The sequence below is a fragment of the Lynx canadensis genome, chromosome D2, assembly GCF_007474595.2.
Source record: "Lynx canadensis isolate LIC74 chromosome D2, mLynCan4.pri.v2, whole genome shotgun sequence".
NCBI classification, from domain to species: Eukaryota; Metazoa; Chordata; class Mammalia; order Carnivora; family Felidae; genus Lynx; species Lynx canadensis.
Window position 1 is genome coordinate 63,034,215 of NC_044313.2, and position 71,756 is coordinate 63,105,970.

Below are 71,756 nucleotides of genomic sequence, written 5' to 3' on the forward strand. Positions count from 1 at the left end.
GAGAGACAGAGCATGAACGGGCGAGGGGCAGAGAGAGAGGGAGACACAGAATCGGAAACAGGCTCCAGGCTCTGAGCCATCAGCCCAGAGCCTGACGTGGGGCTCGAACTCACGGAACGCGAGATCGTGACCTGGCTGAAGTCGGACGCTTAACCGACTGCGCCACCCAGGCGCCCCTAAATAATCTTATTTTTAAAGAGCAAACTTTCGGGGCGCCTGGGTGGCTCAGTTGGTTAAGCGTCCGACTTCAGCTCAGGTCATGATCTATCTCACGGTCCGTGAGTTCGAGCCCGCGTCGGGCTCTGGGCTGATGGCTCAGAACCTGGAGGCTGCTTCCGATTCTGTGTCTCCCTCTCTCTCTGCCCCTCCCCCGTTCATGCTCTGTCTCTCTCTGTCTCAAAAATAAAATAAACGTTAAAAAAAAAATTTAAAGAGCAAACTTTCTAATTCTAGAAGGCTGGGAGTTGCCAGGTCTCTGGGGACGTTTTCTGATTGTGTTCTTACAAGGCCATCGACTGAAATTGTTCTGTTACCCTGTGGTGGTGATCACATTGGAACCACCATATTCTCTCAGGCACAGCAGCCCTTGAGAAGAAATGTACATTCTATTAATTATTAGGATCCAAGCAGTCGTGTACCCATGTGTCTAGGCCCATTTTTTTTTTTAGCATCAGGAGAAGCAGATCTGCCAAACACTCATCTCAAAGGCCCTGAGCCCCTGGGAGACATATTCCCCAATCCCATCCTCCAGTGAAAAGGAGGACACAGATCTGGACCACCTTGCAGTGTGAAGGAGTGGGAGAATAGACCACTTTGAAGAGTCACTATTGGTCAGCAAGTGAACAAGTAGTAGTTCAATTCAATTGTTGATGCCTTGTACCTGACCTGGAATTATAAATGTCACCTCCTATCCTACCCCAATCTATATTCACCTCTATCACTCAAGGCCCAGCAACTTGCACAATTGCTCTGGAATACAGTGAATGGATTTGCAGTACGTGTCCTGCTTTTCAGAACGTGTTCTTAATCCTCTCCCTTTGACTCACCACAGTATTCCAGCCCAGGGCAGCCAAAGCAGGGATGCTCAGGCCCATTGTAAAGATGAGGAAACTGAGGCTCAGAAAGGTTGAGTAGCTTGTCTAGTTACACAGGCTAGGGTAGGAACTGAGAGCACCTGCTGACAAGGGATGGAGTCAGACTGCTTGGGTTTACATCTTGGTACTTCTGCTCAATTAACTGTGGCTTGGGTTTTGGTGACTCAGTTTCTTCATCTGTAAAGTGAAAAGAGTAATGATACCTGCTTCATGGTGTGGCTGCTAAGCTAAGAGACAATGCAACATAGTCAGCAGAGTGCTTGGTATCCTTGAATGTCCAGTAAATATTAGTCTTTTTTTTTTTTTTTTTAGTTTTTTTTGGTCTATCTTCCATTTATTTAGGTTTTCTTTTTTTTTTTTTTTTTTTGAATATAATTTATTGTCAAGTTAGCTAACATACAGTGTATATAGTATACTCTTGGCTTCGGGAGTATATTCCCGTGATTTATCACTTACATACAACACTCAGTGCTCATGCCAACAAGTGCCCTCCTCAATGCCCATCATCCATTTTCCCCATCCCTCCACCCCTATCAACCCTCAGTTTGTTCTCTGTATTTAAGAGTCTCTTATAGTCATCATTATTATTAAGAATATTATTATGATGAAGAGACACCATGGAGCCTGATTTCTAATCTAGTGCATTTCCATACAGTGATGCACTCAGCATCGGGGTCTGGCATTCTCCTTCCCTTGAATCCTTTCCCTTTGCCCTCACCACCCTCCTCACTCAAGACAGTGAAAACTCAAACTCTCTTTCCAAACACTGTGGCCTTTCTGGTTGCCATTTAAAATTCTGGGCAAGCATGAGGGGATGTGATGTCTCTACATCTTTGTGACATATGGATGAGAAGTATCATTAGATACAGGGAAAGAATAGCCTATCTCCCAGGGCTTGAGTGATGTCACTAGAGGAGGCACTGTTGCTTCCTCCTAGCATCAACCGCCAACCCAAGATAATGCCATCAGTCCGCCGCAATGGTGTTCCACCCTCCACGAGGAGGGTCTTGGGGCTCCTTGCCCTGAGTCCTCTCCATTCCCCAGCTTCATGTATTATCCTCCATGGGAGGGCAGGGTCAGGAAGGAGGGAGGCTGGCCTGAAAAGGGCTTCTGGGTAGATGTCTCCACAGTGATCCTTGCTCCTGGCTGCCACCACATCAGCGGCACTCACTATGCTGAGGACAGATGGTGGCAGCTTGGAACTTCATGATTTAAACTTTCCCAAAAGGGCATAGCTGAAAAGAAGCCCTTCAGAGGATGTTTTCTGGGGTCCTTGCCCTTGCTCCGATGTCCAACATCTCCTGGAGAAATCATTAGACATACCACACCACGAGCTGGGTAGAATTAGTTAATTAGGAGCTCTCTGACAAGATCGCATATGAAAATCTCAGACGGGCCAGGTCTCATTCCTCTCACTGCTGGGAGGACTTATCAGGCAGGCTCTTTTCCAGAAACTCTGCTTGCTGGAATACAGACAGGGAGCGCACTTGGGGGTCCCTGCCTTCAGGGAGTTTAGAGACTACATGAGACAAAGCACAAGGCAAGTCCCATACACAGGTTATACGAGGACTAGGACTATTTCTTATGGAGCACCATCACCAGATTTTGCCAGTCACTCACTAACCCATTCTTCCTAAATTTTAAATATCTACCCCATACTTCCAAACCTCCTTGGAAAAACAACAGTGTTATCATTATGCATTTTGATCTTTCTGGGGGAAAAAGGTGTTATCTCAATTAGGTTATCAATGTGGATCTTGGCTTTTAAAGTTTAGATGACATCCTCCACAAAGGCATAGCTTGTTATAAATTGCATGCCAATAGCCGCTGCTCTCTGGATTCCTTTTTCTCCTTACAACCTAACCTGAAACTCCTCAGTAATGCTGACATCATTATTCTCGGAAGCTGAAACTCTGGAATTTGGAAATAAATATAACAAATGCTTCATATATCAGTATTGAAAGTATAGCTACTCTTTTGCTTTTATCCGCTGCAAGATTCTCTGCATCACATGATGCATTTGAGGGATGTGGGCTTTGGCAATAGACAAAATAAAGTTTGTATTCTGGCTCGGTAACTTCCCAACTGTGTGAATTTGGGTAAGCTCTGTATCTTCCTGAGCCTTAGTTCCCTCATCTGTGAAATAGGAATAAACAGCCCTATTTTGCAAGGTGATTGTGGGGAATAAGGCAATGAAACTATAAGAACATGGTACATTGTTTATCTACACAGTAGATGTTCAGTAACAGTAGTAATTTAAAAGCTAACAATGGGGGCGCCTGGGTGGCGCAGTCGGTTAAGCGTCCGACTTCAGCCAGGTCACGATCTCGCGGTCCGTGAGTTCGAGCCCCACGTCGGGCTCTGGGCTGATGGCTCAGAGCCTGGAGCCTGTTTCCGATTCTGTGTCTCCCTCTCTCTCTGCCCCTCGCCCGTTCATGCTCTGTCTCTCTCTGTCCCAAAAATAAAATAAACGTTGAAAAAAAAATTTTAAAAAAATTTAAAAAATAAAAATAAAAAAAAATAAAAGCTAACAATGAATACTTACTATGCACCAAACAGTATGCTATGTGCTTTACATATATCGCTACGTTTAATCCTCAATATACCCTATGAGATACATGTAATCATTCTGTCCACTTTATAGATGAGGAAACTGAGGCACAGAGAAGTTACATAAATTGCCTAAAAACACACATCCAGGTACTGTCAGAATTAGGATATAAATCTAGCACCTAGGGTTTGAATCCAGGCCATCTGGGCCTCCAGAGCTCTTAATCTTAACCACAAGAAATAGTGACCATTCTTGCCAAGATTATTCAGTTGAAATATGAAATGTTTGATATTTTTCTTTTTTTTTTTTTTTTGGTTTAAATGCTGCAAAACAAATGTTCTGACAACTGGATGCAATGACTTTTCCTCCTTTTTTTCAACATAAAAGCAAAGCTTCTATAGGAAGTCTGATGTTATTTGGAAAAAAGAAAATTGCTTTCCATAACCTGGTGATGTAAGCAGGCTAGAGAGATGTACAATAAAAAAATCCAGGAATTCTCAAATTATAGTGAACTTCATTTTTCATACATTTAAATGTGTAAGCTGAAAGAGGTAAAATTTAAAGGCATTCAAAAGGGTGATTTGGAGTGAAGATTTTGCTTTGAGCCTTTGTGACCAGACTGACGGACCATCACTTATTAACCTGGACCCTAGGTTGATATGTGCCTTGTTTTCAACAATTGTGATAAATGATGCATTCATTTACTTTTTATTTTTTGCCAGCAATGGTATCGTGATCAGTAGGTTTGACATGATGTGTTTCTACTAGAAGGGCTGCACTTCTCCAGTCTATTCATTTTAAGTGGAACAAAATTCACTTTGTCTGTCATTTCCTTATTGAGAAATAGAAAACGAAGGAATGTTATTTCATTAAGACTGTCACTAAAACATAATACTGATGTCAATAAGCACTTCTGTATATGTTCTCTCTTCTTGCTGAAATCTTGTTGGCATGTTCTCATTCCTTTGCAGAAGTTGAGTGGTAAAAAAAATCTCAAATGTTAAAATTATAATGCCATTGTCATTAGTCAGAAAAGATAATGGCAGAGAAAAAGGAGAGACCCTGAGAGGTTCAAGAGAGGCTTCCAAGGAGTCTGCTTGTATTGGCTGCCCTCAGTTCCACTGCACTAGGTATAGAAGGCGGCCTGGAGGTTTCCACCCACGCTGGACTTTCTTTATTCCGGAAATATGCTTTGCTCCTCCCACCTTGGGGCCTTTCCACACCTGCTCTTTCTCCTGGGAATGCTCTATCCATTGACCTTTCCTCAGTCATTGCTCATCCTTCAGACCTTGGTTCAGAGAAGCCTTCCTCAACCTTCCAGACTCGATTGGGTTCTTTGTCCTTTTCCTTCATTGGGGTCAAATATTGCCATTGTTTGCAATTGTATATTTGTGTGATTGACTGCAAGCAGGCCTGGTTTTAGGCACCACTGTATGCGCAAGATTTGGCATAGCACTTGATACACAGTAGATGTTCAAGAAGTTGACTCACCCTTTAGTATGAACTGAGCATCCCCTGCTTAAGCCAGTGCAGCCGCTGCTGGCCGCTGCTACAAAATAAAATCATAGGGGTCTTATTTCCTCCTCTCCAGGTTATTTGTGCCAACAGAACACAATTTCGGTTGCACACTGGACTGGTGTGAAGCAATGCTTCTGTCAGGCTTCACAACAGCTCTGATTGACATAATCTGGGCTTGGTTTATAAACTCTGAGATTACCAGATGCCCAGTGAGATGCTGAATGTAGAGAACCATTTATCAGTTTGCTCAGCACACAGGGGCACCTTTAAGAAAGGCGTGGCTGGATGGCAGAGTTGCCATTAGCCTGATTTTCATTGAGATGCACATGCCCTATGCCATTCGAGTTCGTATCCATAATGTCCTGTGTGTCCACAGTTCCGGGCAATTCTGACACTCTGTTTCCCACTCCAGAGCAGTATCAGAATGGAAGTGAATTAAAACGACATCACAATAGGAATAACCTCTACTGATGTTACACATGTTTCTTAATAAACCAAAATTCAAATCTTAACACATTATTTGTGATATGCCTTATGGCTGATTTTGATTCTCAGTCCACATCATGGGGAAAAAGCTGGAAGCCACATACAGAAGAGTCTCAGGGCTGGCCAGAAGCCTCAAGCTGTCACCCTTGCTCCCATCTAATCCCCCCCTCGCAGGGGCAAGTCTACTAAATGTTCCTCTCTTTCCTTTCTCTTTTACTTTTTGGGTTTGGAATTCAGGACAAAGCAAATCAGAAACTGGTATTAATAACCCTGACTCATCTTGGAGTGCCCCGTTTACTTGGGCATTTTGACAACTCTGTTTTCAAGAAAGGCATTTGTTTGTTCAGGGTTTTTTGTTTTTGTTTGTGTTTGGAAACTTAAGGATCAGTGCATTTGCAAGGGTTGCCTCTTTCAGTTTTTTGATCAGAATAAGTTCAAGTGACTAAAAGTGGAGACCATGGTACATCTCTGTATTCAACTGCCACATTCCCCCTTCCTTCCTCACTCTCCTCCCCAGCACAGTACAGAACTCTGTAAACACCTTCGGAGTTTTTATTGTCTCTACCTCCTTGTTTTCTCACTGACTCCCTCCAGGAAGGATACTGTGGGGTTGACTTCTCCTATTACAGGGCCTATTAGTATGCTGGCTTTGTGCCAACCCAGTTACTCCATCCATAACACAGTCTGGAGAGCCCAAGAACTCAAATTCTGCCTTCACCCCGGGGAGGGGTGTGTGTCCCTGACAGTCGTGCAGCCCTTGCTCATTGAAAGCCCTGACCTCAGCTTTCCTCTCCTCAGAAATGCCAAAGAAAAGAGACGAAGTTGGCGAAGGTGACCTGTTTCTGCTCTAGTGGGCGGAACCAGGCTTTCAATCCTCAAAGAGTTGTTCCCCTTCCGGAACGGGCTTTTCCTGAGAGAATGATGTAGCGACCAAGAGCACTGTACTTGGAGTCAGAAGATCCGGTTTCAAGTTTGGATTCCACCACTCATCACTTTAGGCAAGTCACGTTAGCTTTCTTATTACCTACCGCAGAGTGGCTGGCTTGAAGTGAATGTACCTAGACTTCGTTCCCTTATTACTCTTTTAAAAAGAAGAAAAAGAAGAAGGTGGTTACAGGAAGTATCTACTGACCGGTTTCCAGCAGCGGTTCAGGGACGGCCTCCCAGGACTGGCCCCAGGCACCCTCCCGGGAGCCCGCCCAGCCTCGCTGCGATTATTGGTTGCCCTGCCCCAGTCAACCCCAGGCCCACCGCGGCCCTGACACCCAGCTCGGAAGTGGGGTGTGAGTTGTTAGAAAGCTCCGAATAATTCCAGAGGGTCAGTCACTCCCACTTACTGTAAAGTGCTTGCCAGACGGGCCAGGCAAGCCCACCTCTCCTCGGTGGGGCCCCCTTCCCCAAAGTCAGCCTCCTCCTTCGGGAACGTAGCAGCCGAGGACCGCAAAGCTCCCCTACGCGCGGGCCGTCCCCAGCCTGAGTCCTGCCCTCCGCGCACAGCTCTGCCTGCACTCGGGCGTCCAGGAGCTCCCCCTCCGGGCGGCGCGAGGTGACCGCCGGCAGGGTTGGCAGCAGCGCCCGCTGCGGGGCGGCCCCGAAGACTAGCCCGCCCGCCCGCCCATGTGCGTGGAGAGGAGCGAAGCTCTAGCAGTCGCCGCGCCCGCGCCTGCTGCGTGTGGGTGCCTCACCTCGGAGGCCGGCGGGGGCCGTAACCCGAGTCCCGCTGCCAGGAACTATATTTGCATAATTTGGCTCCCCCCCCCTTTCGGATTCAAGGCTGGAGATGCGAGTCGGGCTCCCCTCCGAGGCGTCGTCTTGCCGGTGGTCAGCGCGGGGGCCGCGGGACCGGCCCGAGCGCAGGCGGAGCGGGCTGGCGCACGTGGTAAGAGCGCAGCTTTCTTTCTTTTTCTTTTTTACGAAATGGGACTTTGCACGTTTATGCCGAGGGTGGGGTATCTACAAGGGCGCCAACCTCGCCGCGATTTTCTTTCTTTTTCTTTTTCTTTTTATCTCCAATTGGAAAAGAGCGCACAGTGAGAGTAACAAACTTTCCCAAAATTTTACTGGGCGTTTGAAGTCCGGAAGGTGGCCGGCCGCCGGAGAAGATTTCACGGCGGGCAGGGGGAAACGTGACCCTTGGGTGGAGAAGCAGAGCTCGCTCCCAGTCGCCCCCGGACCCTGACGGCCGCGCGCGGGGCCGGGTGAGAGCGGGCCGGCTGCGGCGGCGGCCGCGGCAGGTGAGCGGCGGCGGGAGAGCCGCCTGCAGCGCCGCGCTTCCTCCACGGCGTGGCGTCGTGGCTCTCGCCCGCGCGGGCCCCCACGAGGCTGCGGCCGTCCCGGGCCGGGGGCGGGAAAGGGCCGGGCCGGGCCAGGCCCTAGAGGCTGCCCCCGCTCTCCATCCCAGGTCGTGGTGGCTTTGGGCGGTACAGAGAGCCAGGCAGGAGGCGGTGCGCCGGCTCGGGCACCTGGGACCAGCCTCCCGCGGAGCCCGGGCCAAGCCCGGAGCGCTCCGGCTATGGACCGGGAGGCAGGAGCGGTGCGTGCAGCGAGCCAGAACCCACCGCTGTCTGGACCTCTGAAAAGTTTTAAAAAATTGCTTTGAGAACTAACCAGAAAGGTTTCCATCGGGGTCAGTGTTTTTTGTTTGTTTTTTGTTTTTTTTGTTTTTACTCGAAAAGGGAAACGCGTGTGGGGTCATGGCGGCCTGAAATTGGCATTAGCGACGCTGTTTGCTGTCCCTCAGGACCTCGCTGAGCTCACCGAGGTGGCTCTTGGCGAGGCAAAGCAAGAAGATTCTTCCAAATGTGCGTGTTGTGGAGTAGGGCGCGGGTGAGGGCAGGGCGCACTTCCCGAGAGTGTAGGCTTTCGGGGGTCGGGGGCCGCGGTGGCGGCCATACGGCCGGAGAAGGTGAGGTGGGGTGTCTTGGCAGAGCATCCTGTCCGGCAAAGCCCAGCGCCCGCTCGGCGGGGCGGGCGCCCCGGCGCGCTGTCAACAGGGAGGTGTGTAGCGTAAGGTGTGCGAGTGGGTGTGTGAAGAAGGCAGCGGGGGCGGGAGTGTGTGTAGCGGAAGTGGAGCGTGTGTGAGTGTAGCAGTGTGTGTGTGTGTGTGTGTGTGTGCGTGCGTGGCGGGGCAGGGTGAGTGTCCAAGCCTCCATCTGGACGCCCCCACACAGCCGACCGCCCAGACGCGCCGGGAAGGGCGCCCGCTCCGCGCAGCAGCTGAAGGGGGGTGGGGAGCGCGCGGGCAGAGGAAGGGGGGTGTCTCCGGCTGAGGATTTCTCTCGAAGCTCGCCGCAGTTATTCTGTTCTTCCTAGGGTCTACCCCCACCAGCCCCCAAGGTGCCCGAAATACTTAAACAAACAAACAACCCCAAACCTGTTCCGTTTTCGCTCCTGTATAAATAGAACAGACTTTCCAAAAAAGCAATACCGCATTCACTCTTATCACCAGCCACTTCTTTCCACCAAGTAATTCAGAAAAAAGCAGTCAGCTTCCGTGAATGCATGCAGCTTTTTTTTTTTTCTTCGCTGCCTCCTTTTGCTTGCGGTTTTGAGTTGCCAAGAAAGTGAGTAGGGGTTTGACTGTAGTGTCTCGGCTCCGCTCGGTTTCTTTCCGAAGTTTAATTTTCCGGAATGGCTCCCAAACAAGGGCTGGGGAGGCGGAGCCGCCGGCACCGGATCTTCGCCTTTTTTGGAAAGCCTCGGAGAACCGGAATTCCTCCCCGCTCCGGGAGGCAGCGCCGCAGCTAGGACCCGCACGCTCTTCCCCCGTGGCCTGAGCCGGACTCGCGGGGCGCCGGCTCCCCGCTAGGCTCGGCGCCCTGGACCGGACTGCGGCTCGGCCTGCGCGTCCTAGACCCCCGCGATTCCCCGCGGTCTGAGAGCCGGGAGTCGCGAGCCCGGCGGAGTCCGCGCTGCCGAGACCGTATGCAAATCGGCCATGTGACGGCAAGAAGCCGCCTGGCCCAGCCCTGTTCCTCAGTCCATATATGGGCAGCGACGTCACGGGCATTGAGAACCTGCCCATAAATACTTACAGCAACACTTTCCGTCTAACCGAGAGAGCAGCAATTGATTAATAGCTCGGCGAGGGGACACACTGACTGTTATAATAACACTACACCAGCAACTCCTGGCTTCCCAGCCGGAACACAGGAGAAGAGTCAGTGGCAAATAGTCATTTTTCTTCTTAGAAAAACAGCAACTTGTTTTGCTAGTTTTATTTCTGTTGGATTTTTTTTTGTGTGTGTGGTTGCTTTTAAGTGTGGAGGGCAAAAGGAGGTACCAACTTAGACTCAGTCCAATCCCTCTCCAAAACGGCTTCTCTGACACTCCAGGTAGAGAGGGAGTTGGGTCTCCAGGTTGTGCGAGGAGCAAATGATGACCGCCAAGGCCGTAGACAAAATCCCAGTAACTCTCAGTGGTTTTGTGCACCAGCTGTCTGACAACATCTACCCGGTGGAGGACCTCGCCGCCACGTCGGTGACCATCTTCCCCAATGCCGAACTGGGAGGCCCCTTTGATCAGATGAACGGAGTGGCCGGAGGTAAGCCCCATGTCCCCTTCGCGGGCTGGGACCCAAGCGGCTCGAAAGTGGTGGGTGGGGTACGGTGCGTGTGCAGGACTTGGAGGAGAGGGTTGGGTGCGAGGTGGATGGTGTTGACTGAACGCGATGCAGGAGGAGCCCGCGGGAGCAAGGACCAGATCGCTGGAGCTGGGCGCGCGGGCAGATGCACCAGGTCGTCAGCGGGCGGGCGGGCGTGCGCCGCGGCGCGCCCAGCCCCCTGCGGGCGCAGGGATAAGAGTAGAAGAGGTGCCCCGCCAGGCTTGTGCTGGCCCTTGGGCCGGCGGAACCTCGGCCTTTCCTCTCCCGGGGCAGGGACAAAGTGACGGGAAAGTTCGGGGCTCCGGAGGAGAGCTGGAGAGCCGAGCGGCGGCGAAGCGCCAGAGGAAAGCGTCCGCCGCTCCCTCCCGGGCAGAGCCGACCCGGGGAAAATCTCCGAGCGCGTTCCGGGTGCGGCCAGAAGGAGCGCCCCCACCTGCGCGCCGCCCGCCAAGTTGAGGGGGTTGGCGAGGCGGGAAGGAGGAGGAGGAGGTGGAGGGCGGGCAACGGCGGGAAGCAGCCCCCCGGTGGCGAAGGAGGCCCGCGGGGGCACCGGAGCCGCTGGTTTCCTTGGCGATGCAGTGGAAAGTGGTCTCCCGCGGCCCCCGCTCCTTCCTCGAAGCTCCGCCACCGGCCTCGGGCTAGGGCGTGCGGGTGTTGGGCATGGCCGGGAAGGTTGGAAGGGAAAGGAAACCTATAGATTCCTTCCACTGCAGAGCCCCATACCCTCCAGCAGCCGTCAGCTGTAGCGCAGCGGGAGAGGGAGGGACGGAAGCGCCGGGGATGGGGAGCATCCAGGAAATCTCTGATCTCTTTCTCAGGCTCCCCTCTCGGGCGGCACTGGCTGGGATCAGTCTTCTGGTTAGGGTCTGCCCTGGAGCCCCAGCCGTGGGACCCCCAGGCAAAGGAGAGGCAGAGAAGTTCCAGGCAGATGGGGAATTTTTAATATTGTTGTTGCTATTATTGGGTGTTTTTATTGGGGAGGAGAGCCACAGATGGTTGTGTGTGGGGGTTGGGAGTAGTTCATCCTGCTTTTCTGGAGGTAGTTTGAGTCCCAGACTGTCATTGGCTGCCACAGTGGGATCCTGGGCTACCCTCTTCTTACTGTCCCCTAGGCTTCAATTTTTCCACCTGTTGGGCTCTGCCCCAGCTCTACTATGCTAGAATCCTGGGCTTTGGGAATGGACCTGTGTGAGAGTGGGTGAGAAGGGATTCTTGGCTGCATTCTCATTGCTCCACCTCCATTCTTTCTTTTCCCTCCCCAGATGGCATGATCAACATTGACATGACTGGAGAGAAGAGGTCCTTGGATCTCCCATATCCCAGCAGCTTTGCTCCTGTCTCTGCACCTAGAAACCAGACCTTCACGTACATGGGCAAGTTCTCCATTGACCCCCAGTACCCTGGTGCCAGCTGCTACCCAGAAGGCATCATCAATATTGTGAGTGCAGGCATCCTGCAAGGGGTTACCTCCCCAGCTTCGACCACAGCCTCATCCAGCGCCACCTCTGCCTCCCCCAACCCACTGGCCACAGGACCCCTGGGTGTGTGCACCATGTCTCAGACCCAGCCTGACCTGGACCATCTCTACTCTCCACCGCCACCACCTCCTCCTTATTCTGGCTGCGCAGGAGACCTCTACCAGGACCCCTCGGCATTCCTGTCAGCAGCCACCACCTCCACATCCTCCTCCCTGGCCTACCCACCGCCTCCTTCCTACCCCTCCCCTAAGCCAGCCACGGACCCGGGTCTCTTTCCCATGATCCCGGACTATCCTGGATTCTTCCCATCACAGTGCCAGAGAGACCTACATGGTACAGCTGGCCCAGACCGCAAACCCTTTCCCTGCCCCCTGGACTCCTTGCGAGTCCCTCCTCCACTCACTCCGCTCTCCACCATTCGCAACTTTACCCTGGCGGGTCCCAGTGCTGGGGCCGCGGGGCCAGGGGCCAGTGGAGGCAGTGAGGGACCCCGGCTGCCTGGCAGCAGCTCGGCAGCAGCCGCTGCCGCTGCCTATAACCCGCACCACCTGCCGCTGCGGCCCATTCTGAGGCCTCGCAAGTACCCCAACAGGCCTAGCAAGACCCCAGTGCATGAGAGGCCCTACCCGTGCCCAGCAGAAGGCTGTGACCGGCGCTTCTCCCGCTCTGATGAGCTGACCAGACACATCCGCATCCACACGGGACACAAACCCTTCCAGTGTCGGATTTGCATGCGCAACTTCAGCCGCAGTGACCATCTCACTACCCACATCCGCACCCACACTGGCGAGAAGCCCTTTGCCTGTGACTACTGCGGCCGCAAGTTCGCCCGGAGTGACGAGAGGAAGCGCCACACCAAGATCCACCTGAGACAGAAGGAGCGCAAAAGCAGTGCGCCTTCCTCATCCGTGCCAGCTGCCTCCGCAGCCTCTTGCACTGGAGGCACGCAGGCTGGGGGGGCCCTGTGCAGCAGCAACAGTGGCACTATCGGCGGCGGGTCCCTTGCCCCTTGCTCCTCTCGGACCCGGACACCTTGAATGAGACTCAGGCTGACACACCAGCTCCTTGAGGCCCCAGAGGCCCTTCGTCCACTGGTCCACTTCAACTGCACAACAAACACTACCACCCTTTCCTGCCCCCCTCTCCCTTCCTGGGCGAAGGGCCTTGGTGGAGCCCAGCACTGCCCCCTTTTCACTTAGAAACAGGTCCTTCCTAAAACTTAGCCCACTTTAGTGTCTCTTAGGTGGGTTGACTATCACCCTAAGATAATGGGGAGGTGCAGAAGGGTGTTGGGTGGGGTCCCTGGCCTAGAGGGCTGAGGCCTGACCCTGCTTTAAAGGGTTGTTTGACTAGGTTTTGCTTCCCTTCTCTCATATCTTGTCCCATTACAGGTTTTGACTCTGGATGTCAGAGTTGATTTGAGACTTTTTCTACAATAGTAGGTTGGGAGATGCTGATCCCTTCAGGTGGGGGCAGCAAAAAGAAGCAAAGCTGATGTGCACTTTATGGCTTGGGACTGATCTGGGGATGCTGTACAGTGAATGAAGCATGGCCTTTATGCTGCATTCTGTGGCCCTAGAACAGTGAATCAAAGCTTATCTAGTCGTTCCAACCCTTTAAGCAATATGTATTATAAACTCAGAGAACGGAAGTGCAATGTGATGGGAGGGACATAGCAATATCTGCTCCTTTTTGAGTTGTTTGAGAAGTGTAAAGACTATTTTTTCAGTGTATATCCACTCAGATTTTGTGTATTTTTGATGTGCACTGTTCTCCAAGTTCTGAACCTTCGGGAAAAAAAGCATTTATGATCTCCTGAAATGAGTCAGAGATTAACTTATTTAAAGGGGATGTACATATATTCTCTGAAACTAGGATGCATGCAGTTGTGTTGGAAGTGTCCTTGGTGCCTTGTGTGATGTAGACAATGTTAAAGGGTCTGCATGTAAATGGGTTGCCTTACTATGGAAAAAAAAATCACTCCCTGGGTTTAGTATGGCTGTATATTTCTGCCTATTAATATTTGGATTTTTTTTTTTAGAAAGTATATTTTTGTATGCTCTGTTTTGTGACTTAAAAGTGTTACCTTTGTAGTTGAATTGCAGATAAGAATGTAAATAATATTACTGGAGCTGACTTGTTTGGTTATTAGCTCTTAATAGTTGTGGAAATAGAAATGATTTATTCTAACGCAAAACCACTAACCGAAATTCAGATAATGGATGGTTTATGACTATAGTGTAAATAAATACTTTTCAACAATATTTTTGCTGCAGAAATCGTTGATGAAAGATTTACTTGGTGGGAGTTCAAAAGTTATCCAGTGCTTTGACCAAGCTAGGATCTCCCAGGTTTTCTTTGCTGGCCTTTCAACACCAGCCCTCTCACCCCCCAAGCAATCTCCATTCATAATCAAATGCTAGCGTTCCGGGGATTTCCCCCATGCATTAGTGTAAAAGTGGGGAGGCGTTGTTTTGACTCATTGTTCCGTCCTCTCTAACAGCCTATAGCTTCTCTCGACTCCTGAGTGGGCTCCGGAAAATAAATACTTACAAACAAGTGCCCACTCAGAGACTACACATTTGTGGCTGCTTTCAGAACTCTGACCAAGGCCAGGAACTCAGACGAGATGTGGCTTTGTGGAAAGTGTGGTGGCGTGGTCAAGCTGGAAATGACTTTTAGGTTCCAGGATTAGTCTCATGACCACAGAAAACTTTTTGAAAAATGCTATCGCCTCTTCAGATCAAAAATGCACTCAGACACTGCTGAAAACAGCATTCATGGTTTGCCAAAGGAATTACCCCAGGACTCATTTCTCTCTAGTCTTCTCTCCCTGGTTGCCCCTATTTGGAAGGATCACTAACCTGCCATATGTTTGGTGGGCCTAGAGACTATCAAAATACCCAGCTCATTAGATAAAATAGTTGCACACCAGCTTAATAAAATCTCAAAGAAAGACATTCTGAATCAAATAGGCAAATACGGTTCTCCATTTTACTTGATAATAGTTTGCAAAAGAATACTCTATAGGGTTCATTTTACTGTGAGCCTTTTGTAGCAATTTTAAAATATAAATTTCACAAAGAAAGAGTTATCTACCTGTCATACAAAGCAAATGGGTTGGGCCTCTGTGAAGAATTGGGCCTCAATATCATTGAAGTTCACCCATTGCTTCTGGATCCTCACGTAAGTATAACATGTTGGAGCAGAAACTGTTCAGCTGTATCATCTGAAAACTGTCATCTGTCCTTTGCTACTGTCAGCCTCCTTCATATGTGGTCGGTAATTGGCCTGTATTTTAGAACAGCAGGCAGCAAGTAACTACTCCTCAAACTTTTTGCTCTTCAGAGGGCTGGAATTTTTAGATCTAACTTGTGGAGGTAATTAATCCTTTTATTTCCTCTCTTTCTGTATTTCAAAGATGCAGAATACCTCTTTCAGTAACTACTAAATAGAAATTTTCTAAACCCCAGTGCCAGATTGTTCTAGTGACTGATGTTATTCCATTAGATTCATATTTCGTAGTTTGTCAGCTTATCATCCTTGCTTGGCTAATTTTGTTAAAACATGTATACAACAATGCCACATTTTGGTAATTGTGTTTTAATGAATACTCTCCTCCTAGCAAAATTTTATAATATTAAAATACAGTAATTTGTCCTGCCAACTTAAATTTCAGAACACCTTCAATCAAGATAATATAAACAATTGTTCACAAAGCGGGACTAAAATAGCTTTTTAAGAAGTCCTTTTTAAAAGAGTAAGTTAATGTTAATTAAATTTATTTTGATGACAGTCAAATTGGTTACATAATCACTTTCACCTTGAGGTGGGCTTGGTGAAGAGACAACATACCATGAGGAACATATCTTGGTGTTTTTTCAGAGACAGCTTGGTGGCTTTTACTTCTTGATTTTAACATGTTAGGTCAATCTTTCACCAGATTTCACCCTCAGCTTGCAACATTCAGGGTACTTTCATCCAGGTGTTTCATTTTTTACTTTGCTCAAGAAATAAAGTATATAAAGCTAAGTCTGATCCTTCTTATATTCAGTATGCCTTATTGAACAGTATTTCTGATAGTAAACCTGTTTAAAAATAAACTTCTGGAGAATAAGTAGGTCTATTAAACTAAACAAGGTTTTCAGTTATTCATAAATGAGTGTATTTAAGTATCAATTGCTAATGAAATTAAGCCAAATTGTTTGGTATATATTGAAAATGGCTGTAGTGATATTTTAACTGTCCCTGATATATGTGTGTGTGTGTGTGTGTGTGTGTGTGTGTGTATAGAATGGTCAGCATCATCAAGTACCTAAAATGCTGATAGTCCAAACTATAATTAAACAAACTTTACAGAAAAAGACAAATATTTAAGTCCAAACATTCTTTCCTTCATGGATAAAAGTATTTTTCTTTTCTTGCACTAGTTTATTTTCTTTAGGTTAAACATAAAGGGGAACTATTTTCTGTTGTAGCAAAATAACATGATTCCACATTAATTTCAGATGTGTTTTCAATCAGATTGTTTCAAAAAGCTCACAAAGAAATGGACTTATGTAAGTTTCTACTACTTGGACTTTGGAATCTGCAGAAAGCCACCAGTTTTCAGTACAACATAATCTTATAGAATGAATGTTTAATAGTAATTGGACATCATAGTATTTTTCATTTTGCAATAATCAAATAAGATTTACCTCTTTAACAATTTCAAACATGCTTTTATTTTCCATAAGTACACTGATTTTAATTTCTGGATCTGAAGATTCAGTATGTAGGGGGCTTAACAAAGGATTGCCTTGACAGTAGATGCTTCATTACACTGAAATAATCAGTGGTTGGTTTCTGTTTGTAACCTGGCTCTCAGAATTCAGATGAAGAGGGTTACAGGAGTGGCACTACCCTCAGGTTAGAGTTGAATAGTAACGGGCTGAACCCTGAATTACAGACATATTGCTTCTACGTTGAGTAGAGCTAGCGCACAAGATACAAAGTCATTTGGAATCAGTAACAGTCTACCTGAGATGCCAAGGCAGAGGCATCTACAAGGGGACAATGAAAAAGGAGGAATAAAAGGTGTGGACTCTGGAAGAATTTAACAGCTATTAGCCTTGAAAGTTCAGAGAACCCACTCCTGTTGACAACTAGTACTTTAAAAATGGGCCCATGATTTTCATTAACAAACAGCAGTTAGTGTAACCTCAATCCACGTGAATCAGGCTTAGTAAAAAAAATCAATTCTCAGAGTAGTAGGTAGGTACACAATACACACCATTAATAAAACTGGCTTTTGATATATCAGGGAATTAAAACGCTTTGGAAGTATTGAGACAGACTTCTCACTCGGGAGAGGCAATTATTGCGTTTGTTATTCAACAGGAAAGTGATCAGTATCATTGTGCTCATCAGTCTGTGTAGGGGAAGACGACTTTTCTCCTCAGTCGTTACTAAAATAGTCTATATCGCAGTAATATACGGAAACGCAATAGCAGCACATGAAGTCAGTCATGACGAACAGTTTAAGCGCAGAGGTGTCAGGTTTTGCTGCACGACATTTTGTCTTTGTAGTAAGAATATTCTTCTTAGTGGCTAAAACAAGTTCTGTTTTCACCATTAATTTACTCAATATATTAGTGAACCACAAGTTTCACTGTCCTTACTGAACTAAATTAGAGAGATACCATATTGCTATTTTGGCCTGCAACAATTTCAGTTCTTTTGAAAAGCACCTTAGTTTTTTTTTTCATTCAGCTTGTTTGCACTTGAGAACTTTAAAACTTTTCACAATAAAGTTTGGAAAAACAATTCCTTCTTGCTTACTGTTCTATTGCTAGAATGTTTTTGTAGTTTTAATGCATTCTAGGGTGTATTATAGCATATACATCACTGTCAATAATTTTATAAATTCATCAACTTTTTGCTGTAATTCAGAACGGGTAGGCATGTGATTGATAACCACATTCATTACTGTGCTATTAAAAAACCCATTTTGTGAACATTTTTCTAAGAAAATCATTTGTATATCTAGGATTTAGTTTTAAATTGAATGGCATTATGAACTGCTTCAAACTGCCCCAAGGCATATTAAACTACAGCATCATGTGAAGCCACCATAAAACGTTAGCAACCTTGGAGGAAAGGCTTGGCATTATGCCTGTTTCAGGTTTTACAAGGGTGGCATTTCACATGGAATAAGCGTCTTTTTTGTTTAAAAAAAAAATCAAGAATTTGCTTTCTTTTTAAAAAATTGGGAACAAATATTCCTTCACTCTGGGCCACAGTAACCCAGTATGCATAAAGAGGCAAAGGCACATACTGTCTCTCCAGTGTCAACACTTTCCACCAATAGCAAGTCTCCCTTTATTACATACAGACCTTAGAACTCGAATGCCATTTGGGCAAGTCAATCAAGAGGGCTTAGACAACAGCTGGGCAGATTTTAATGTGTTTATTTCTACAGTTTGTTTTTATTAAAAGTGTTGTGAAAAAGGAATCCTATAAATAGTAAAAAGAGGGAAACAATAGTGCTCCATAGCCTGAAGCAAATGGTGTAAATACATTTGTAAACAAGGTAAAGTTGCTGAGCTTACCCAAAGGACAAAAATAAAACTAGTTACAGATAGCACAACTGTTTAAGAGGTTGGTTAGTGTTTTGTCCCTCGTTCTGGTGCCCTAAAATGGCCAGCAGTATAGGTAATTCTCTATTCTGTAGCCTTGATCATGTGTGCCTTCTCTCTTCCTATAGAAACCACACCAGATGAGGCAAGCTCTGGCTCACTACTGTTGGGAGAACACTGCCATCAAAACAACACAGCTGGAACCAGCAGCCTTCTGGAACATTAGAGCTCCTGAGAATTTGAAACAGTCATCAACATTTTTCTCTATTTTTGCAGGAAAATACTGGAAGTAAACAGGGGCATGGAATTCAACAACTGGCTAGAAGTGTTTTACATTCAGTTGTTTGGAAGCATGGCGATTCAGCTCCTTTGAATCTTCTGGTTAGAAAACCCAGAATTAACCTATCACCTCTTAAAGCTCACGAAGACCCTCCCCCCAAAATGAAAAAAGTCATTTGAAGGTAATATAGTTTTTGCATTAAAGGTGAATCTGCAACAAGAAATCTGCTTAACTCCCAGATCTGGAGACTCAAGGGGACAATAAGCTCTAAGTGATCATCTGTCACTGAGATATGCAGGCGCTGGATTTCTTGGTAGATGCTGCCAGAGTAAACCAGATGTGGCTACCGGGCAAGAGGAGGAAAGAAAACAAATCTTGTCCTCTACATGCATAGTTATGCTTTGGGGGTGATACTCCAACTCTGGAAAAGTGATCTAATTTTCACTTTACATAGTAGCTCATCTTGTTAAACCTAGTTTCTACCAGTGACTTGAACTAAAAACAATTCAAACCACTGGGTCATGCAATCAATAAATTAGAATTATAACAGTAAGGAGTAAAAGGGACATAGGTGGAAAACAAATCCTATTTACCCGGGGTAGGGGGTGTGGGGGCTTTTAGTGTATTTTGTATAGTATAAAGAACAGAGAAAAGACTATTTTCATTATGGCTTTAGGATGGAAGCGCTTCAGATAGTCCCCTGCCCCCCTTTCCCCCAAATCAAAACCCCAATGGCAGTGACAGAGCCAGGAAACAACCTAGTCTACTAGCCTTCCCCGCCCCTTAACCCGACCCCGCGGCTGCACTCCAGTCGCCAGTGCTTCCCACGGCTCCGGAGAAAGCAGCTACAGCCCATTCCAGTAGATCCAAAGCCCAGGCCTGCGGGTAGGGAGAGAGCCCTTATGGTGGGACGCGGGTAGCCAGGCCCAGATGTGAACAGGGCACGTCTTCGCCCCACGGCGACCGGGCGCTGGCGGCTTCAAGGGAAGACCTTGGGACCTGGATAGGGCTCCCCCTCGCACCAGAAGTCATCGGCTTGAGGGGTCTCCAGGAGCCACACCTCTCTGGGCAGGTCGCAGGCCGAGCCGGAGAGCTCCTTGTCCCTGACAGGCTCCAGCACCCGGTAATAGTGGCAGTCCCGGCCATCGTCCGGGTCATAGGGCGGGGCCAGAATGTCCAGGAAGGCGGCGGGCCCGTCCACAGCGTCGATCTGGTGCAGGTTGTCCTGGTGTGGGGTGAGGACGCAGGGGCCGCTGGCCTCGGTGTACTCGGCCCTCGAGCGCAGCACGCCCAGCCGCACGGCGTCCCGCTCCCGGGCTTTCAGCGGCGGCTCGAACTGCTGCTCTGGCGGCGGGGCCCGTGGCCGCTGCCCGCCGCCCGCCTCCAGCTTGTCCATGCAGCTGATGCGCACGGTGCCGTAGAGCACTTTGAGCATGCCGTGCATGCCCGGGTGGTCATGAAGCGGAATGGACGTGCCGCTCTTGAGCAGGAACACGCCGAGGCTGAAGCCGTCGGTTTCGTAAATGTGCATATAGGTGACCGGTGGTAGGTTGGGCGGCAACGGCTGCACCGTGGCCTTGCGCGGGGCGATGTTCAGGTCCTCCGCGCGGACTTGGGTCAGCAGATTCTTCAGCTTGCTCAGGTTCTCCGGGAAGCCCTGAGGCATAGGGGCCTCGGAGCCCGGCGCCGCGCCGTGGTCGGAAGCGCTGCGGCAGCCCCCGCTGCCCCGGAAGGTGAGACACGCCTGGCGGGCGATCCGTTGGATCAGGGAGGCCATGTTGTCTCGGGGCATGCTCGGCTGATCCTCTGCGTGTCGAGGCTGGCCCCCGCCGCCCCCTGCTTTCCTCCGCCCCTTGCGGTCTCCGGTGGCCGCCACGGCTGCCAGCAGCCCGGGGCGAAGCGAGAGGCCCCGCAACTACCGGTCTTACGGGCGCGCGGCACCGCTGCCGCCAACCTCAGCAGCCTAGCGCCCGCAACGGCCCGGCGCACCCGCCCCGCGCCTCCGGCGAGCGCGCACGCGCACGACCCACGCGCCGCACTCACGCCAGAGGAGCAGGTACCGGCCGCGCGGACGGTGTAAGGCTTTGCGTTACGCCCGACGTTCCATTCAAGCAGCCCACACCTACGACGGTGGCCGGGCGCGCTGGCCGCCTTACAGAGCATGCTGGGACTTGTAGTCCGATATTACGGATGAGCTCTGACAGAGTTTCCTTTGCCAGCTGGAAAAGGAAGGATTGGATTTGTTTCTTATAAAGAGCCTTTCTTTAGCTGTTTCAAGGTATTTGCTTGTTTGAGAAGGTGAATTGGGACGCAAGAGAAGTAGCCAGTTAACTACAAATCCCGGCATCCTCAGCAGGCCGGAGTGGCGCACTTCCGGCAGCTGGCCTGAGGCGTGGTGGAGGCTCTTGGCCATCGCTAGGAACGGGGCAAGAGGGTCGTTAACCTTTCTGGCGCCGGTCGGCCTGTTCAGCCAGCCAGGGTCGCTCTTCTCTGGCGCCTACCTTTGGGAAGGAGGCTGTTGAGTTAACTTCATGTCTTCCTGGCCACCTAGGCAGCACAGTCTACCCACGGGGATTACGGGACAGCACTTTCGTAATTTTCCAAGTTTCTTGGGAGATGAGAGGGTCGAGGCCGTCCCTAGCGATCAGGATTCCTCTGCACAGCCGTCCCCAGCTGTTGTTTGCATCAGGGTGTGATGACGCTGCTCTTCCGGTTAAAGAGCCGGATAGTTTTGCTGGGATTCGAGAGGCCATTTGCTGTGGCCAAGGATTGTGTATACTAAAGGTTATTAAACCATGGTTTGCCTGAAAAGCACCTGGTTGTAAGGGGGAGGTAGGGAGGAGCTTAAAAAAAATACAAATTACTGGTTGTCGTGTAGAAACTGATTCACTATATGATTCTGGGGCATCTTATGAGAAACAATGGTGTGCAAGAACGAGGCACGCTCTCGATCATCACCTTACCCTGAGTTTAAAATCCTTTTGGGCTTCCAAAGCTAAACATGAGTTTTTTGCTCATTTTGTAATTATAGTGGTTCCATAAATCCTCTCCAGCTAAAAAAGACATGCTTTTTTAGTGGGCTGTGTAACCTATCTAATGAACACTTGATATATGCGAGGCAATATACTATTTAATCCTCATAGCAACTCTTAAAAGATGGGCTCTGTTATTAATCCCAGTTTGCAGATGAGCGAATAAGTTGCTCAAGGATAGTAATCAGCAGGGCCTAATCAGTAGTGAAGAAAAAAGTACAGTTTTACAAAAAAAAAAACAAAAAAAACAAAAAAAAACAAACGTTTGAGTTGGTATTAAAAGCACTAAATGTGGAGTTAGGAAATTGTTTTTTCCAACCTGTTGTGCTAATAACAAGTTGTATGTTTTAGGCGGATCGTACCCTTTCGGTCCTCAATTTATTTACTTGTAAAATGTTGGGGTTAGGAGAACAGTCCTTCTGAACACTAGTTACTCATCAGAAGCCCCTGGGAGCTTTATAAAAATAAAAATTTGGAGGTCATACCCCAGAGATTGTGATACAGAAGAACTCGTGTGAAGCCTAGATTTTTTTTTTTTAAAGATGCTATGCAAGTGATTCTTAATTTTCAGCCCAGTTTGAGAATCACTGCTAGATCTGTAAATTCTGAAGCAGTTCTTAATATTTGGTGATTTTGATTAAGACAGTGATTATTTGCTTTGGAAAGGACTCCTAATATTTGCTTTCAGATTGCCATGCCATTGTTAAGGTATTTAAATTGTACTGTCAAAGTTCATCATGTAATGAAATCCCATGCAGTCTTTTTCTAAATTTTCTTTTAATATTTATTTTTGAGAGACAGACAGCGCGAGTGGGGGAGGGGCAGAGAGCGAGGGAGACACAGAATCAGAAGCAGGCTCCAGGCTCTGAGCTGTCAGCACAGAGCTCCAGCAGGACTCAAACCCACAGACTGTGAGATCATGACCTGAGCTGAAGTCGGATGCTTAACTGACTAAGCCACCCAGTCTTTTTCTAAAGTGAGGAATATTTAATTTAAGAGAAAGAATCCCTGTCTTTATTTACAAATCTGGATTTTTATTTACTGGTTTTGCTTTTATTAAGATATAATTAGTGGGAGATATAGATAGACTCGATAGAACTCAGACTTTAGTAACATATAGATGTATTTGATTTTCAAATCTATCACTTCTTTGATAGTTACCTATACTTATTTAACTGAAACTCATCTATAAAATGGGATAATAAGAGACATGTGTAGAAATGTCATAATAGCATATGGAACATAGTAGCTATCCTATAATAGTAGCTATTATTATGGTTTTTAAATGGTTAAAAGCAATTTAAAAAGTAGTTAACACCAATGAATTTAAATAATACTCAGCAAATATTGAGATGGAATTTGACTTGAGAATCAATTTCAAGGTAGAGATAAAAACTTTTTATTGGTTAAACCATTTACCTGGTGATGCCATCCTTCAGGTCCTTGCTATTATTGTTTGGCGAAAGAGTTGAAAATTTTCAAAGACTGGTTGTATCAGAATAACTTGGGGACATTTGTTGAAAGTGCAGATTCCTAGATCCTGTCTATACCTACTGAATCTGAATCTTTTGCACATTAAAAGTTTTATTTTTTTTTATTTTTTTTTAAATTTTTTTTAACGTTTTATTTATTTTTGAGACAGAGAGAGACAGAGCATGAACGGGGGAGGGGCAGAGAGAGAGGGAGACACAGAATCGGAAGCAGGCTCCAGGCTCTGAGCCATCAGCCCAGAGCCCGACGCGGGGCTCGAACTCACGGACCGTGAGATCGTGACCTGAGCTGAAGTCGGCCGCTTAACCGACTGAGCCACCCAGGCGCCCCGCACATTAAAAGTTTTAATAACTACTGAGTGTCCACAGGGTATATAGTACTTTTTTTAGGCCACAGACAGGCTACCTCCATAATTCCTTTTGATGCTGTCCTTAAGAACTGCACTAATGGATGAGGTCAATCCTAAGAGCTTTTGCCTTTAAGAAGCACTTCACTTGACCTCCACCACTGCCAGTAGCATTGGGTGAGTAGGTTTCTATTACCATTAATGTCCTTTTTTATGCTCCTTGTTCTGTTTTCCTTTGTGTTGGAGCAAGCAAAATGAAGATCAAAAGGAAGTCAAAAAAGGGAACAAACGAGAAGTGACAGTGAACAAGTGATAGAAATACAAGACAGACACAAGATTTTGGAAAAGTTTGGGATGGATAGAATCTATCATTTGATAGATTCTGGATACCAGGCATTGTGCTAGGTTTTGGGGTTTCAGCAAGGAATATCTGCTTTCGCAAGGAATTTACCTGTGTGTGTGTGTGTGTGTGTGTGTGTGTGTGTGTGTGTGTGTATGTGTGTGTGTATTTTGGGGTGGAGGTCGTTACCCAGTATAAATCAGTGAGCAGCATAATTTCAGACAGAGATAAAACTTATGAAGACAAAACAGGATGATAGGATGGTGTGATATTTGTGTGTGTGTATGATGTGTTACTTTAAACTGGGTTGTCAGGGGTGATCAGAAGGTAACACTTGAGCTGCTCCTGAATATTAAGGAGTCAACTATGGAACAATGTGGGGTCAGAACATTCCAAGACCAGGAAACAGCCTTAAGGTTGTTAACCAGGGTATAGGATATTATGACTCTGACTCATTGGGAAGGAGCTTGGTATAACTGGGGACAAGAATGAAGGGCTATGAGATTCCTGCAGGGAGATGAAGTTGGGGAGGTAGGCAAGGGCCATATTTTATAGGCCTTCTAGGACATGGTTAGGGGGTTATGGGAATTGAGGCCCATGATGGGGAGGTGGATTTTGTCACAAGTAAGTACAGTGAGCTTTTGGAGAGCTTTGGTCAGGAGAATGACTTATCTGTTTTACATTTCTGAGAGACTGGTGGGGGAAGTGTGTAACAGCAAAGAAACCTTGATTGGAGGCCGTAATCCAGAGGAAAGACAAGAACTAGTGTAAAGATTGGGAATCTGTTGTGTAGGTGGATCTGACAGGGCTTGCTGATGAACTGTTGCTTTGATGACCTATTTCTTAAAGTGTATTCTCTCCACATTTTTTTTTTCATGAGTTCACAGCGATGTAGTGATGAGTGAGACTGACAAAACTTAAATCTCACCTCTTGTCCACATTTAACTATTAAATTTAGGAATGGGCAAGGCACACAGAAGCATGAGTAAAGCTGAATTTCTTTTTAAATAGTTAGTCAATTAACCAGGAAGCAAGAAGAACTGGAAAAAAACCCCAAATACACCCCCCCCCACACACACACACACCCCTCTTAACTCCATAGTTCTCTGATCTCTTCATTCTTTGGGAATAGGCTTGTATTTTATCTTTTCCCCTGGCCTTCCTCTTCATGAGGACTTATTTTCCTTAATTCATGAGATAGATTACATTCTGATTTTTTTTTTTTCCCTCAAATCCTTCCTCAGGATTCATTTTGTCCATCTATTTTGGTCATACTAGGGCCCGGTCCAAAGAATACCAAAGTGTTGACATTCTCAAATGCTCAGAGTTCCTAGCCTGCAGTTGTTTGTTTGTTTAAACGCAGGCAGGAAGGTTTCTTTAGCTCTTGCCACCTTATCCTAGATCTGTCTTCTATGTTAGTATAGAACATGGTAACTAAATTGGCAAAAAATTTTTCCTACTTTTAGACTAACTTACTCATGCTTAATTATATTTGAATATTTGGGGTTTATATTGTGGTTTTCCTTTCAGTTCTTAGAAAATGTTAGCATGTATCTCTCATCTATTATGAATGTCAGGTTATAAAAAAAAAAAAGAATACTTCTGAAGGCAGAAGAGCTGATTCTAGGCAGGGCTTTCCTACTAACTAGCTGTGTGTTATTGAGCAAGTCACTTGTCCTCACTAGATCCTAGTTTTTTAGTGGTTCTGGGATATGATCTCTAAGATTCCTTCCAGCATCTCATTGGCTCATCATCGATGATGGAGACAATTATAAGGACAATTCAGACAAAACCATGTATTTTGTTTTACTTATCTAAAATTATTGCACCATAACTCTCTTGGCTCTTTCCATCTCCACTAACATCTTAAAAGTAACTGCTCCACTCTACTCTGATTTAACTTTGTGTGGTTATCTGAAATCAAATCATTTGTATGTATGGGCTGTTCAGTTAAATATGCTAAGCTCAGGAATTTTTAGTGTTCAGGTTAGACTTTTGGTGTGCACATGGCACCAAAAAATTGCAGGGGTTGTGTTGTGTGACATAAGGTATAGGACATTGTTTTCTAACTGTGTGATTTCTATAGACCACTGCATGTAGCACTGAGATGGAGAAGGACTTAAAACTGGTTCATCTTTTTTCTTCCTTGCCAATGTCTTATTTCAGGCAAGGGGAGGCAAGGGAGAAAGAAGTTAAAAATTAGGAGCATGCAGAGAGAAGGTAGAGGGGGGAAAAAGGTGTGGCTTTTGCAATAAAAGAGAATGAATGAGGAGAAGCTTTTGCTGTGCTCAGTCTGCCAATACTGCCAAAGGCCAGGTATTACTATTTTTGGAGGTGATTTAAGAGAACACTCCCCTACCGATTTCATATTAGAGAGGTTTTCCTCTTCTTCTTGAAGGAGTGCAATTATGAGAACCAAAATAGTTCTGAACTGTAAATTAAATCCAAACACCTTTTACCTCTCTTAATTAACTTTTCCCCCCAATTTCATGCTTTTTGTTTTTCTTTCCCTTTTTCCCCCTCTAAGAAGACATCAGCTGTCTCCACCTCCTCCGCTTCCCCATCTGTCCTTTTCCTCTTGGCTGAAAGAAAGATTTTTACTTTATATTTATTTTAATTAATGGATTTGAATCACAAGTGGTGAAACAGTTGATGTTCATCTTCAAGAGGCAGTAAAAAGGAAAATCATCTTCTCTAACTTGGCAGAAAAGAACTGTATGTTCATTGCTGCTGCCTGCCTGAGAAGTGACTGCGGAAGGGGAAGGGGAAGAAGGTTCCAGAGTTCTGTGTTGGTGCAGGGAACAGATATCATGTCCCAGGATCAAGAGAAATGAAGATGGGAAAAACTCTTTAGAATGAAATGGTACTTTCTTGGGAAATGTCTTTCTCAAAGGATGCATAGTAAATATTGCTTGATGGTTTATGGTCCCACCAATTGGGGATCAAATTCCCTAGGAACAAAACACATCCTAGGGCATTTGACTGATTTGAAATAAATAGGTATAGTATTATACTTTTCCTTGGAGGAGTGAAATGCTATACAGCCTTCTTTTAAAAAGCCACTCAACAAATAAACAAACACCAAAAACCTTGTCCAACTAGATGCTCTATTACAGTATTTTAGAGAAAGCATGAAAAGTGACAGTATAATTTGAAAGTGGAACAGCGGAATCAAGGAAGAAAGCATACCTGAGAGGATACCAGTTCTTTTCCTGGTTATAGCAACCCATTGTGTGACTTTGGGTAAGTCATTTCACTTCTTGGCATCTCGTTTCTCTTATTTATAAAGCGAAGAATTTAGTTCCCATGGTTTACCGCTTTCCTTCTAGCTTAAAAAAAAACCTATGAATTTTAAAAATTATAATTATATGACAATAAGTAATATAATTTCATACTGTGAAATACTGCAGAGCACCACAAAAGACACTTTGAAAATGTATTTTTAAAAGCAACTTGTGAAAAGAACACTTAGTAACATGCATACAATGATATTTGACTTCTCCTTTGTACCTGTGTTTTCTCTACCTAAAGCAGATTATATAGACATTTCTTGAATATAAATCATTGAGTAAAATGAACAAGACTCTTGCTTAAATAATATTTACCATTGTTATTAAGTTTCCACAGTATTTTTTAAGGAAAAACTTAAAAAAAAATTCTAAACATAAATTATCATGCACCAAGAGTACCATGTATTGCTATTGGGAAAAGCAAAACACTCCTTGAGTTAACTGCACATTTCCACAGGACCTGCTGAGGTAATTGACAACCAACATCATAGCGGGCGAAATTCCTCTAAGGCAGCAGAACTTTAGTTTAATTAGATAATTAGCCCTGGTCAGCCTATAATGAATGCACAAGCAATTAGCAATGAATTTGAGCTGCTAAAACCTATTTTTCCTCTTTTGTGTTTCTTCCCTTTCATTAACAACTCTAACTACTGAACAATTTATATCTTCACACTAACAATCAACTTTATTATCATCAAACTCTTTGTAAGCGATAAAGCAATGAGACCTGACTGTTGGTTGCACAACATTAAGTGATTATGTTAAGTAATGCCGTTTATTTCCCTAGCCATCCCACTGCTATATTATGTCAAACAAATAGGGTTTTTGAAAGCAGTGCACACTTCTTGATTTTGATGATTGCTTTATTTGTCAAATCCAAGCAACTAGTAAGAGATGTACTGCAGTTTGGAGTTCTTTCTTAGTGGCTTTGAGCAGACTTGAATGAAAGGAAACAGTTCCATAAATCTACCTAAAACAAGACCCTCAAAAAAGACCCACCTGCTTTTTTTTAGTAGCTTGGAGATTCTTCTGTTTGGAAGCCCTTGCAAGTGCTTGAGATGCATTTCAGTAAGTGAAAGTCCTTACTTGGCCATCTTTTCCTATTTGGGAACAGTTTTCAATCTCATGAATGACAGAAGGAACCATCATGGTTTTTCCTCACATGGGGGGAATGGCAGAAAAAGGAAGAAGTGAGGGGAGTGATAAGGTTAGGAGAGAGTGTTTTCCAACGTGGAAAAGCAGAAGTTACCAAAGTGCGCAGGTGCTAAGAATTAATAATACTAAAGCATAAATGTTAAGAAGACATTTGGGGTGCTCTGGTTTGGTGCATATGAACTGAAACATCCATTACATTTCAACCAGAAATGGGTTTTGAAAATTGGACATTAAACATTTCTATGGGCAGATTATACATTTACAAAGAGATATCCTTTGCCATATCAGAAACCATTTTGATTCTATTCGAGTTTATGGAATCCTTAATATACAGAATGTTCTTATAAACATTGCTGTTCTACTTATTAATAATTTAACAAGATTTAGGGGATTAAATTCAGTGTTAAAAAATTAGTGAGCTAACCATTTGAATAAATATATTGCTTACTTTTAAGCAGAACTAAAAATGTATAAACAGCAATTTTCTTGTGATTGGAATAGGAGCATTGGCTTATAATTTCTTATCTTGAGACTTCCCATCTGGTCGGTCTTGGAAATAATTTTTTTCTTTCTTTCCCCAGCAATAACTAGCAATTAGAGTTTCAGAAATGCCAATTTTAATCAAAACTCTTATTTCCAAAATAGAAAAACTTACATGAACTATATAAAGCCTCTTCATTTTATTCAATTGACTGTTTTGAAAAAGTAATTTAAATAATTCGGAGCCAGAATTAAGATGTTACAGAAATGTTAAGAAAATAGTCTTTCCAAATTATGGTCATTTTTACTCTTACCATGGTATAGTAATTTCACCGGCATTAATGTTTACACCCTCCAGATAGCAACTGTATAGCAGTTAGTTCATATGAAGCAGGTTTTCTCAACTTTAGCACTATTGACGTTTTGGATTGGCTAATTCATTGTTGTGGGGGTTGTCCTGTGCAACATCCTGGCCTCTACCCTCTAGATGACAGTAGCACCAACTGTCCCCCATTTCCCTCCACCCTGGGATAACAGTAAATATCTCCAGATGTTGACTAGTCCCCAGGCTAGGGAGCAAAGTCACTCCAGGTTGATAATCAATGATGTAGAATAAGACCGTGGCAATTTCTTGCTGTACAAGTATTAAAACATGAAAAAAAAAATAAAGTGTGTTGAATTTGAACATCTAGATAGTGTTTAGTAAGTGAAGTGTTAGTAGAGATAAAACAAATGAGCCTTGCTGATCTTCCAGTCTGGAGTGGTTTTGGGGGCACTGAAAGAATACTCTTGCTCCCAAATTCTACTTGAATTTTCCAAATGGCCTGCTATAATGTTGGAAGTTGCTCCTTCTATTAAAATGTAAATATTCCTAAAAGGATCATTTTTTACATTAAAACTGAAACTTTAGTTTTCAGCTAAAAACTAGCATGTTTTAACGTATATCTACCTACCTTTTTCTTTATAAAAAGGTCCTTCGGGAAGAGAACCCCGAAGAAAATTTCCTCAGGAATTGAGAGCTGGTAGGTGTATGGGAAGCAAGCACCACGTCTGGGAAAAGGAAGGATGAAAGGGAGGTGGGAAGCACTAAAAAGATCCTTTAGACAACATTTTTAATGGGTCACCCTGAGTTGCTCTTGCCTTGTTTCAGTTTGTTTTTTCTACTACTCCCTGTATCTTTAAATCCCTGCCCCCCCCCCCGCTCTTTTTTACATTAATCTAAAAATTTTTTTAAGTTTGTTTGTTTTTGAGAGAGAGAAAGAGAGCATGGGTGAGTGCATGCCTGAGCATGAGGGGGCGGGGGAGAATCCCAAGCAGACCTCGAGCTGCCAGTGTAGAGCTCGACTTGCAGCTCAAACTCATGAACTGTGAGATCATGACCTGAGCCTAAATCCAGAGTGGATGCTTAACCTACTGAGCCACCCAGGTGTAGTACCGTCCCCCCACCCCAAACTTTTTATACTGTAGCAAAGTCTGTAGTAGATTGTATGGTAGTTGTTTTTTAATGTACTTTCTTTGCCACTTTGTGTTGGGTATCCCAAGTTAATTCTGAAAAGTTAGAAGTGAATGAAATCTAAAAGTCGACAGAAGGATTGACTACATTATCTAGAATCTAAACCTATCATCCGTGCTGATAGAGGAGATCTGAGCCAGGTGAAGCCTGTTTTCTTCCATTGTTGTAGAACACATCAGTGACTGGTAGTTTCAGGCCTATAAGGTGGCTGCCTGGACCTTCTAGCACCACTCAGTGGAGACCATAATGGATGGCCCTGCTTGTACAGTTTCCAACCTCTCATAAGTAGGTGTTCAGGCTGATATTCAGCTAAAAAAAAACAAAAACAAAAACCAAAAAAACCCAAAAAACAAAACAAGCAAAACTCTCTAATGATTAAAATAACTCTCCATTTAAAGGAGCTTTCTAAAACATGGGAGACACATGGATACCTGAAGGCCAGCATGCTGAAACTGATCCCAGGGTATTTGCATAAAAGTCTTAGTATAGCTCCCCACACTGAGCTTCCATGTAGCTCTAGGCTTTCAGTTTTTCATGCTGGGTATTTGTCTGGTTGGCTTTTTTTTAGGGAATTACTGTATCATGGCACTTGGACCATGGCCAAACTTCTAAGTATAGGTTCTGTGTATTTTTGTTTTTCCCATCCAGTGTCACTTGCCTCTTCATTTCCTGATTTCTTCCTAAAGTGAGGAGGCCAGAATACATCACAGATTACAGCTGGATTTAGACAACAGGCATCTGCTTTGCAGGAACTTGCACAGAGCCTGATTAATTTATGTAAACATTTTACTGCTCACTATGTAAGATTACAGATTCCTTGGGGCGCCTGGGTGGCTCAGTCGGTTAAGCGGTCAACTTCGGCTCAGGTCATGATCTCGCGGTTTGTGAGTTCGAGCCCCGCGTCGGGCTCTGTGCTGACAGCTCAGAGCCTGGAGCCTGCTTCAGATTCTGTGTCTCCCTCTCTCTGACCCTCCCCTGTTCATGCTCTGTTTCTCTCTGTCTCAAAAATAAATAAACGTTAAAAAAAAAATTAAAAAAAAAAGATTATAGATTCCTTGACTAGTTACTGGTCTTATATCTTCTAGTGGTTAATCCAACATGCTTTCAAAACTGAACATTGAAGTAAAATATTCTCATTTGTTCACAAGTTTTTACTTTCAGGCTGTATAGTGTAACATTCTGCATTGACCTCACTGTTTTTTTTAGGTTCCTTGCCTCAAACTGGACTAAATGGTTCCTGTTTTTAGTTTTGACTTATACATACCATGTAAGCAGTTGTCTTAATATTATACCCCACTGGCAAGTTTCACATTATCCCTTTTGGCATAATTTTTCCAATCTAGCATTATGTTTTTACCTTTCGTCTCTCAGCTCAAGATTTTCCTACAAGGTTTCACATAGACATAGGGTTTTTATTATTGATAATAATAGCAATAGTACATTAACACTGATGGCCATATGAGTGTTCACCTTTGAGTAATTTGCTCTAGCCTTTTTTCTCCTTAAAATATAAGTGTCTCTGAAAATGATCCCAATCCTGCTTTCAAATGTTGTTGCATGTTTCCCTTAAGGTTTTGTTTGTTTTTGCAATACTAGACATTTTCTATAGCATTTCTAACTCTAACAGATACGCATGATTTCATAGAGTGAAAATTACAGACAAGGTGAAACACGGACTGAAAGTTTAAATTGTTCCAAAAGAATAAAATTCTTAAAGGATTTTAGGAACTCTAGGAAAAAAATCCTTAATGATTCTGAATTCATGTTATCCTTACTTAAATTACCATTTATTCTTTATTGTTAGCTATCCTGGCCCCCATTTATTCAGACAGACATTTGTAAACTACTACCAACAGACAAAGGTGAGTAGAAATCCAGGGACAGGATATGAAAACTAATGTCCACATCCAGGACAGTAAGAATCATGCCACCCAGCTCTCCTTAGATTATATTTCTCTGAACAAACACAGTTTAGAGAAACTTACTGCAGAAATTGTTTGGTGTTGTCAGCAAACAACCATGAGATACCGTAGACCAGAACAAGTGGTCTGTTACTGTCTTGAAACTCCATGGATTTTGCAGCAATTCCCTGAATTATATTACTGATAGAAAATACTTTAGTTAATAAGTTGTCAACCAAAGAACCATCCTATAAACATTTTATAAGGCAACATTAGATGGAAATATATTTGTTTTAAGATTTTGCACAAATCTGCGCAATTTAGTTCCTTTTGAGAAACTCCCACTTCAGGCTGTGTGTCTTACTGGAGTTGATGAATATAGTCACCAAAACCCTAAGAGGTAAAATGGCAGAAGCCCCAGAGTGCAGCCAGAGGATGGGAATCCAACATGGTGCCACCTGGGCCATCTCCTCACTGTTGGGGGCAGGGATGGCAAGGGGAATTCATGGGTTGGCTTGTACATTTCTTGAGGACAAAGACTACATACATCTAATTGACATATTTTTAGCAGAATTCAGAATGGTACCATGAATATCTTGGCACACGTTAATGACTGTGGGGCTTATTCCTTTTGCACTTTTTAAATCAAGGCATGTTCTGGAATACACTCCCAGAAGGAATAGTAATTGGGAATTTTCTGGGAAAGTGAGGACAGCACTGCAAAGGAAGAAAGAAAATCTGGTGCAGAGAGTTGCTTTAATGTGTAATTTGCCCAAGTGACAGAGGGTTAGATTCTGAATTACTTTCCTCTTTCTATTAAAAAAAAAGTTGGGAGGGGGGATAAACAGTCTGTTTTAGATTTTTGAGCATCAGGTATGAAGCATTAAAATGAATGGTCAAAGACATAATAAGTCAATCTAAGAATTTGTGATTAAAGGGGCACCTGGGTGACCCAGTTGGTTAAGCGTCTGACTCTTCGTTTCAGCTCAGGTCATGATCTTGTGGCTGTTGAGTTCGAGCCTTGTGTTGGGCTCTGTGCTAACATCTCGGAGCTTGCTTGGGATCCTCCCTCTCCTTCTCTCTCTGCCCCTTCCCTGCTCTCTCTTTTTCTGTCTCTCCTTCTGTCTCTCTCTCTTTCTCTCAAATAAATAAATAAATAAACTTAAAAAAAAAAAAAAAGAATTTGTGATTAGTGATGGCGCTGTCACTTTTCCTCCTCTCCTTTCCCTGGCATGGGGCGTAAGTTGGGCAGCATGTATGACTCTGGCTGCAGACTCTGGCCAAGACAAGAGCACTGTTGATCCATGTGTGTTACTGCTAGAGAACAAGTTTTACCTGAGGCTGGAAAGGGTCCCATGAGGAGACTGCCTCTGCCTCTCATATCTTCAGCTGGTCCTTTGAGTCCCACAGGGAAGCTGGTCCTCTCCTGGGCCCTTGTACTGAGTAGTCAGGTGATCTGGGAAGGCTGCCCCGAATGGCCAGCAGTGGACACTCGGAGAACTGAGCCCCAGCCATGACAACTTTGATTTCCTGAGAGGCTTTATCTAATTATTTCTTATACTACCTTGAAAGAGAAATGAAGTGCCAGAAAGTATCAACATGGAAACGAACACCTTAATCAGGGGGGGAGACCTTGGAAACTCTCAGGTTTCAGTTATCACACATCATGAGAGCTGGGTGTGGCTTGGGAGATAATATCCTGGGAGCGCATCTGGCACTGGAAAGCAGCTTAGGGGAAACCTTCCCCTAACAATTCTTCTATATCTGGCAGATGAACTTGGTTGTGCTGTAACTGTGGACTGTTCTCCCATTCACCTTTCTCCTACCTCAGTACCCCCCTCACCCACACACACCCAGAAATGTTCACTTTGTTTCACTCTTGGCTCAGCATTTGGCACATTTTTTCTGGAAACCGTCTTCTCATTTTGGTTTTAGTGCCACCATTCTCTCCTGACCTTGAGTCTTTGCTCCTTCTGGATCCCCTCAGTGCTTCCTGTCCTCTCCTTGGCCCTTAAATTGTACTGTTTGGTTCAGAGGTCTTTCCTTGCCCTCTCCTGGGTGAATGCCAGTCTTCTTTACCTCTTCCTCCTTAGCCTAATGTGTTTAATACTTTGTCTTCCTCCAATCATACTCCAGTGTTCCCCAAAGTCCAGTTCTTATGCAAGGGCCCCCTGGTCTTCAGGAATGAATCCTGTGAGAAAATAATTTGCTAAGTCATTCTGCCAGCTTTTATTAAATAACCGATTTGCGAGAATACCGTACCAAACTGTGGGGAGATAGGGGACGTATATCCCTCATGGTGGGGAGATTATAGTCTATCTCAGGACAGGACACAAAGTGGCTTGAATGAAAACAGCAGATTAGGGGGATTTGGATAGTGTCTATTACACATTAGTAAAGACAGGTAGGGGCTCACAAAATCCATCAAAGTCAACCCTAGGCAAGATGTGTTAGAAAAAGCTTTGCTGAAGATGTGCAACCTGACCCAGATTTCCACGAAAGAATTGGGAACAACTTGCTGGAAAGGATAGAGCAGAGAACTCCAGGCAGACAAACTCAGAGGGAAGGCTCAGCCTGAATCTTCCCACTTGTCTGTATGTGCAAGAGTCCCACATTTTTTGTTTGGCTTTGTGTGCGTGGTGTATCCCATGGAGGCATGGAGTCTGGCTTGCTTAATGGAATTTTCTCCAACAATCTGGTAATCCTGCCCGAACTTTCCCATAAGAGCATCTCTTCTCTTCTAGCTTCTCTCCTGATACAGTCAGCAATGTGTGTTCTCTCCCACCTGGGCTTTTGTTCTCCTGTTTGGGGAAGCCCACAGCGACGCACTGTAGCTGAAAGCCAGACACAAGCAGCAGATCCCAGTTTGTCATGTTTTCTCTTTAAATGTACCAAATGTATGAAGTGGACTTTTGGTAGTAGTGCAGTTTTCTTGCTCTAAAACTAAAACAGAGAATTTTCTGCCTAAGTGAACAGGATTAGTGAAAATGAATTTTCCGTTTAGCAGTGGTCTCACTGTATGTTTTTAGTCCATCATAAAGAATGTAGGAAGCCTGGAGGATGCAGATATTTTTACCTTGGCCCTTTGGCATCCAGCTTCTAATTATTTAATTCGCAAAGTACGCTAAATACTGCAATGTTTGTTTTATCTGCAAAGACAAATCTTCTTGATATTTCTTACTGGTTGTGGAATTTTTAGCTTAGCAGGTAACTTTTTTAGCATGGTAGAATCACATTGGCATAGCCAGAAATACTGTTGGTGGGGATAATAGATTTATGTAGCATCTGACTTCTAGTGTTTCCAGATGTAGGATTTGGGGCTCTGCTTAGATTTCACAGAAGGAGTGGAGGTAAGGAGGATGCAGGGACGTGGATAAAACAGAAATCATTTTGTACAGCGTAGGTACTGAAAAAGATGCTCAGAGTGCAAAGTAAAGCTCTTGGTGGGCTTTTCAAAGTTAATGATTTTACTCATACCAAATTGCTTTAAAATAAAGAGGTGGTCCTTGGGTGCAGCAGCTCCCCGGGAGTCAGAAGAAAGATGAAGTGATGGTATATATCAGTAAGAAAAAGTAAGGAATAATTCTGTTTTACAATTGTGATTCATAGTCTGGTAGTTCTTTTCTCTAATAATAGCATGGACTTAGAAATTTTATTCCTTAAATTGTTTAGATAGTCTCAGCGACAACAGTTTTTCCCATTTACATGCTTCATTTGCCAGGTACCACTGGGAAATGAAATTCTCCTCACAAGAACATTTATTAGAAAATCCATTAAAAACAAGAAAATCCACTATTGATTTGGTCATTCATTCATTCGTTCATTCATCCAACAAAGCTGTATGAACCCACCCATGTGTTAGGTACTCTTCTATGGGCAAGAGTCCTATTTGCGTAGAACTTACATTCTAGAAGAGAGAAATAGACAAAGAAAGAAAACAAAGGAACAAGATAATTTCAAAACACCCTGAGTACTGAGATAAAGATCACATAGTGACTATGACTGGACAACTGCCTTAGTCTGGAAACTGAGAGAAACTCTCTTGGTGAATGTAGCTTTTGAGAGGGACATGAAGGATAAGAAGGAGCCAGGCATCCTAAGATCTGGGTAAAACATTCCTGGCAGAGGTTCTAGGCTGGAATAAGCTTGGTAGTTTGTATAAACTAGTTTTGGAGTATACTTCTGTAGTGTACATTAAATATAGTTTTTTATTAACAATTCTTACCTCCTGTCCTTCAGACCCTCTGTCTTTTCCTGATGATGGTCTTATTCTGTTGACCGTCTCAGTGGGTCATCCTCAGAGAAGCCCTCCATCCCTTCTTGGTATAGCCTAGGAAGAAACAAAGCAGTCCCAGATAGACAGGTTTATAAATTGACAGTTTATACACACATTACAAATAGAGCTGAGGAACCAAAGAGGAAGCTATGGGTTCTTAGAGTGCTAACCTGTGTGGGTCCCATTCCTTTCTCCTTGCCTGGATTTTAAACTTCAGCACTGAGGTATGGGTCTACATGTTTGGAGTCAACATTTCCTACCTCCTGTGTCCTCCATCTTCTCATGCCAATTTCTTTAGCCAGGCATTTTCCTTTGCTAGTTTTTAGACGAAATGACTTACTTCTGGTTCTTTATCCCAGCTGGTTAATAGTTAAGATGAGTAGAGCCATACAAGCTGCTTCTGTTTCATTACACCATGCACTTGGACTATAAGTAGACATAGTTTTGAGTACATGTAGATTCTGTCCCAGATTTTTCTTCTCTTCTGGTTTGTTAAGGGGCTGTTACCATGAAAGATATTTAAAAGGACCTGGTGACTTGATGAGTGTCATATTTTAATCCATAGAAAGTGAGAAAATTTATTCCAAAATTCACTGGCATTTTCTGGTGAAATGTTAGTGGATGAAAGCTATTCGGAAGTTTTTCCAAGACCTTTGATACGTGATAAACATTTGGGCGTTGCCTGCAACTAAGGTTTCTTCAATATTTTAAAAAGCAATCAAAAGTTTTCTGCTCTGGGGCGCCTGGGTGGCTCAGTCGGTTAAGCATCTGACTTCGGCTCAGGTCATGATCTCACAGTTTGTGAGTTTGGGCCCTGCATCGGGCTCTGTGCTGACAGCTCCGAGCCTGGAACCTGCTTCAGATTCTGTATCTCCCCCTCTCTCTCTGTCCCTCTCCCACTGGCACTCTGTGTGCATCTCTCTCGAAAATAAACATTACAAAAAATTTAAAAAGAAAAGTTTCCTGCTTTGTTCAGATGCTAATGTATAATGTAGTTGTAATGCTAATACCCCTGGACCTGACTCCTCTTGATGGTGCTGCCAGAATATCTGACAGTTGCGATAAAAGAATGAATTGATCGAGGAGGTGTGTATATTTGAGTCAATGAAGATAAATGATCTTTTACTGTGAAAATAGTACCTAGTCACTATTTCACAACTGAAAATCCCCCTCTCTTTCACACTCACTAGTCAGGCTTCTCTTCTATTTAATATTTAAAATAAAATAGTTTAGCTCTCCAGGGGCCTTGGGACTTCCCCGGTGCTACAGGTTGTGATATGCCTTTTCACACATTTGGGCTGGGGAAACCCCACACTGGGCAAAGGGCCAATTTTAGACCTAGCAGCTCATTAAGGGGATTCAGAATCTAAGGAGCTGCAGAGAGACAATTAGAGGAAGGAGACAAATACAGGGAAACAATACCTGAAGCTGGCACTCTGACCAAGTTAACAGTTATCTTAATATCTTAGAGGCATGGGGATTGGTGAATGAGGCCATGTGCAGATTGGGAAAAGATACTAGTTTGCATATGTAAAGGGAATTTCATGGGTAACAATCTTTGGGAGAAGATAAGGCCATTTATTTTAAATGACTCAAAAAGATGGTATATGAGCTGTGAGAGAAAATCATTCTCAAAACCTCATGGTCACAGCACTTAGGAACAAAAACCATCTCTAACTATGGAAGGGGCTCTTGGAAAACATCTGGTTTATCCTCTGACTCCAGGTGCAGGAACATCTTTCAGGAGCTCCCTAACTGATGGTCACCTGACTTCCATCTGGCCCTTGTGGTTCTGGAAGTGCCTATTGCTGGACATACATGGATGACACAGCCATTCCTTGGCTGGCTAATACAGTTGGCAAGAAAGTTCTCATGTCAAGATGAGATTACCTTCTTCTTATCTGCAGCCAGAGTTCTTCCTTTGACATACTACATGTCTTCTCCTTTTCTCATGACTTATTCCAAGAATTTGAGGTCAATTAGCCATCTTATAACTTCTAAGTTTTCTCTTCTGCATGCTAAGCATGTCAGATGCTTCAGCCGTTTTCATGTTTATAGCTCTCATTGTTCTAGTCATCCTTTTCTAGACTCATTTAGTTTGTGGAGGTCCTTCATGAAACCTGGGGCGGGGAGTAGAACATAATCCTCTGGATAGGGTCACTTCAGGTGAAGACTATTTGTCTTTTTATGGCACAGGATGTGGTTTATCTTGGTAAATGCGCCATGCCAGCTTGAGAAGAATGTGTATATTGCTGTTGTTGGATGAAATAGTCTATAGGTGTCTGTTATATCCAGTTGATTGATGATGCTATTGAGTTCAACTATGTCCTTAACTGATTTTCTGTCTGCTGGACCTGTCCATTTCTGATAGAGGGGTGTTGAAATCTTTGAGAGTGGTTTCATCTGTTTCTCTGTGCAGTTATGTGTTTTTGCCTTATGTAGTTTGATGCTGTATTGTGAGGCACATACATGTTAAAGATTGTTATGTCTTCTTGGAGAATTGATCCTTTTGTTATATGTAATGCCCCTCTGTATCCCTGATTACTTTCCTTGCTTTGAAGTCTACTCTGTCTGAAATTAACATAGCTACTTCTGCTATCTTTTGATTAGTGACAGCATGTATATTTTTGTCTATCCATATACTTGGAATCTATATGTTTTTATATTTAAGGTGGGTTTCTTGTAGACAACATATAGTTGGGTTTTGTGTTTAAGCCATTCTGATAATCTCCTTTAATTGGTACATTTAGACCACTGATGTTTAAAGTGATTATTGATATATTTGGATTAATGTCTACCATAGTTGTTACTATTTTTTATTTCTTGCCCTATTCTTTGTTCCTATTTTTGTCTTCTACTCTTTTTCTGATTTTTGTGGTTAAAATTGAGCATTTTATAGAATTTCATTTTATGTCCTTTATTAGCATTTCATTTATACTTCTTATTTTAGTAATTGCCTTACAGATTCCAGTATATATATACCGCCAACTGAAGTCCACTTTCAAATAATGCTATACCACTTCACAGGTAGTGTGACTACCTTACAATAGCAAAAGAATCCGAATTCCTCCCTCTCATTTCTTATACATTGGATACATAAGCATACATAATTGAATATATTGTTGCTAATAATAATTATTATAATTAATATATTATTATTTTGAATAAACTGTTATCTGTTAGATCAGTGAAGAATAAAAAAATAAAAGTTCTTATATTCACGTTTCCTTTTTGATGTTCTTCCTTTCTTTGTATAGATAGATCTGAGTGACCTATATATTTTCCTTCTCTCTAAAGAACTTCATTTAATATTTCCTGAAATGCAGCCATGACTTACTGGCAAAAAATTTCCTCAATTTTTGTTTTTCTGAGAAGGTCTTTTTCTCTCCTTCATTTCTCCCATCCAAGTACTAACCAGGCCCGACCCTGCTTAGCTTCTGAGATCAGACGAGATTGGGCGCGTTCAGGGTGGTATGGCCGTAGACACTCTCCTTCATTTCTGAGAGATAATTTCACAGGGTACGAGATTCTAGGTTGGTTGTATTGTTCTCTCAATATTTTAAATATGTTACTCCACTCTCTTGTCGCTTGTGTGGTTTCTGAGGAGAAGTTGGGTGTAATTCTTACCTTTTTCCTCTATAGGTAAGGTGCTTTTCCCCTCTAGCTTCTTTCAGAATTTTTCTTTATCTTTTATTTTCTATAGTTTTAAAATTATATGACTGTGTGTTGAGTTTGGCTTTTTTTTCTCAATTTTTTTTTCTGTTTGAAATTTATCCTGCTTAGGGCTCTTTGAGCTTTCGGGGTCTGTGGTTTCATGTCTGACATTAATTTGGGTAACGTTCTGTCATTATTGTTCCAAGTATTTCTTCTCTTTCTTTCTTTCATCTCCTTCTAGTATTCCCATCACAAATTTATTACACATTTTTAGTTGTCTCCCAGTCCTTGGAAATTCTGTCTCTCCTCCCCACCACCAGTTTTGGAGGTTTCTTTCTCTCTCTCTCTCTCTCTCTCTCTTTTTTTTTGAGAGAGCAAGAGAGAATCTTAAGCAGACTCCCTGCTTAGTGTGGATGCCCAACACGAGGCTCGATCCCATGACACCGGGATTATGACCTAAGCCAAAATCAAGAGTTGGATGTTTAACTGACAGAGCCACCCAAAGTGCCCCTGGAGGTTTCTATTAAGATATCCTCAAGCTTATGGGGCACCTGGGTGGCTCTGTCAGTTAAGCATCCAACTCTTGATTTTAAGTCAGTTAAGTGTCTGACTTCAGTTCAGGTCATGATCTCATAGTTTGTTGGTTCAAGGCCGCGTCAGGATCTGTGCTCACAGCTGAGAACATGGAGCCCGCTTCGGATTCTATGTCTCCCTCTCCCTCTGCTCCTTCCTCACACGTGCTGTGTCTCTCTGTGTCTCTCAAAAATAAACAAACGTTAAAAAAAAATTTTAAAAAGATATCCTCAAGCTTAGAGATTCTTTCCTCAGCCATGTCCCGTCTACTAATAAGCCCATTGAAGACATTCTTTGTTTGTTACAGTGTTTTTGCTCTGAAGCATTTCTTTTTGGCCTTTAGGATTTCCACCTCTCTTCTTAAACTGCCCATCTATTCTTACATGCAATCTACTTTATCTAGCATATCTCTTAGCATATTAATCATGGTTGTTTTAAATTCCTGGTCTGATAATTCCAACATCCCTGCATGTCTGGTTCTGATGCTTAACTTTATTTCTTCAAATTATTATTATTATTATTATTTTTGCCTTTTAGTATGCCTTGGAATTTTTTCTTGATAGCTGCACATGATATACAGGGTCAAAGAAACTGCTGTAAATAGGCCTTAGTAATGTGGTGAAGTGTAGGGAGAGGGGAAGTGATCTGTAGAGAGATTAGGTCTCAGTCTTCTAGTGAGCCCATGCTTCTAGACAGTGAACGTCAGAAGTGTTTCTCAGTTTCTTCCTATCCCCTTAGGTGGGATAGGATGACTAGAGTAGGCTAGAATTGGGTATTTTCCCCCAGATCAGTGAAACTTGGATAATAATCCATAAGGTTAGGCTCTGGTTGACTAGTTTCTCCTGAGCGCTGGCCTTATTAAGAAGCACAGAGTGCTCTGGTGTATTTCTGAATGGTTCCTTTCCCCCTCTCTCTCTCTCCAGTCCTGGGACAGTGGTTTATCCTATGTCCTCCTACCTCTTAATGATCCAAGAAGAGTTGTTGATTTTTCAGTCTGTTCATCTTTTTCCTTATTGTTAGGATGGAGTGATGACTTCTAAGCTCCTTACATATGGAATCAGAAACTGGAAGTTTATTTGCCTTTTTAGATACCAATACTGCCCTAGTGGCTTATATTGAACTTGTCAAGTAAGACTTACTTTATATTGAATGTGTCAACTAAGACTTACTTGCTGTTGTTATTTATTTGTTAATTTGTTTTAATATAAACTATTATAAGCCAGCTTTTCATACTATATCTGCAATTAAAAATTATTGTGTTCATATTTTATTGTGTACATATATGTACATATATGTATTTATGTATTATGTACATATATGTATTGAATATATGTTAATATATACATATATTTAATATATATAATGTATGATGTTGAATTCTAGGTCAATTTTTAAGTTTCCCTTTTTAGCATTATGAAGTGCAGATTTGATAAACATGTTTGCTATTTCTACCCCAAGTCAATATAGCTGTGTCGATGGGAGGCATGCAGCACACAACAGGTGATATTCGGTCCTTTATTTGCTATAGCTGTTAAACCACCCAACTCTTTTATATCCTCCGGGCTGTTACCAGCATGCTGCTATATTTTTCCAACTTGTCTACAAGGCTGTCACTAGTAGTGTTAAAATGCTTTTTGTGGAGTGAAGATACATGGTCTCTGTGGTGTTTCTCGGTCTAATTGTTTATTAAAGATGGAATTTGTTGTGACTTTGTGGATTCTGTTGGTCCTTTTCTGAGCCAAATTCCTTTAGTGACCATAACTTGATTTTTTAAGTGTTCTAAGACAACATCAGGACATAACCCAAGTTATTATCTTGATTTCCCCATTATGCTTAGTTTTATGATGGTAGGCAAGTCAATTTGTCTCCTTTACCCTCTGTTTTTTTTTTAAACCTGTAAAACTATAACCTTGATTATTTTTAGAATTTTATAATTTGGAGTCATCTGTTTAACACCCTGTTTTAGAATTTTTCTAGAAACAATGTAGTTTCTGGATTCCACATTTTCCTCTACTGTACCTTCCCTTTGAAATCAGATCTATTCCCAGTCTTTCTCCTTGATTTCTTAAATGTCACTGACTCTGGTTCTCTGATTACATTTGGAATGCTTTTTACCTTTCTTTGTGTGTGTGTGGTGGGGGAGACACGTGGGAGATAATACTTCTCATTTAAGTTAGTAGTTATTTTCTAACATCTGTCTTAAACTTCAAAGCCCTCTTATTGTTGTTGTTGTTTTAAAAGTTTTTATTTAAATTCCAGTTAGTACAGTGTTATATTAGTTTCAGCTGTACAATATAGTGATTCAGCACTTCCATACATCACCCAGTGTTCCTCACAACAAATGCATTCTTTAATCCCCATCACTTGTTTAGCCCATCCCCCCATCCACCTCTGTAGTTAGAAGACTGTTTCCTGGTTTGCCTCTCTGTCTCCTTTCTCCCCCTTTGCTTATTTGTTTTGTTTCTTAAATTCCACACATGAGTGAAATTTGTGTATGGTATTTGTCTTTCTCCGACTGACTTATTTTCTTTAGCTTTATATTCTCTAGCTCCATCATGTCATTGCAAACGGCAAGATTCTGTTCTTTTTTATGGCTGAATAATACTCCATTATATATATTCACCACATCTTCTTTATCCATTCATCCATCAGTGGACATTTTGGCTATTTCCATAATTTGGCTATTACAGATTATGCTGCTATAAACATCAGGGTGCATGTGTCCTTTTGAATTAGTATTTTTGTATACTTTGGGCAAATACCTAGTAGTGCAATTGCTGGGTCGTAGGGTAGTTCTATTTTTAACTTTCTGAGGAAACTCCATACTGTTTTTCAGAGTGGCTGGACCGGTTTGCATTCCCATCAACAGTGTACGAGGGTTCCCTCTTTCTCTACATCCTCACCAACACCTGTGTTTCTTGTGTTGTTGATTTTAGCCATTCTGACAGGTGTGAGGTGATACCTCACTGTAGTTTCATTTTGCATTTCCCTGATGATGAGTGATATTGAGCATCTTTTCATGTGTCTGTTAGCCATCTGGATGCCTTCTTTTGAAAAGTGTCTGTCATGTCTTCTGCCATTTTCTAATTGGATTATTCTCTTTTGGGGTGTTGAGCTTTATATATTCTTTCTAGGTTTTGGATACTAACCCTTTATCAGATATGTCATTTGCAAATATCTTCTCCCATTCCATAGGTTGCCTCATAGTTTTGTTGACTGTTTTCTTTGTTGTGCAGAAGCTTTTTATTTTGATATAGTCCCAATGATTTATTTTTGCTTTTGTTTCCCTTGCCTCAGAAGGCATATCAAGTAAGAAGTTTTGATGGCCAATGTCAAAAAGGTTACCGTCTGTGTTCTTTTCTAGGATTTTTATGGTTTCAGGTCACTTAGTGCCCTCTTAATAGTAACTGCCTTATCTTTTCCCATTTGAAAATTGGTTTTTTTGGTGAATAGGTGAATGTAAAACAGCACTAACCTAAGTTGGTAAGTGACCTCATTCACTAAAGTATATTTCAAAAGATTGTTGGCTACTTCAGTCTCCTCACAATTTCTCTAAACTCTGCCCACCCACCACCGAACAGAAGAAACAGTTAAATGATAAAGGTTCACTACTATCGAGGATATTCTAAAGAACTTGCTGAAGGCTCTGAAGGAAATGACAAAAGAGTCCTTCATGTTTTAAACAATAGCAGCATCCTTAGGATAAATGTATACTTTCCAAACTGCCTACCTAGAACCCTTTCTAGGTTGAAAGGTTTTGTTATGTTTGTTTAAAAACCAGTGGTGTTGCTTTCCATTGATCTCCCAGAGCATCCTGAGCTAGTCGCTGACTCTGCTCTTTTACTTGGTCTGGAAAACAGCACTTGACTGCTAGGAGCAGGTTTAGTTTCCACACTGCTTTTGACTGAATCAGTTCTGACCTCAGTCATTTGATCTGAAGGTGTCACTGAACAGATTGGGCCTTAATTGGCTTCTTTGGGAACCAGTCCCTTCCCAGACTGCATGATTCTAGGTATCTTTGACAATCTCATTTGGTTTCAGAAGATTTTGGTCTAAAAAACAGATTTGAAATGTAAATACGAAATCCTAAATTTTAGAAATGCATGGAAAACTATGTCATAAAGATATAAATAAAGTAGTTTGCCCCATCTAGTTGGGAGTCTTATCAGAATTCCTGATGCTAAGTCTTTCTAGGGCCCTGGAGGCATGATATACTTGGTTCAAAAATTTGCAGTGTACTTTTTCCCCTTGCCACAGTGGAAAGTATTTATTTAGAGTCCTTTTAGGATGTTGTCCTCATGCAAGAAGGAGTAAGTGAGGGGGCATTTTTATAGCAACCCTGAAATGGGGTTCAGAGAAGGCATGGTTGCGGATCATCAGAAGAAAGAGTGTAGCTCTGGGAGTCCTGGGTATTAAGAACGATACATGATTTTCTTTTGCAAGATTTTCTTATATAACAAGCAGGCAGCTGTGCACCACAACTTTGTTTCTGGAAAAGACAAAGTATGTGTATCAGTTGATATTTTAGATACTTAACTACATTTTAAATCATTTCTATGAAAAGATAATTTATGATTAAACCGTTTAATAGAACCAAATACTTTTTTTCCAATTTTTTTCATCTCTCTATAAAATTTGTGCACAAGACATATAATATCTTAGTTTATAGGAATAAAAGCCCCAAGTTACAGTCATTTTTTTCAGACAAATCACTTTTTTTTTCAAACTATTTTATGGTTTTCATAATTATTCTTCTTTAAGTTTCTGATGCTCCTTTGCCTGTGACTTTAGGAGCAGTATTGTGTGCCCTCTTACAATTAATGAGGGACATCCTTATAGGCAGTTGTGGGTGACTGAGGGGAAATAGAGAATCTTTAAGTGGTGAACCTGCAGAGCCTCAAAACCTTCTTTCACCACGACTGAGGTTGGATTTTCTGACCACGTGGATTTCAGAATATCTGGTTCTGCTAAGGCTGATCTAGCAGTGTGGAGTACCATGATAAATCAGCTTGAGCTTATCAAAGAGCTGCATAGTGTCCTACAGATAACTGGGAATTGATAAGAGCTTGATGCTGCTGATGGCTAAATAAGCTTATTAATGTAAATTTAGAAACCGGGACACAATGCATATCAGTGACAATGCTTTGGGCTCACAAACTGTAAGTCTCTTAAATAAGGAGGGATTTATTATCTCACATAATAAAATGCTTAGAGGTAGGGCACTTTCAGGGTTGGTCAATTCAGTGTTTCAACAATGGTATCATGACACTAGTTCCTCTTTTGCTATTCTCAACATGTTGACCTTTTCCTAGATTTATTCCCTCACGGTAGCAAGATGGGTGCTAATGCTCCATGCATCCTGTCATCATCTATTTTCTTTGAAATGAAGAAAAGGACAATTTGTGTCTTATGAAGGAAGAAAACTTTTCCTAGAGGGTCCTTAGCAGACTTTTCCTCATGAATCATTGGCCAGAATTATGTTGCATCCTCATTCTTAAACCAATTCCTGATTTTGGCAGTAGAATTATTATGATTGGAGTAGATTAAGACTCACCCCTAGATATTAAAAGGGGCATCTTCATTGAGTATATGGTCACACAGAGGGTGATCAATAACAGGGTTTAATTAACAGAGGAGAACTGGGGCAAATTGTTGTGGGGTGGGCAACCAATATTATCTGTTACAAGTGCTTTCTCTTTGAACAGTATACCTCCTATCTCACTTAATAAAATGATTCTAGGACACCAGAAGTGAAAGGGTAATGCATTTTCTGCCATGCCATCGTTGGAAATAATTTAGAAGAACTCTGCAAGGAAAATAGAAGTCATATTTTTTGCTTCTCTGTAGCAGCAAAAAGAAAACCTTAAGATTTTCATCAAGATGGAAAATAAAAATGAAGGAACACTTAAGACACTATTCTTTGACTACTCAGCTGCCGTTTTCACCTTCTTTGCTTTTTCCTCCTTGCTGATGAAACTTGACTTCTTCTGGAAGCATTGTACTGACTGGCTGCTGGGGCTGAATCATGATTATCCAGGCTGATCACAGTACTCTCATAACCAAATGCACACATTTCCAGCTTGCCTCGGTGGCAGTAGTAGCCATATGATATAGTTCTGGTCAACAATTAGAAATCCAGTAGAGGTGAGGCTTCTAGGAAAGCTTTTGTGTCCTTGATAAGAAGGACAAGTGTTAGAAGAGGACTAACTGGGCCCTCCCCATCCCTCTTCTTCCTGCCATAAATGTAAATGGGATGTCAGGTGCTATAGCAACTCTCTTGACAAGATGGGCTAGCAGTCATGGGGAAAAAACATCATGTTAGCAAACGGTAGAACACAAATATATATAAAAAAAGAAAAAATTCCGACTCACAAGACCAAACCTGGAACTACCTACTTTCAAATTTCTGGTTATGTGAGGTAACTTAACGGCCTTGTTGCTTAAATTACTAGAGTTGAGTATTCCGTTTCTTGCAACTTAATGCATACTAACTGGCATAAAAGAAGTGAAGAGTATCTTATGTCGTTTCTACAGCTATCCTCTCACCTCTCTGCCCCCAACTCCCTTCCATGTTAGTTTTACCTTGACTCTGGCTTCTGACAGCCTGAATAACTTGCCCACAGCTATATAGCCCTTCAACTCCCTCTCACTCAGGTCACTTCGTTCTCATATACCTTTAACACTTTAGGATCTACTCTATTCTCTGCTTCCTTTCTATATCCCTTCATGTTTTCTTTCCCAGTAAGATTTGAAACTCCTTCAGAAGAGACTCTGGGCCTCTTACTCTTTTGGTGTTAATTCCTGTACTCAGTGTAGAGGAGGGGGTTCTCAGTGACAGGGAAATGAATGAATACTGTGACTTTGCTTCTTTATCTCAGCCAGTAGTGAGGGAAATAAGCAAACAACGTAAGAAGATACAAACTTACCACCTTTTTGGTCTCTAAATTGGAAAGCAGAAACCCTGGAATATCCTGTGGAGATTATTTCAGGTTACATCTCTAATCCTAGGAAGTGGATGCTATTTGATTTTTGGTTACATATCAATATTTCTATTCTTTATGAACAATGTAGGTGCAGGGTTCAGTCTGTAACCATCCTGTAATGGTTAGCTTGTAACAAAGCATTTTAGGGAAGAACCTGCAAGTATTTGAGTTCTAGTTGGCAAATGTGGAATAAGGGAACTTCTTAGCTTAAGGAAGATCTTCAATGGACATTGTTCCTTTGGGGGCATTTGGATTGCTACAACGAAAAAATTCCCTTGCATGAGTTTGTCAGTTTCAGGGGATTTTGGTCATGATTCAGTGAAGTGGAACTTTTCAGTTCAAATGGGAATCTCATGGCCTTTGTGTATCCTTGCTTATAGCCAGGGTGGCACCTTGTGAGTATTGATGCCCCTCACCAGCTTTGCACATGTCCCTGCTTATGGCACATGGCTCTCACTGGGTCACCTTTTCGTCCAAAGCCTCTATTGCTATTTATTTCGCTACAAGCACAAGTGCTTTCTGTGGCCATGAGATGTAACTCCCATACAGTGCTTTATACTGACGACTGTGGGTTTTCCTTAAGGTAACTGTGGGTGGCCCTTCCATTTATTTTCTTGCTTCCTTTTTGTTTCTGTAAATTCTGCCCTCCGCTTTCCCCTGAAGCACATGCTGTTCATGTAATCTGAATGGCCATTTAGAGGAAAGATCAGAAGTTTGTTGTTTCATTACCAACATAAATCAAAACTTTGTGTTCGCACTGCAATCCGAGTGAGTCCAGGAATAGCTTTGGGATTGCTAAGTGTCTGGAGAGCACTGACTACACAGACATGTTTTGAAGCTGGCTATAATAGTTTCTACAGCTGTTAACAGTTCATAGAAGAATGGCAGCATTATATATCAGTGTTTAAAATGTGCATAACTTGCATTGCACAGAAGTCAGATTGGGATAGAATCAGATTTTTTTCTGAATCTTGGCCAGGAAAGTCTTTAATAACTAGAGAAATTCTTTTCACTGCTGAAATCAACATGAAGGACATTGTGTTATTATAATTGCTTATAGCTCCCCATGAAAGTTGTCTTTGTATGAGTGGATGTACGGGCTGTACTGTTTTGTTTTTATTTATTCTGCATTCTTTATTCTAATGTCCTTTCCTTTTTCCTGACCAGAAAGATTGTTATTGAGCCCTTCACAAAGCTGAAATAATGCAGTGTGTTAAAAAAAATGCTAACAATTCAAAGAAGTTATAAAAATTTATAAGTTGCCTAAATGCTTGAGAAATTTCTGCATATTTTAATATAAATAGGTAATGCAAATATTTGTTCTTTGCATTGAGAGGTGAGTCTCTGTTTTCTGAAAGGCCCTGCTATTTAAATTAGATTTACTTTATTGTATTGAAATAAGGATAGTTTCCATTTTGAATGATGGTAAAGATTAAATATCATGGTTGTTATCAAATGCAAAAAAAATCCTTGATAAGCTAGATTTATTACTGCATCATGGGATTAAAAAATTTCCAGAAATTGGTAGGAATTGCTTTATGATTAGAATTCCCATGATGGAAACTTGCTCAAGAATTTTCTTGAGATTTCCAAGTTGAGTCTGAGGTTTTGCATATGACAAGAACTATTTGGACCACCTCTGTACCCTGTCAGTTTCACTATTTCTTTAAAGACTTAAGTGACAGACTTAATTCAAGGTAGGAGTGGGAGACATATCTTGGCAGAATATGTATAAATAAAGGAAAAGAAATTGAGTAAAAATTAGAAATCAAATTGTGAGAGAGCTCCCTCTAGAATGTCAAGATACACACATTTGGAATGACTATGGGTCAGAGATCCTTGCAGAAGGATTTGGATCTAAGGTCTAAGGCCTTCGATATTTCTGAGGTAGTATGCCAAGACTCATCCAGTGGGAAGCCAGAGCCACCCTGGTGGCACCACACAGGGGAAAACCCACCTGGCAGAGTCAGTTTCCAGAGGTAAAGTTGAGATGCCTCAGGGATCAGGTTCCAGGCCTTGGATACCCAGCATCCTGGACACTGTGGGCTGCTCCTTCACAAGCCATGCAGGCTGTTGTGTCAACTTGAAGATCTGGGAAAAGCTCAGCACAAACCTTGAGGTTCCCTTTGAGAGTGCTGATGAATTCTCATACCTCACCTTTGTCAGCTCCTCATTTACCACCGAATGCTTGGGCAGATATCCATTGCGATGAGAGAGGGAGACAAGAAAATATGAAGGAAGGCTTCCAGGGTGAAGGCAGTGTCTCCCACAAACTTTACACACCAACCTCAGTTTTACCCAGGATTTGGCCATCCCCTCACATCTTCACACTTGTGGCATGCCTCACCTGGGAAGCCAGCCTGCACCTTCCCTTTGGCCTCTTAGGCTTGTGGAAACTAAGGACACATCTGGAGGAGTTTACCTTTCCTTGGGAAAAGGAATTAAATTGATAATGTTTTCCAGGGAGAACTGCCATGAAATTTTATGAACTTCATGAAAATGCATGAAAACATTCCCAAACTAAGAGGCCCTGCGTGACTGAGAAATAAGATTAACGGCTAACATTTTGTGTTGGGTGCTTATGATGTGCCAGCACTGTATCGTCTTGTTTAAAAACAGAGATGCCAGTGGGTAGGAAAGATAAATGTAGTTTGATGGAAGGTGGAGCCATAGGCCAAAGGTGAACTAGAAAATAAATAGGAAAAGTAGACTTAAGTCTGGGTTTCTCCAGACACTGAGAATCCTTGGTAAATACTTCCTCCTTTCTTAAGCCTGGTTTGGTTACAAAATAAGAATAAAAACAGTCTGGAATATACAATTCAGATTTCTCAGTTAGCAAATGGCTCTAGGGCAGTGATTTTGTTTTGTTTTGTTTTGTCTTTTTTTGTCTTTTCAGCATCAGTACTTACTGAGAAGTAAGTACTATGGGCTATCTCTCAAGGAAGATACACACACATATATGCATGCAAATGGTTACACACAACTTCTGGGGTTACCAGCTACTGGAGTCAGTGTTAGGTTGGTAGAATGTGGCATCTGAAAAGTCTGGTAATAGGCAACGCTTCTAGGTCCAGGCAGAGAGGATGGCTGGCAGGAAGTTCAGAGATAACCTAGTGGATTTTCCCAACCATAGGAAGGGAGCAAACAACCAATTATATTTCATTGAGGTTGGAGCTGGTGCTGGGTATGTCTACTTATAGGTGTCAAAGCCTAAGCATGGGGACTGAGATTTAAAGGTATAATGACGATATGGAGACTCTTGGACTACTGAGAAAGGAGCCAAGAGAAGGCATCTGGACTCATATAAGAAGAGAGTAACTAGGCCTGGGTTAGAAGGTGCAGGCCAGGTCACAAAGAAGCCCAATAACCAAAACTAGGGTTAGAGCTGATTTGAATGGGCTCAGGATTACTCAGCAAGATTTTCCCATCCATCAGGTAGGGCAGTGTGAATCTGTCTCTGGGAATCTGGTGGGAAAGAGAGAGCTAGGCAAAGACTGCCTAGTAGGTACAACTCTGGTTCAATCTCTCATCAACGCGTTAGTAACTTGGCTAAGGGTATGGTGAATTATCATTTTCAAATCCTCATAACTCATTAACTCTGAAACTAGAGAATGTTCTTTACTTTTGCACTTCTCTCATCTTGTGGCTTTTGTCCACTTATATACAGTTACCTTTAAACCTGCCACTCCTATACCATCAGTCAGTTCATTTCCAGTCTCACTGGGAGACCCCACTGATCTTCATCCTGTGGCCTTCCTCAGCAAAATAAAAAGTTGTCAGCATTTGTTAGTCCATCAAACATTTTTGGAATTTTACTGGTCTGTAAAATCTAAATATTGGGAAACTATTGTATTATAGTGTCCTAGATTGGGTAGAGTAGGTAGTCAAGAAATATTTATAGTTATATTGAATGAATGATTAAATGAAACATGAATTGTGTCACATAAAAGTAAGGGCTTAAATATTCACTGCTTGCTTACCTTTCTTTGATATCTCTTGAAAGCTTATTGCTGAGGCAGGCTGAGCTCCACATATGCATGGCAAATTGGGCCATCTTGACTATTCAACAGAGTAGACAGTCTGTCTACTTAAGTGCTGGAAGTTTCTTTTATGGCATTTAGTCTATAAAATAGTGCTGTTGTCTTTGGTAAAGTAGTGATTGTTTTCAGCTATTAGTTGCTGGAATTTTGAAGGAGAACATGCATAAAGAAAGAGACAATTTAGCTGATGGGGTAAAGAGGGACAGGAGAGACTTCCAGTTCTGACTCAATCTGGTGAGTGCTGTGTCATAGAGTGAATCTGTGGCCTAAATCATGGATATTTAGTAGCAGTTAATGACACCGCTGTAGGAGCTTAAGTAAATTCTAGCTGAAATTTAAGATGTGAAATTCGAAAAGTCCTAAGTACAATGAAGATTAGAGGGAACAAGTAATGACATATGAGAGTCATAATTCTGGCACAAAGGTCAGGCCAAGTAGTGCAAGAGAGCTTTTGTGCTTCAATTGATGAGAGTTGTCTTCTTCAAATTAGATTAAAATTATAAAGGGGAGGCTTTTCTTGCTTTTGATGGCTGTATTTAGCAAGAGATTAGTTGCTCAAATTTACCCTTTGGTCCAATAAAAAGAAACACAATGTAACTTGAAGTCTAAATCAATGTAATTTAAAATATAATTATGTGTGTATGGGAATGTCCATGGTAAATTAGATGAATGTGGTTTTGAAGAAGGAATAGGAATCTAAGGATTGAAGAGATTCTTGTCAAATAGAAATCAATAAGTAAACAAATTTTCTCATTAAAAAAATGGAGTTCCACATTTCTGAGATAAATGATAATGTAAAAGTGACTGAAAAGAATATAGCACAGCTTGTAGAGATTCATAATGCTTTTAAGTGGCTGGGTTTGTGTGTGTGTGTGTGTGTGTGTGTGTGTGTGTGTGTGTCACAAAGCACAGGGTAGTAAGAAAAGAAGAAACAATGAGAGACAGAGGAAGGAGATCCGTTGGCTAGGGGTGATCCTCCTAATTTTTCTCTGCTTCTTCATTAGCACTCTGACTTCTCACCGCCTTTCGATGCCAACACTTTCTGCCTAGGTGAGCACTCAGTTACTTCGAAAATGGATGAAACACTTTAATCTTGCTTTCTTCTTTACAATGGTTAAGGGTGTGGATCAGGACAGAGGGAAAGAATGAGATGGAATTTCAACGTGGGCCTTGGGAAATGGCAAAGTTTATGTGAGGTGGATGTGATACCAATAAAGGAAGGATAGAAATAAATATTTCTAGAAGTTCTGAAGGAGAGATTACCTTCATGGGCAGCCAGGCAAGTAAGTCTTCAGAGAGGAAGTGACATTGAAACTGGGTGTGGAAGGATGGGTAAGGTTTTGAAAGGCATGGCTGGAAGAACATTCCAGGAAGAGAAAAATGGCCCAAAGGTGTCATGGCAAAAAATACAAACCTGTTCCAGGAATGATATGTGATTCAGTGTAGCTGGAATGATAAAATGGGTGTAGAGGTAGAAGGCAGGTTATAAGAGGCCATGAATGCCAGTTTAAGATTTTAGTTGGTATGTAAGTAAACTCCTCACACAACTCACCAATATGAATGTCCATCTCCTAAAATTTCTGGTTGATAAGGATTGATTTTTTATCAACAAATGTTTTCTTAAAGAAGAGGCACGATTGTACTTTGCTAAACCTTCTGAAAGAAGAGGCACAACTGTACTTTGCTAAACCATCTTTTAGTGTCTTAAAGGCAGGAGCTTGGCCAAGTTAACCAAAGCCTGGATTATATATGAGGTTCAGATTATCACAGAGCACTTTGGGATTCTAAGATGTTGTGTGGGGTGTTTTTTTTTTTTCTTGTTTTTAAGATTTATTCATCTTTATCATGTGGTCACTTACAGGGTAGATGTGGCAGATTGCATTTTCCATAAATGACCAAATCAAGTTCTGTCATCCCACACAATCTTATTACATAGTTATCTTGACTTTCCTCTTGTCAAGTGGTGGGATCGTGTTCTCCTCCCTAGGCTGGGTCATAAAAGGCCAAGCAGCTTCCTCCTAGTTTTCTTTGGATGTTTGCCTTTGGAACTGTAAACCTCAGTGGAGGAAGTCAAGGGTCTCCATGCTGTGAGGAAGCCCAGGTCACTTCTGGTTGGCAGTCAACATCAGCGACCAGAAATGTGAGTGAACAATGTCTCCAGATGATTCTTGGTCCTGGAAGTTAAATCACTCCAAGCCTAGAAGTCCTTCTTGCTGAGGTCCCAGATGTCAAAGAGCAGAATAAATCACCCCCACTCTGCCCTTTCCAAATTCCTGGCACACAGAATCAGTAAGCATAATAAAATGGTTATTGTATGAAGCTAGGTTGGGGTAATTTGTTTGCTGTGGTAGTAACTAGAACATAAAGAAGAAAATAAACAGTAAACACTGATGACCTTTTGCAGTTATCTCTCTGCTCAGCACGATCATTGTTGTAAAGAAGGGAGGGAGGGAATTATCATTTTTTAGAGGGCCTTTTCAGGTGATTTACATATATTATCTCGTTTGATCTTCCTCATGACATTGTGAAATTAACATTATTAACTCTATTGTATAGAGAACCAAGGCTCAGAGAGGTTAAATGATTTCCCTAAGGTCACACAACTAGAAAGCAAACCTAATTTTTGTGGCTCTATAGTTCAAAGGATTTCCCCAACCACATGAGTCTTCCCTAGGCTGGGTGGGGGCCACTGCAGTATCATATGAACAGTGAATTCTTCTGCCTAACTTACCTCTCCATCAGATGGCACCCTTGATGAGCACCAGGGCCAGGAGCTGTGAGGGAGATGAAAAGAGAGACATGGCCCTTGCCTTTGTAGCAGTGGTAAGTATTTTGGTGGCTAGTCAGCTGTAAGTCCTATGGGAAGATACAAGCAACACAAGGCAGTGTCTGATCCAGTACTGTGAACCTTCACAGAGGGAAGGGGTCACTTTGGAGTCTTGGGCAAGTAAGTGGCCTCCTGGTGATCTTCTTTCTAACTGGCCAAAGTAGGAGGGACCATATCTCCCACTTCTCCCAGACAGTTTTGTTTTGTGCTTGTTGTCCCAGGGAAATTATTAATAGCACCTCTTTTTAGTGTCACAGATATCCTGTTTTGGACGATAAATTGCATGGTCACCTTCAAATTGAACTTTTTTAAGGTAATAGGGTGAAGCACTATTGAAGTGGCATGAAGGCAGTAACTAATGGCCCCAAACAAGTAGCAGAGTGTGTTATTTTAATGAAAAAACTTGTCCATTCACTGTAGAGCAAAAGAGTCAATTTGTGATTTTGTTCAACTAAGTGAATGTTTATTGGGCGTCAACTGTGTGCCACAATTAAAAATGAATTGACAAAAACAAACAATAAAATCTCACCAACCAACCAAACAAACAACCACAATTGAATCGGTCATCTAAATTGACCTAATTGGTTTGTGTCTGGCCAAAATGGCAAGGACAATCTATATCTCTTTTGAGGAAAATGAAGGTAAATAAATCTAGTATAAGGACCAGGCTATACATCTGAAAGTGTGGGCATTTGCTTGGAGTAGGAGATGAGGGTTGGGGCATAGAGCTTAAAATACAGATTCTGGGTCTCTATCCCAGACCCCAAAATCATTCTCAGAAAATGGACCCATATCTTGGCATATTTAGCAAGTTGCCCAGGAAATTCTGCTGTACCCTAAAGTTTGAAGATATCTGGGATTAGATACTTAGTATCAAGGAAACACTAAGGCCCTAGATAAAGTTCATTATTTGGAGAATGTTGTTAGTTTGATTTAAAGTCACACATACATTCAGAACTTGGACCAGTGGACTGATCCCAGGGGTAGAATTAATCTCAGTCAGCACTGTGAAAAGAATATGAAGCTAGTCTTAATTCCAAACCACGTCTCCATGTTCTAAACCCACCCATGAGGATGGGGAAAGGGTTGCATCATATTACAAGAAAAGGGGATATGTTTAAACATCAATATTTTTTTATTACCTCTGTCATTAGGATTAATCCCATAATAGATTTGCTAACTACTCTCTAAGTAGTTTAGGAGCTGCAGAAAATGAGTTGTGTTGATCTGAGTTTGGCCCATTTTGACCAATTCTAACAAAATGAACAAAGGGGAGAGAGGTACAAATGGTGCCCTGCAATTCAATGTGGTAAAGATTGCATAGGTCACTTTCTGAGGATATTTATGCCTGTGTAAACAGAACTTCACAATGGAGTGGAAGAGCTGGGATGTTAGAGTTGAAATGGAGCTTTGACTTCATCAACCCAACCTTATATAGTTGGATAAACTGAGGCCCAGAGAAAGGAAGTGGCTGGATAGATCCCGGCTCTGCTGCTCCCTCTCTGTGTATTCTTGGACACGTCACTTGCTTGTTATTTGTCATAATGATGCCGACTTTTTGTAGCTTTGGGAGGAGTAAATGAAATGAGAGCATGCACAGGACATGCTGAGCACACCGCTTGACACTCCTCATTGACGTGCTGTTTACCGTTATTAGTAGCTACAGTCATAGAGCTCGTTAATGACAGAGCCAGGCCCAGGCCCCAACTTTCTGACTCCACATTTTCTGTGGTGTCTGTGGGGTTCCAGAGATCAAGCACATGAAATACCTGTGTGTTTCCACGTTGTCAAATGCTATTTTAAGACCTTTCAGAAGGGCCCCGGGACAATGAGCTCTGGCTGGATGCCTCCAGCCGGACAGTCTGTTCTCAGGGACATGTGGCTTCTGTGCTCTGGCTGGCCATCTGTCTGTGCCCCGCAGGGCCCGGCACTACTGGCTCCTCACTGCTCCTAAACCACATGGTGGTGTGAAAGGGGGACTGAGGCCACAGTTGCCAGAGCCACTTTGTAGGGGAACACTCCTCAATTGTGAGAAAATCAGGAGGCCTGGGAAATGTGGGGGTAAAGTGTGTTATGAAGGCACACTGCCTCTTTCTACCACTTACTGGCAATGGGGCTTGAATTAGTTACTTGCCCTTGGAAAAAATCCTCAGTTTCCTCATCTGTAAAATCTACAACAAGCCTACTTCACAGGGTTGTTGTGAGGGTCAGTGAGGAGATCCACACACATCAAAAAACCTGGCCCACAGTCTACAAGTAATGGCTTTTGGTTAACTTTTAATGATGTTTCATGAATTTCGAGCATAATTAGGATATAGAGAACTTCTCAAGGGAGGGGACAAAAATCAGAACAGAGAATTTTCATTTGTAATGAGTAATGCAATAGGATTTTGAATATCATAGAAAGGTAAGGCTGAAATTGAGAATTGGTTGAAAATAGTGTATAGCCATTGGTGGGCAAGTTAAAAAAATTTGGCAGTAGCTTTGCAAAGGAAAAATTGGAAGTGCTTTCCATACTTCACTGCTTTGTGAGGTTCTCCCCATCCCCCCATATGCCTACTTCTCCTCAGGGATGGTTATGGGTATTTAAGAAATTGGTGTAAAAATAAATTTGCCGGAAGTTTCTATCCATGTTTATTAGCCTACAATGTACTTTGAAAGTACATTGTACTTTGCACAATGAACTTCGAAAGAACTTTTAATTAACAATAAATTATATCAGTAGAATTTATTATTAGCATTTATACTATTTTATTTATTTATTTGTTTAATATGAAATTTATTGTCAAATTGGTTTCCATACAGCCCCAGTGCTCATCCCAACAGGTGCCCTCCTCAGTACCCATCACCCACCCACCCCTCCCTCCCACCCCCCATAAACCCTCAGTTTGTTCTCAGTTTTTAAGAGTCTCTTATGTTTTAGCTCCCTCCCTCTCTAACCATTTTTTTTTCCTTCCCCTCCCCCATGGTCTTCTGTTAAGTTTCTCAGGATCCACATAGGAGTGAAAACATATGGAATCTGTCCTTCTCTGTATGACTTATTTCACTTAGCATAACACTCTCCAGTTCCATCCATGTTGCTACAAAAGGCCATATTTCATTCTTTCTCATTGCCATGTAGTATTACATTGTGTATATAGACCACAATTTCTTTATCCATTAGTCAGTTGGTGGATATTTAGGCTCTTTCCATAATTTGGCTATTGTTGAGAGTGCTGCTATAAACATTGGGGTACAAGTGCCCTTATGCATCAGTACTCCTGTATCCCTTGGATAAATTCCTAGCAGTGCTACTGCTGGGTCATAGGGTAGGTCTATTTTTAATTTTTTGAAGAACCTCCACACTGTTTTCCAGAGTGGCTGCACTAGTTTGCATTCCCACCAACAGTGCAAGAGGGTTAGCATTTATACTATTTAATTAAATAATTGAAGCCCACTATATAGTAGGCAAGTGAAATGTATTCTGCTAGCTTTCAAAGTGAAGGAAAAAAACTACTAACTGTCTTTAAAAGAATTGCTGCTTTAGGTTAACTAATTTGGGTGATGACCGATGTAAACCTCTGGCTGCATAATGCTTCTGCCATGGTGGATATTTACTAGTCAGGTTAGGTCAGGTAATGCTGAGGTAACAAATAACTCCAAAAACTCTGGGTGGCTTGCACAAGATTTATTTCTTCCTCGTGAGACATGCCCATATCAGTTTGTCTAGGGCTGTGCTCCAAGCTGCGGACCCAGGTTGATGGAGCAGCCACCATGGGGCATGTTGCCAGTTAGCATGGCCCAGAGAAACAGTAGTGGATTGAGCCCAGGGTCTTAAAGCTCCCACCTGGAAATGGTACACATCCATTTCGAGTGGACACACTCGATTATAAGGAAGCATAAAAGTACAGTTGTACCATGTGTTTGGCTAGAGAGCAGAGATGTTGGGTGACCAGCACGAATACTACCACATTTACATACATGTCTTGCCAACCATAAACTTCTTGAAGGTAAAGACACTGACTTCTTCCCCTGTCTGTCTTTCAGCACCAGCCGGCAGTAAGAAAGTGATACATGTTAGGCAGCTGGCTGCCTACAGAGCTTAGTATATGGCTGGAAAAAAAAATGGGAAAGAGAACCAGTAAACTTGACTTTCTTTTCCCCTCCCATTTGGCACATTTGTCCTTCCCTTGTGCCAGGATTCTGACTGCAGCTGGAAAAGGGGGATATTATTACTTGATTATAAAGATGGAGTAAGATGGCATATGTGAAAGGCACTGTCCAGTAAAGTCTTGTGGCTCTAGCTATTGCCAAATGCCCTCTCTGGGGCCCCATGGGTGTCCACTACCATCTGTTTTGCTGCCCCACTGAGGCCGCTGTCCCCAGGCAAAGCCTTACTGTGCACTCAGTCTCCTCTAATCTTTTCCCCAGTTTTCTCTTTAGATGTCTCTATCAAGACTTACCTGCCCTATATCCTGTTTCTTCAGAACTCAACTTTCTATCTACTAAGTAGGATAAAATAATCTCTATTAATTCATTAATAGATATTAATGGGTTAAAAAAATCCCCCCAAACTTGGCAGTTGCTTGACTGAAGGGACAGTTGACACAAGGTAAACTGCTGGTAGTCACAGATTTTCAGTGTGTCCAGAATAAAAGGTGCCTTAGAGATTATCTAGTACGATGGTGTTGAACCTTTTTTTCTTTCAACTGAAAGATAATTCAGGACACTACCTATAACACAAAAGGGGCAATGCCCTGATTGAGAGGAGGTAGGCAGCACATCCCTGCTCAGCTTTCCCCAACCTCAAAGTGCTAGAGACATGCACAGAATTCCACTGATTCTACACTAAGACCCAGACAGAGGAAGGGAGCAAGGATCCCCCAGATAGGTAGGACCAGGGTTGAAGCACTCCTGTCATGTGAGTGCTGACAAACCTCATCTAATCTGACAAACTTACCTGGGAGAAGGCGGTAGCCAGAGAAGGCAGGGGTTATTTTTGATGAGTCATGGAATTTTTTCATCTATGGGCAAAGCGCGCGCGTGCGTGCGTGTGTGTGTGTGTGTGTGTGTGTGTTTCTTTCTTTCTTCTAAGGATCTAAACGACTCTAGCCAGAGATGATAAGATACAAAAACTTTACTTCTGAGCTACTCGTTTGTATGTAGTACAGACTGTTAGTTACTCAGGGTCATTATCATGTGATGGGTTATCAAAGGTCTGTGTGAAACGTGTGGGATTTTTATGAGCTTGTTTTTATTATAGTAGAATGTTTAAAGGCCCCTTATGTACAAAGGGCTTTGAAAACTCTAATGGGGCTTCATAATCACCCGCATGATTATGAAGGTCAAATTGTGCTGAACAAACTTGAGAGCTATTTTTGAACAAAGTAGTGGATGAACAGAACAATATTAAAAAAAACCCTCCAACTCTTTTGGTCACCCCTCTTAGCTCTTCTGGGTACAACACAATCTCTCTCAGAGCTGGAGAAAATTGCTACTCTGATGCATGTTCCCACTTTGTTATAAACGCAAGGAGGTATTCTTTCCCTGGGTTTAAGATACAGAATGGACAGACTGTACACTAGGCTTCAGAGTAAAGAGTTGGTTGTCGTGAGTATTCAGACATATTTGCTAAGGAAACTTGCTCCAGTTTGTTTTTAGCCCTGTCCCCCATTGCCCCGCAATCAACACGTGCCCCTCAAGAGCAGGTTGGGCCTCACCGGATGTCCTTCTATAGAGACGCCTGCTGCTTTCACTTGCCATCCGCAGTTTTCCATCTCACACTAGGAAACTACAAGGTTAGAAAAACAATGGACCATTTCCTTCCTCTTTCTTTAAACTAAGAGGCTGAGAGGAGGGCTTCGTATTCATTACTCACAAGCCAGACTTGAGGATAAAGGTCATTATAGTTCAAGTGTAACAAAAGTGAAAATCCACAGGTCTCAATGGATCCTCAGCCCAACTGGGGTCAAATAGTCCTCATCCTGTCCTTAGGGTGCTGTCTCAACCCGAGGTTCGCCTTAAGCTTTGCAAATATATTGGGCTGACATTTGGAATCTGAGCTTGCTAAAAAGAGCTCAAGATGATGGGCACAGGGAGAGGGGAAGAATGGCCACAAAACAGCCTCAAGTTGGGGAAAGTCTCCCCTTCTAGAGCCTTGGCTGCCAGGCGATCTAGAACTGTTATTATTATTGGTTGTGACAGGTATATTTCTTAGAACCCCAGATTTGAGTGCTCCCATTGAGCAGTTAAGATGGGTTTTCCTGACATTTTGTTTCCTCTCTGTAATATCCTTTTGCCGTAGACTGTTTTCTCGTGGCTAGACACTTTCTGGCCAGAAAACCCTCCTCCAATGGGTGATGCAGACACCCTGGTAGCAGTGTTTCCTCATCATGCTGAAAGGGAGAAGGAAACCACCTTCTAACAACTCGCACCAGTCTCCCAGGGTATGCTGTTTATGCTAAAGAGCTGCTGTCGTGCTTTTTACAAGCCAGACTCTGTCACACTTGACATCCACAGAGCCTGAAGTGACAAGCTGTGGTAGTGTGACCTTGGGGGCAATGGGAGAGACACATGAAAAATTGCATCAATAACACAGAGTGCCTGAAAATCCTGCAGAGACAACAGGCAGGGCCATAGTCAGACTTTCAGGGGGCCCTCAGTGTTTTTGCCATTGTGGCTGCTTCTTCCATGAAAATTAAATAAGTAAGTAAATCATTAAATTTCATGACTGCGTTGGTATAAGACAACATGTTAATGTTATCTATCACAACATTTCTTTCAGCCTAAAGGTTCATTTATTTCTTCTTACTTTAGAGGAAAGTAAAAGATTTTTGTGGTCCCCTGAAAGTTTTTTTGGGTGGAGGCACTGTGCCTGTTGTACCTAGTGGATAAATGAGCCCTACCAACAGGAAGCTTCCTTGGCACAAACTGGAGAAACTGACTATTTATGAATTAGGCCAGTTTCATTACTTTGAATGACAATGCTGGGGCGTCTGGGTGGCTCAGTAGGTTGAGCCTAGGACTCTTGATTTCGGCTCAGGTCATGATCCCAGGGTCAGGTGATCGAGCCCTGCATTGGGCTCTATGCTGAGCGTGGAGCCTGCTTGAGATTCTTTCTCTTCCTCTGCCCCTCTTTCCTTCTTGTGTGTCTGCTCTCTCTCTCTCAAATTAAAAAAAAAATTTTTTTTTAAATGATAGTGCAAATGATAAGTGGGTTTGGGTCATAAAAAGAGAGAGATTAATTAAATGTGTGTACAAATCCACAAACCAAGTTCTCAAAATTAGCAATAGGCTTGTATACAGGCCTTTGACATTTTGAAGTAAATTTTGAAACCTTGGTTTAGAAGTAAAAACCAGAAGTGTTAGAAATATTAAGGTGGCATGGCCTTGGGTCAGAATCCTGGTTCCACTACCCACAAACTCAGGCAGCCTACTTTACTCCTGGAGTAAGTTATTTTATTCCTCATTCTTGGCTTCCATCTCTGTAAACGAGAGATGATGAAAGCTACCTCATCAGGTTACTGGGAGAACTAAGTGAAGTCCTATTTGTAAAGCACTTGGTAGAATGTCTCTGCTATGGTAAAATGTCCAATACATGTTGTTATAATTAGTATTATTATCATCATCATGAAGTATGGTTATCCCATTAATAAGATGAAGAAACTCAAGGTCCTCCGTTATTTTGCTGGACAGTCATTTTGCTAAACTCAGGTAATAAGTACTTAAAAAGAAGGATTTATCTGAGATTAGAATTAATCAATAGCGTGTAAAGAGAATATAGGAAATGATGGGAAGGTTCAAAGATAATCAAGATACAGATCCTGGCCTCAAGAAGAGTACTTCATAGTTAGGGAGACAGGACACATCTAGAAAGGATCAGAGACAGTCACAGTGGTGGTGGACAAGTTCTAAACCCTCAGTAGGTTGAGATTTCCAGGAGGAGACTTTTTCTCAAAAGCACCTGTCACATCCTATCTAGAATTGTCAAATCTCAGTTTGGAAAAATGTCCTATTTCAACTGGGTAGGGAGCAAAGGTGGTTTGGTGCTGCCACCACCACACTGGCAGAATCCAACCACGTGAGAACAGAACTCTTAGGCATCCAACAGACAACAGGACAGAGAAAGCAGCAACAGACACACGCACACACACACAAGGTATTTGAATTACATGAGTTATATGAATAATACTTTATGTAGTGCTCTTAATTTTGTAAACATTTTTACATTTTTATTTTTCACCATTAAAATGATATACTCTACAAGGATTCCAACTGTTATTTTCATTTAAGGATGAGGAAATTGAACTTGACTGATTTACCTAGTATCAGACTGCTAAGTCTTGGGCCTTTTTGCTTAGGTCTTCTGATGCCCTGTCTTTGTTGAATTACTACAAAATCTTCATGTTGATCACAACAATAATGGAGTTTTTATTGATCCCCTACTATTTCTTTGGCATATGTACTGTTTCTCACAGCTACCTTATAAGGTGAGGCTTCCTAATTCCATTTATAGTTGAGGAAACCCAGTCTCTTCCAGGTCAAGTAACTTATTCCAGGTTCTATTTCTATCTAATAAGTTGAGGTCTTACTCTAGCTTTGTCTGACTTTAAGGGTCAAGTTCTTTTCTGCATGCTTCTTTCTCATTAGTTATTGGGGCTTGAGGGGATATAATTTTACTTTAATTTTTATTGAACATTTACCCAAATGATAAACAAGTAAAGATTATTCTCAGATAATCAGCCAGTGACTTCAGAAAGATGTCTTTGAAAATAATACTTAGTGTTGTTTACACAAATGAGCTGGAGTATATAGATTTTTCAAATATTAGGATGAGGCATAGGAAAAACAGTATTTATCCCACCCTTATATTTGATCACAGTAAGATTATTATGTGTGTGTCTGAAGGACTTGGTTCTGAATGTCTGGGCTAGACGGTGTCAAACTTTGTTTTCACCTTGCTGACAGAGGTAAGAGGAACCTTCGGTCTGAGCCTGAGTTGGGAAGCCCTCGCTGCTTCTATGTTGCCTGCCCAGAGTGTTTTCATGTTTCTCCATGGGGTCATCTGAAACACCAAGTTCTCGGTCACATGTCTTGTGTAGATTTTAATGTAGACAGTGTTGAATATGATACTCCCCACCCATCAGAGTGAGAGCATATTGCAAATGGTGGGAGACCAGTTGTGAATTGGTCTTTTATGCCTGAACCTGAACCTTGTCCCCATTTAAAGGATTCATTATTCACAAAAGCTTGCCTATATACTAAAACAATACTCACTTTCCACCTCATTGATTTTTCATATTGCTTTTGTGAGCCTGAGTTTCTTTGAAGATTGTGGGTTTGATAATAATAATTTTGAAAAATAAAATTCTTCTTAAGCATCCCAAGCCAAGTTTGAAGTTTGAAAAGAACTCTACTCTCTTTAAGTATGTGGAAGCATCTGTTGAGAATGCAGCTGGCCATTTATTACTGTTTTGTATTAGCTAATTGGAAAACACCTAAATTATAACTAGTCACCCCCGCAGTTCAGGGTTGATTAAACAGCCCATGACACTTTTTCCCTTGTAGGCTGTCTTAGGAGTAATTATAATGACCTGCCCATTGGATTGAGTTAATTAGTCCTCATTCTTTCTAGTGTTCCTCCTGGCAAATGTCCTAAGAATATCATACCATCTTGCACCACTTTTCCCCTCATATTTCACAATGGGCATGTATAACCAGGAAAGTTTAAGCAATTGCTTGGTTTGGTTTGGTTCTTTCAAAGGAATAGATAAATCATCAAGCTACACTTGAGAGAGGAAATGACAGTTTTTATCTTTTATTCAGGTACCTTGTATTTACAGGAGACCACAAAAGTTACTGACAGGATGTTATTGATTGCATTTACCCAACTGAGGCTTGAGATGAGGCCCTGCCATAACACACCACACAGTCTTCTCATTCCTGCCTGAGAGCCTGATCCCAGATCTTCTGGACTCTGCCATGAAATCGAGAATTTTTATGATAGAGATTTCAGGCCTTCTGACCAATTTCCCATGGATTATTCTTCTAATTTAGCTCCCTTCTCTCTGTGCCAGTCAGTAACAATATCCCCTTTTGTTGGCTACCTTGGCTAATTACTTGAAGGAACTAATGAAGATCAAATATTCGTTGTAGTAACTAAGTACCAGTAACTGAGTATTAGGCCCTCTTATAAGTGATTTATGTGTATTAGCTCTTTTAATCCTCACAACAACTTTCAGAGGGAAGGGCTATGTTTTTTTTCCCCTCATTTTATAGGTGAGGAAACAGATACATACTGATTTGTGATTAACCTGAGGCATAGGCCTTCCTCCCCTTCCTTTTTTTACCTCCCCTGCTCTATTTTTTCCTTCCCCTTCCCACCACTTCCTTTCTCTTCTTTCCTTCCTCCGCTCCCTTTTCCCCTCTCTAGACCCTGCCCTTTTCCTCCCCTGTCCATCTCCTTCCTTCCTTCCTTCCTTCCTTCCTTCCTTCCTTCCTTCCTTCCATCCACCCATCCATCCATCCATCCATCCATCCATCCATCCATCCATCCAAGTCTAGTTGAGCCCTTAAAGTGTGCTGAGTAGTAGTATAGGCACGTGGGGTGACAGTGAACACAGAAGACAAAGTCCATGCACTCATGCAGCTTCACCACTATCCTGTAATACCCCAAATGACACATCTCCCCCAGGATTTCCAGATTAATTCCACCCAACTTCTTTTTTTTTTTTTTTTAATTTTTTTTTTTAACGTTTATTTATTTTTGAGACAGAGAGAAACAGAGCATGAACGGGGGAGGGTCAGAGAGAGAGGGAGACACAGAATCAGAAGCAGGCTCCAGGCTCTGAGCTGTCAGCACAGAGTCCAACACGGGGCTCGAACCCACGGACCGCGAGATCGTGATCTGAGCCGAAGTCGGACGCTTAACTGACTGAGCCACCCAGGCGCCCCTCCACCCAACTTCTAACCCACCTTCCCTTTCAATCCATTTGAGTAATTACAAAATTCAAAGGGTCTTATTTTAGGTAATGTGACTGCTTCAAAACCTTTGTGTGCCAATAGACAGTCTATCTGAAGTACCTTGTTACATGGTCTTGCCTCCTGTGAGTGGTCACAAAATTCAGTGTAACTGTGAGACTGTGTTGCAATGAGAGAGAGCTCTCTGGGACATGACTGGACCCATTTCAGTAAAAGAAGCTGATTTAGGATTTCCTGAATGACATTTGCAATTTGGGAGTGGGGCATTTAATCCCAAAAGCCATGGATCATGCTAACTGTGGACATCAGCCTGAGTTAAAACATTCACCTCTAGGGAGAATTTCTAGATATTTTAATTATAGTCAGTTAAGATCACTCTTCCCTCTCCAGTTTTCTCACTTCTTCTCATGTGACATTTCTTCTCGTGTCAGCTTGTATAGGGGAAGGTATACCTTTTATATATTTTCAAAATCGGAATACCTAGATTTGTATTTGTCCTAGCTCATCACTTGTTAGCTATGTGACCTTGCACAAGACATAATCTTCCAGAGCATCAGTTTCATTAACTTTATTTTTTTTTTTTAATTTTTTTTAACGTTTATTTATTTTTGGGACAGAGAGAGACAGAGCATGAACGGGGAGGGGCAGAGAGAGAGGGAGACACAGAATCGGAAACAGGCTCCAGGCTCCGAGCCATCAGCCCAGAGCCTGACGCGGGGCTCGAACTCACGGACCGTGAGATCGTGACCTGGCTGAAGTCGGCCGCCTAACCGACTGCGCCACCCAGGCGCCCCTCATTAACTTTAAAATAGGAATGATAATATTATCAGCCTCACCTACTGCATAGGTTGTTTTCAGGGTCAAACAAGATCAAAGGAAGAGCTTATTGTACCCTGTGAGCTACTTTACAAAAATAAGTACCCTTTGCTTTCCTCCTCCTTCTCCTCTTTGGAGATTCCACTTTTACTGCCAGGATGATATGTTGTATCTACCTGACTATAAGGAAGACCCATGCTAATGCTTGTGTTAAATAGGAAACTGAACATTGTTTTCAATTTTCCCTCAGGGACAGAATATTTATTACATATATATATATATATATATATATATATATATATACACACACATATATATATATACATATACATACATATATATGTGTATATATATATATGGAGGGCTTTTAGAATATGATGATACATATGTGAGGAGTGTGGTCTCTTGAAATATTTTCTTTGGGGAAAGAAAGCAGAGGGACAAAAAGAGTACCATCTTGAATTTTTCTTGAGTTGAGGTTATTGAACACGTAGTGTATTAAATGGAGTAGAATTTCCATAATGAAGATGTTTTACATTTTAAATATCTTCATCACATCTTATTGAGTAACTATTGGTATGCACATCTTAATTACAACAAACTGTAAAGGATTGGTTGTTTTTTATCCACATAAATTATTTTATGGGCCTCCGGGTTTCTGTCTTGGATACCGAAAGAACCTCTCCCAAAATGTATGCGAAATATACAGTTTGGAGATAATGACAGGTGTGTGTATATGTTTTCTTTTTTTTCACAATTTCCTTACTTCTTTGCAGCCTTCCACCCATTGTTTCAGTGGAATTTATTACTTTAGGAGAAGGCTAAAATAGCTGATCCCAAAAAGTCAATTGAGTTTCTGAACTTATTTTTTAAAGTTCTCAAAGAGAGAATACTTTTTGAAAGCTGAGACTTTTAGTATAAAAGCCTGGCTGGAAAGCTTAAGATTTTGGAAGTTTCAATGCCCAGAGTTTATACCAAACCACATGAGTATTTTGCTGCCCAAAAGAGATCAGGTTTGAGCAGCAGGTACCCAGGGGGAAAAACAGAAGTTAGAGGCTAATGAGGAGCTGAAGCAAATTTTTTTTTTTGACTATTAGAGTTTATTTATTTATTTATTTATTTATTTATTTATTTATTTTTTATATATATATGAAATTTATTGACAAATTGGTTTCCATACAACACCCAGTGCTCATCCCAAAAGGTGCCCTCCTCAATACCCATCACCCATCCTCCCCTCCCTCCCACCCCCCATCAACCCTCAGTTTGTTCTCAGTTTTTAACAGTCTCTTATGCTTTGGCTCTCTCCCACTCTAACCTCTTTTTTTTTTTTTTTTCCTTCCCCTCCCCCATGGGTTCCTGTTAAGTTTCTCAGGATCCACATAAGAGTGAAACCATATGGTATCTGTCTTTCTCTGTATGGCTTATTTCACTTAGCATTACACTCTCCAGTTCCATCCACGTTGCTACAAAAGGCCATATTTCATTTTTTTCTCATTGCCACATAGTATTCCATTGTGTATATATACCACAATTTCTTTATCCATTCATCAGTTGATGGACATTTAGGCTCTTTCCATAATTTGGCTATCGTTGAGAGTGCTGCTATGAACATTGGGGTACAAGTGCCCCTATGCATCAGTACTCCTGTATCCCTTGGATAAATTCCTAGCAGTGCTATTGCTGGGTCATAGGGTAGGTCTATTTTTAATTTTCTGAGGAACCTCCACACTGCTTTCCAGAGCGGCTGCACCAATTTGCATTCCCACCAACAGTGCAAGAGGGTTCCCGTTTCTCCACATCCTCTCCAGCATCTATAGTCTCCTGATTTGTTCATTTTGGCCACTCTGACTGGCGTGAGGTGATACCTGAGTGTGGTTTTGATTTGTATTTCCCTGATAAGGAGCGACGCTGAACATCTTTTCATGTGCCTGTTGGCCATCTGGATGTCTTCTTTAGAGAAGTGTCTATTCATGTTTTCTGCCCATTTTGAAGCAAGTTTTTAGTGCTCTGCTTCCCTCCTACAGAGCCTTTGGGGAACCTGAGGATAGGATGGGATAGGATAGGATAGGGTAGGATAAGAGGATAGGATAGGATAGGATAGGATAGGATAGGATAGGATAGGATAGATTTGGGGCCCTGTACCTTGATTCCTGATGAAGGTCAAGAGAAAGAAAGCAATTCTTGTAGGTTAAGTCCATTCCAGCATGGTTTTGCAGTAGCAAAGTATAAAAGATGACAGGAAGGTCTAGGCAGAGAAAGTCTTAAGTAGCACCCCAAAAAGCCTGCAGCCCCTAGAGATGCCAGATTCAAAAATCCCCATTCCCCTGAGATGAGAGTGGCCATTTACATTTACCTTTTTTTTTTTTTTAATTTTTTTTTTCAACGTTTATTTATTTTTGGGACAGAGAGAGACAGAGCATGAACGGGGGAGGGGCAGAGAGAGAGGGAGACACAGAATCGGAAACAGGCTCCAGGCTCTGAGCCATCAGCCCAGAGCCTGACGCGGGGCTCGAACTCCCGGACCGCGAGATCGTGACCTGGCTGAAGTCGGACGCTTAACCGACTGCGCCACCCAGGCGCCCCTACATTTACCATTTTTTAACACACAAAATTCGTAATGGCTACAAGTGAGTCACTGCAGTCTGATTTTCCTTTCTCATGTCTAGATGTCAAATAACCCAAAGTCTCTGGAGTCATCTGTGTGACCTTCAAAGACCCATCAACCTGAGAACAGAGCAGTAGGATGCAGGTTTTTCAACCATGGATGCCATAGTGGTAGGTCACAAGGTCATAGAACAAGTTCCACTAGAAATCAGTGTTGGATGGATGCTGATGGACAGGGTTGACATCATCTGGTACTCACCAGCAAGGCCCTATCACTTGTGTCACTTGGTGCCTATTCTGGTGATTGGTTGGTGCCTGTACCCTATTGCTTGTTAAATATTTTGAATATCACACCTACTGAGACCTTGGCCTAATATCAGGAAGTTTCAAAAGCCCCTTCCCCTGACGTGGATCACCCCATAGGGATACAATAAAAGAAAGGGATGGAAACATCCTGAAATGATGATGATCCTGTCCTAAGGAGACCAGAATGAACCCATGACTAAGCTCACCTTGATTGTCAAACTTAAGTTTTCCACGATCAGTTTGTGAACAAATTTAAGTTCATTTACAGTGAATAAAAAGCTCCATTTTTAACATGTAAATTTCAATACTGCTACAAATGTGAATCACTGTATTCTAGCTTTTGCTTCTCATCTCTAGATGTCAAAGCCTCTAAAGCCATTGGGCATTAGGTTGGGGAGGTCGAAGGGGAAACATGTTCTTCTGCAGTTTTAAGGAGTGGGAAAGAGGGCTCAGTGGTAGTGTGTTACCACAGTGGAGTTGGACTTCCAAGCTGGCATAGTGGAACTTTATTTTTCTACCATGTAGGCATTGAGAAGAATTTGTCAAGCAAACCCCACAACAGATATGAGGTTAAAGGATATGTTTCTTTCACATGGGCTAAAACCAGGAGAGCTCGATATCAAATAGGAAAAAAAATCAACTAGAGGAAGAGTAAAAAACCAAACCAAAACAAAAATACCAGAAAGGAAATGGGCTGATGTTCATAGCTTACCACAGAGTTAGTCAAAGGGGCTTAAATGTTCTTGGAGGGAAGAGATTTATCAGCATGTCTAAGAATGAAATTTTAAAAGAAATAAATGTTTTGAGTCTATGTTTGAAAGTAGCAGGTAAATTCAAAGGGATTTAAGGCATGGTATTTGTAGAAAAGTTACTTGCCCCTTAAAAAATGTTGTATTTGCCTGGGTAGACTAGGATGGGGCCATTGGATGTCTCTGGTTAGGACCCTGGTTGAGAGATATGTTCATCAGATCAAGGATGAGTTCCTCATGTGGGAGCAGTGTGGACATTGTTAGGTATTGGAATGGGTGACCAGACAGAGTGAGGGAGTCTTTTCTCAGAGGTTATGAAAATCAGGAAACATTTTTATTGGTCTGTTTAGGTTTTAAACTTTTTCAAAGTAAGAGGAAGAAAAGAAGATGAAGCAGCTGAGTCCAATGTAGTGAGCATCCTGAGCCAGTGCAATACTAGGTTGTCTTCAAATATTAATTATGTATATTTGAAACTTAAAACCATCATAGAATTTTCACTTAAAATAGTGGATAACAAACATAGGTAAGAATGGTAAGAATGAAGAGCATGGGGGAATATTACTGACAAGGGTCAAGGGAAATGGTCTTATTGGTCTCAACATTTATTTTGATTTTGAGTCCATCTATTTTTCAGAATTCCGTTAGAAGGCATTCCATTATTGCTACAAAGTGTCACCAAGTGACTCTCATACTGATACTGGTCACAATCTGGAAAGACTTCAGAGGATTTGCTATGCTAAAAAAAAAAAAAAAAGGCTTGAGAAAGGTATTGTTAATTCAGTATCTCTAGGTTTCAGGGTGATTTAAAAAAAAACTCATAGGATCAGGGCCACCTCTATGTTGTACGGGGCTCTAGAAATATATTTTCTTTGCAGGGCCCTGTTTATAGAAACACTTTGATTAAAAAACATAAAGTCAATGGACCCCTGTGAGGTATAATCATTTATCAGTGAAGATTTAGAATAATGGATGGACAAGTGTTACTTCTGTGTTTGTTATGTGTCCAGTCAGCACCTGTGAAGGTCCTCATGCTCTCTGGGCACTAGCTCTTCCTGTTTAGGTCCAGGGACCTTCTCTCTCTTCTCCTTTTTGTCAGATGCACCATTCCTGGCTAACTTCATATCTCCCACTGTGGGAAAAAGGTAAGAAATACATTATTAGTCCCCACACTCTTTGGAGCCTGTTGGTATTAAAGCAGTATGGACTGATTTTACCTCTTCAGCTGTCCCACAGTCCTCTGTTCAGTGCTGGTCAGGTCGGTACTCATGACACCTCATCCTCTTTGCGCTGCCCATGAATATGGGCCTCCAGTGACTCATAAGCATCATTAACCAAGCTTCTTTGCCGATGACCGCAAGAGTGAGTTTTACCCGGACAATGCAGAAAAGTGGGAACAGTCATTTATTTTTTTGGTCATGTTAAATTGACTGCTTGCAATTACATAGCGTAAATGTAGAATAACACATCGTCAAGTATGTCTTCTCTCAGGTGCTGCAGACTAGTGATCTCCTTCAGTGTTGACAGTGGGAGAGGGTCCTGCGGGCCCAGCAGAAGAGTGGTTCCATACCTACAAAAAAGCCAACATGAGAAAATGCAATGTTAGCACATTGATCAGAGACAAGGGGACATGTGTTACAAGGGTATGTGATACAGTTAACAGTCTCCAAAAACCTTGGAGGAGATGAGGGACTCAGGCATTCCTGTAGACATGTGGCGAGGAGTGTGTCAGGAGACAGTGGCTACCCTTACGCCAGCAATGAGGGTGGGGCGTCCTGATGTTGAAGGACCCCC

At 42.4% G+C, this 71,756-nt stretch overlaps 2 protein-coding genes across 3 annotated transcripts; one reads left to right on the plus strand and one right to left on the minus strand.

Annotated features, from left to right (window-relative positions):
- The first annotated feature begins 7,272 nt into the window (after positions 1-7,272).
- EGR2 (early growth response 2) lies at positions 7,273-13,992 on the plus strand. 2 transcript variants are annotated; one of them, XM_030335106.1, is made up of 3 exons: positions 7,273-7,528; positions 10,084-10,192; positions 11,515-13,992. In XM_030335106.1, exons 1-3 carry the CDS (start codon positions 7,430-7,432, stop codon positions 12,765-12,767), a joined length of 1,461 nt encoding a protein of 486 aa, XP_030190966.1. In that variant the 5' UTR covers positions 7,273-7,429; the 3' UTR covers positions 12,768-13,992. The 2 variants fall into 2 exon arrangements, with proteins under 2 accessions (XP_030190966.1, XP_030190967.1); XM_030335107.1 differs by lacking the exon at positions 7,273-7,528 and adding an exon at positions 9,553-9,983.
- Positions 13,993-16,521: 2,529 nt separating this feature from the next.
- On the minus strand, positions 16,522-20,728 carry ADO (2-aminoethanethiol dioxygenase). The gene has a single exon (XM_030334451.1). The coding sequence runs from the start codon at positions 20,417-20,419 to the stop codon at positions 19,607-19,609; it is 813 nt and encodes a 270-aa protein (XP_030190311.1). The 5' UTR covers positions 20,420-20,728; the 3' UTR covers positions 16,522-19,606.
- Between the last annotated feature and the right edge of the window lie 51,028 nt (positions 20,729-71,756).

What these genes read in the sequence shown, in the direction of transcription:
- EGR2 (XM_030335106.1), top strand. Translation starts at nt 7,430, where the DNA reads ATGCGAGTCGGGCTCCCCTCCGAGGCGTCGTCTTGCCGGTGGTCAGCG. An exon ending in GGAGCGGGCTGGCGCACGTG is followed by an intron (nt 7,529 to 10,083) that starts GTAAGAGCGCAG and finishes TTTGTGCACCAG; the next exon opens with CTGTCTGACAACATCTACCC. An exon ending in GATGAACGGAGTGGCCGGAG is followed by an intron (nt 10,193 to 11,514) that starts GTAAGCCCCATG and finishes TTCCCTCCCCAG; the next exon opens with ATGGCATGATCAACATTGAC.
- ADO (XM_030334451.1), bottom strand. Translation starts at nt 20,419, where the DNA reads ATGCCCCGAGACAACATGGCCTCCCTGATCCAACGGATCGCCCGCCAG.